The sequence below is a fragment of the Oryza glaberrima genome, chromosome 8 (genome assembly GCF_000147395.1).
Source record: "Oryza glaberrima chromosome 8, OglaRS2, whole genome shotgun sequence".
NCBI classification, from domain to species: domain Eukaryota; kingdom Viridiplantae; phylum Streptophyta; class Magnoliopsida; order Poales; family Poaceae; genus Oryza; species Oryza glaberrima.
This window is the reverse complement of record NC_068333.1, coordinates 13,338,201-13,394,350: the sequence shown is the minus strand read 5'-3', so window position 1 is coordinate 13,394,350 and position 56,150 is coordinate 13,338,201. Positions and strand designations below refer to the sequence as shown.

General features: G+C 41.9%; 4 protein-coding genes across 4 annotated transcripts; 3 read left to right on the top strand and 1 right to left on the bottom strand.

The window, feature by feature from the left end:
- Positions 1-12,168: 12,168 nt before the first annotated feature.
- LOC127781312 (pterocarpan synthase 1-like) lies at positions 12,169-12,996 on the bottom strand. The gene is made up of 2 exons (XM_052308249.1): positions 12,595-12,996; positions 12,169-12,379 (listed from the first exon to the last, which is right to left on the bottom strand). The coding sequence occupies exons 1-2, from the start codon at positions 12,960-12,962 to the stop codon at positions 12,169-12,171; spliced, it is 579 nt and encodes a 192-aa protein (XP_052164209.1). The 5' UTR covers positions 12,963-12,996.
- Positions 12,997-35,070: 22,074 nt separating this feature from the next.
- Positions 35,071-36,261, top strand: LOC127782971 (uncharacterized). The gene is made up of 4 exons (XM_052310264.1): positions 35,071-35,164; positions 35,304-35,402; positions 35,607-35,759; positions 35,907-36,261. The coding sequence occupies exons 1-4, from the start codon at positions 35,146-35,148 to the stop codon at positions 35,945-35,947; spliced, it is 312 nt and encodes a 103-aa protein (XP_052166224.1). The 5' UTR covers positions 35,071-35,145; the 3' UTR covers positions 35,948-36,261.
- Positions 36,262-39,229: 2,968 nt separating this feature from the next.
- Positions 39,230-40,132, top strand: LOC127783055 (uncharacterized). Its single transcript, XM_052310331.1, has one exon. It carries the CDS (start codon positions 39,230-39,232, stop codon positions 40,130-40,132), a length of 903 nt encoding a protein of 300 aa, XP_052166291.1.
- Positions 40,133-43,579: 3,447 nt separating this feature from the next.
- On the top strand, positions 43,580-45,698 carry LOC127782972 (uncharacterized). Its single transcript, XM_052310265.1, has 4 exons — positions 43,580-43,664; positions 44,423-44,521; positions 45,048-45,185; positions 45,472-45,698. Exons 1-4 carry the CDS (start codon positions 43,646-43,648, stop codon positions 45,510-45,512), a joined length of 297 nt encoding a protein of 98 aa, XP_052166225.1. The 5' UTR covers positions 43,580-43,645; the 3' UTR covers positions 45,513-45,698.
- Positions 45,699-56,150: the final 10,452 nt, after the last annotated feature.

Genomic DNA, 56,150 nt, shown 5'->3' with positions numbered 1-56,150 from the left:
TTCAGTGTCAATTTGTTCTTGCAACCGGACATCAAGCATAGGTATGTTCTATGCTTTGTACAAATCTGCTAACAAAAAAAATTACTTCACAATTAATACAAATTCAGTTGTTCAGACACCAATCTGCTAACAAAAAAAAAATTATTTGTGCAATGGTTTTTCTGGATTCATGGACAAGCAGTCTTTATAATATATATTTTTGCTGACATGGTACAACGAATGTTAATGCAAATCAGAGAGGTAGATTTACAAATCCAAAAAAAAATGTAAGTTGGACACACTAGTACAAAAAAGCTTTTTCCATACGGGCAAAAGGCATCTTTTGCATGCGTTTGCTTATACCAGCCGCATACGAAAATAAATTCAGCAAACAAAAAAAAATAAAAATCCAAAATATCCCAAACCCTAGCCCGCCGCCGCACGGTGCCGGATTCATCGCCCCCGCCGCTCGCCGGCGTCGCCGGCACCAGATCCGTCGCCCACGCCGCCCGCCATTGTCGCCGGCACCGGATCCGTCTCCCCCACCGCCCGCCGTCGTCGCCGGCTCTGGATCTATCGCCCCCACCGCCCGCCGTCGACGCCGGCTTCGGATCCGTCGTCCCCGCCGCCTGCTGTCATCGCCGGCACCGGATCGGCCGCCTCCACCACCCTTGGCGCTGGATCCGCTCGGGGCGGCGCCGCCCGAGGCGGCAGAGCCGCCCCCGCCGCCGCGGCGGTGAGGAGGGGATGGCGGTGGCGCCGCCGCCCGAGGTCGTCGTCGCCGCGAGGGTGGGCGCCGCCGCCGGATCCGCGTTGGAGGAGGGCGGGGGAGTCGCCGGCGACGACGAAGGGAGGTAGAGGAGGCAGATCCACGCGGACGGCCGCTCCCTCCGACCGCCGCCGTGTGCCACTGCGTGCCGGCCGCGGCCGCATGCCGCCGCTCGCACCGTGCCACCCTCGGCCGCCGCCCCTGCGTGCCTCCTTGCCGCCGCCGCTGCCGCCACCTCGCGCCGCGCCGCCCTCAGCCGCTGCCACCGCGTGCCGCCGCCTCGTGCCGTGCCGTCCTCGGCCGCCACCACCGCGTGCCTCCTCCGTGCCCGTCTTGCTGTGTGTGAGGGGGAGAGAGAGAGAGGGAGGGAGTTGAGGAGAAGTAATGGTGGAGAGGAGATAAGAGAAGATAAGGTTGGAAATAAGGTTGCTGAAATTTTGAAGTGGTGGAGAGGGAGAGGAGGCAAATCAGACTTCTAGATAAAAATGAACATTAAATCTTTTTTTTGGTATTAAATGAACTAATGTGAAAAAGTTGTCAAAAACAAAGTTGTAGAGATCATTGAAATCTACCAATTTTCTTTTCGTCATTTCTCCATCTAAGTTTGATTGAGCTATATAAAATTTGAATTTTAAAATATAAGAAATTCAAATAATATTTTGAATCAATAAATGATTCCAAATGGAAAATTTGTGAACAACAAAGTTGTATAACTTATCAAGATCTATAACTTTTGTTTTGGTCATTTTTCTATTTGACTTTGTTTGAACAGTTTGAATTTGAATTTCAAATTATAACAACTTCAAACAGCATTTTAAAATACTAATTGATTTCAACTGAAAAAGTCATCAATAACAAAGTTGTATAAATCATCAAGATCTATAACTTTTATTTTGGTTATTTGTTCATCCGACAAAGTTATTTGTAAGATTGTTCACAAAATGTACATATCTCTTATATAGTTTATAAAACTATAAGAGAGATGTACATTTTGTGATCAATCTTACAAAAATCTTTGTCGGATGAAGAAATGACCAAAATAGAAGTTATATATCTTGATGTGTTATACAACTTTGTTGGTTTTGACTTTTTCAGCTGAAATCAATTACTGCTTGAAAATATTATTTGAAGTTTTGAAATTCAAAGTTTTAATTGATAAAATAAAGTCACAAGAAAAAAATGGCCAAAATAATAACAGTAAGAACACAATAACATGATAGAGGATGATTTTAGAAACATTTAGAAAAAAGAATCATCTAATTTGGAGTGCATATGAGTGAGATATACTAGTTTCAAATTTTTCAAATTTCATTTTTGCATACGCCTCCTTAAGTGGCTCGTATGGAAAAAATGATTTTTCCATACGGGCGCTTAAGTGAGCCGCATGCAAAAATGAGCTCATTTTTGCATGCGGCCATCTTAAGAGGCCCGTATGGGAAAAATCAATTTTTCCATACGGGCCACTTAAGGGGCCACAATGCAAAAATGAACCTCGATTTTTGCAGACGCCACTAGTCATGGTCAGTTTGCAAAAATCAAGGGGCCTCGTATAGAAAAATCACTTTTGTAGTAGTGAGATTGCATCCTGTGACTCAATTTCTTTGAAAAATGACTGGGCAATAAAGATTTAATCACAGTGCCATATATGATACCGTTCCCTTTGTGAGATATTCTCAAGGCAAAATTTGCCCTGGGACACCTAAAAATTGTGTAATTGGCTAGGGGACACCCGAAAGACGTGAATTTGCCTGAGGACACTCTAAAAGTGTGGTAATTTGCCAGAGGACACTGGGCGCATTAAAATATAATATCCACTGAATTGATGAGAGAGAAACTGCGTAAAATGACAGTTTTGCCCCTTCTCTTCTTCCCCTTCCGCTCGGCGCTTCCATCGACGGCACGCCCGTCGCCGCCACCGCCACCAGCGCAAGCACCAACACCACCCACGGCTCCATCCTGTGTTGCATGTGATCTGAAATCATTCTCCGCGCGCATAAATAAAGCTAGCCAAAACACTGTCTGATGATCTCCAAATCTCCACCATGTAGCTGGTTACAGGAACAGCAAGCACACTGCCAACAGCTTAGCTCTCTGGCATACCTGTGCTCCGCCAGTGCTGTGCCTGCGCCTCGCCGCCGCGCGTGTGCCACACCGCCATGCCTGCGCCGCGCCGTCGTGCGAGCCCCACGCCGCCGCGCTGCACAGCGCCTGCGCTGCCCTTCACCACGCCGACTGCGCAGCTAGGGTTGGGATGGGAAATTTTTCACGAGAGAGAGATGGGGAGGAAGGGAAGGGGCTCCTCCACAATCTCCGATCAAGCAGAGCACAAGTGTGCTAGCTCTCCCGGTGGCTTGCCTTGCCGGCGGTGGAGACGGCGACGGTGCGGCGCAGGATGGAGCCGTGGGTGGTGTTGGTGCTTGCGCTGGTGGCGGTGGCGGCAGTGGGCGTGCCGTCGATGGAAGCGCCAAGCGGAAGGGGAAGAAGAGAAGGGGCAAAACTGTCATTTTACGCGCTTTCTCTCTCATCAATTCAGTGGATATTATATTTTAATGCGTCCAGTGTCCTGTGGCAAATTACCACACTTTTAGAGTGTCCTCAGGCAAATTCACGTTTTTCGGGTGTCCCCCAGCTAATTACATAACTTTTGAGTGTCCTGTAGCAAATTTTGCCTATTCTCAATTTGCAGACTGTAAAGAACACTTTACAGTTGCAGAAGTAATCTTAAAATGAACTTTGATAACTATTCTTCATATAATTCATAGCATAATTCAACTTATTTCAAATGCAATTATTACATTCAGTTGATAATTGTTTATAATGGTCGATTTGGTCGGATACATTATTTAATACCTGTTCATTTCAGAATATTCCAACTATTGAGGCAGATCAAAGACAGGTTGAGTTTTGATATAAGCAATACATGATCCTTGTGTGTAAGTATCATATGCTCACAACCCTTTTAATTTAGTACGATATTGTGGATGATCAGACCTTTGTGTTGAATTTAAAGATTCCTGGACTGTTTTAAAGTGTAGATCCTATGTAGAGTTTCCCACTATCTATTCTTTTTAACATCTTGAAAAACAAATGTAAATCTAGACTTTTGATAGTTGTGATGGTTGGGCTGTGCTGGACTTTATGATTGGCTAGAAATGACCAGGTTTTTAAATATATGTGTTAATTGAATATCCTATTCAGATGCTATACAAGTCCTTATCCTTTCAGAAACACTGGAGGTTGCTTCAAAAAGGATAAGACTATGCCACTATGGATAGATGGAGAGTAGAACTGATAACAAAACTACAACTTTAACATGGAACTCGCTTGATGATCTGGGATGCTGCGAAATTTTTCTCGTTTTTCTCCCTACTGTTTACCTGTTCTGTCCCATTAGATGTTTTAGATGGAGTGCTTTTGAATCTAGGCTTTTTGTTTCTGATGGCTTCGAGTTTGTTGTCTGATGCTGGGATGTGTTGGAGTTTACATATTCAGGGGTTGATTAGCAAGCTGGAGTCCCCAGCATTTTACTTTCTATGTAATAGCACTACGTTGCCCGTTTTGCGAATTCCTTTTGAACATCTGTAAGGCTTGTTTTAGCTTTCTCTATAAGGCCAGGTAAGGAAATTTACCTGATCTCTAGAAAAATGTGCACCCTGCTTCTTATTTTTTATTGATCTTGTAGGAGGTAAGATGCACTGAGTGAGAAGAGAATGGAAGAGGTGTAGAGGTAACATGTACTCTGTGAAAAGAGATTTGCTCCGGTCCAACAAAAAGTATCTCGAGGTACCGGTACCTCACGGTACCAAATCATATTCAATCGTTGGATCTAGCTGGGCTGGATATGCATTGTTAGATCCAACAATCGGAAACGATTTGCTACCGTGAGGTACCGGTACCTCGAGGTACTTTTTGTTGGACCGGAGCAAATCTCCTGTGAAAAATAGTTTATGTTGGTCTTGCACTCTTGCTTGTCTGAGCTCAGAGGCTTTCTTTTTTCTTTTTCTGTTGGTCTTGCAGCAACCCCTTGATGGATGAATATTGCACATTTTTTCCCTTTTTACCTTAACTGATTTTATTTCTGAATGACAGTAATGTAGTTTTGTTACTTTATTTGTTGAATATTATGCCATAAGTTAAGATTTTTCTTTTCCAGGGATCTGATTAGCATGATAGAACAAGGATACAACTTTGTATGGTATATACATATATATATATTGTGGGAAAATGTAATGAACTTTCTGCTTATGTGTTTACTGTGACTTATAATGTAACACGGGCTATTTGTTTTTCCTCTGGCAACCGTAGTATCACATCAGCACATGTGTGACACATATTTTTGTGTATAGGTTAATATGTGGAGCATGCTAGCTCATTTGTGCTAGCCAGATAAACTTTATTTCATCGATATATATAGATGTATCATGGTGGCTAGCTATTAGTATTTTGTAAAGCCAATGAAATACAATTTAAATAGGCCAGTGAAATACCATGGTTATTAATTTATAATGACCAAAATCAAGTATTAGAACCTTAATTAACCATGTATGAGTAGTAAGTAACTGAACATAGGACATTGATCATTACTATTTTTATGCATGTGGAGAGTGAGAATTTATTTATATACGCCGTCGTGATGTTAAATTAATGTATTATTTTTTTCCCGTTGCAACGCACGGGCACCTAACTAGTACTTGGCTGTTTTTGAATGCCAAGAAAATTACGGTTTCTTAAAATACTATTGCTCCTATTTTCTATGGCGGTACATTAAGAGAACCGTCTAAGAAAATCAATTTTTACATGTATTTTCCTAAACAGAACCATATATTAAAAAAGCACCCTATTTTTACAAAATCCGCCTATAGAAATCATGATTTTTTAGCTGGTTCTGTACATTAAATCATTTTCTGTGTAGCATTAAGCCATGGATTTTCTTTTCGGTTTAGGGTTTAGGCTTTTCACTTGAAAGCTATTTTAATATTGCCTCTAAACCCTAAACCCTCAGAAATTGCTGTCAAGAAGAGAAAAACCTTCCACGTAGTTAACCATATATCTACAACATATAGTTAGAACCTAGCAAGTAAAGCTTAACATTCAAATATATGTGGTACATACCACATCGTCAACCACTAAACCACTAACAATTATTAGCTCCTAAAGATTAACAACAAGAATGCCATATCATCAGCCACTAGAAAATATTTATTCCACAGCAAAGCACAATGCATCAACTAGTTTTTATACCATTTCCTCCTGCTAACTGCAACTAAGAATTATTATCTCCTATAAAACATAATTATATCTCCTAGCAGTAAGCCATGCACATAGTGATAATATATTTATGGGTGGCACGCGCATTAGTAAGTGGACATAAGCTTGGCCTCCTTCTACGCACATATTTTATCTCACCATATTGCTCCATTGCTACGTAAGGTTGATTTTACCTTGATGATCAGCTTTGCATGCACTTGTCAAAAGCAAATATTCTTTGCTTCAAGCCATCTTATGTCAACATGATGCATGGCAAAGGGGTAGAGGGTAAATGAGCACTAGTAGAAAAAATGGTAGTCGAGAGTACCTTGCAATTTGGTCATGCTGAGGCGATTGGTAAAAAATAAAGAAATTTTTTTTCTTGCTTCAGTAATGAGGTGCTTCTCTAGTGTCAATGTGCATTTTGCCGCTAGAATTTGCCATTTCTGTGATAAGGAAAAAATTCTCTTGATGTTCTATTATTTATGTATGTGTACCAAGATTACATATATTGACATACTATAATTATTTTTAACAACCAGTCCAATCCCTCCGTTTTCTTTTAAATGACGTTTCCGATACGTTCAACTGAATTAAGGAACGTGTGAATTGACACTTTTACCCTCCTGTTGCTGCGTTCATCCACGGATCACGCCCGCAGGCCGTGGAGCAGACCAGTGGTGGCTGTGGGTGGCGGCTACGCAGCCTGCCAGTGAGTAGCGAAGGCAGCGATTCTATGCAGGAGGGTGGGGCGAGCGGCCATGGAGCAAGGTGGGATGAGCGGCTCTGGAAAGCAGGCAGCAGAGGCTACAGATGGCCTTCATCTTCATCTTCATCTTCTCTACCAAGAGGTGCGTTGACGTCTTGTCTATCCTGCGTGTGAGCCTCAGTAGAAATGTGGCAAATTGAATCCTAGCTGCACGTGAATTTTTAATCTTGGTCTGAGATGGTGTTGTTCCTGGGGGGAATAATCGTTGGATCAGTACAAAATTGTCCTTAGGTTGATTATTGGTATGTGAATCTTGACCCTCTCAGGGATAGACTCAGGCTGGGCTCAATTATCAACCGATCGAGAGTGTGTGATCTCCGCCGAATAATCAGTAAATGAATCTTGATCTCGATGTTTGTTCAGCACGCAGCACCACACAACTTTGCTACTCTGAAAAATTTAGGTGAGGCTGAAAGAGATGGCAACAATGTGTGTGCAATTGTTTTTCTCTTCTGTATTCTGCCGATTCATACATGCTGAAAGAGATGGCAACAATATTGAATCTTGCTGTATGTGAATCTTGAATCTTAGTCTGATGGTGTTGGTCTGATGAATGTTGAACATCTATCTATACTTATACTAATTGGGCACTTTTTTTCGAGCTCCCACGTTAATTAGAAAGATCTGGCTGTTGATTAGATTATTTTATCCTGTCCGTAAATAGTAAAAATCTGATTTATGTTTAATTAGTTAACTTCGTGGGCCACCTTTAGTTAAACCACGTCCAAACTATATGTACTCTCAGAAACTAATACCGAGAAGGACGAGGAGGCAATACTATTTAGATCGATTTGCTTCCTAACACCGTCCGGCCATAGCAACAGAAGATAAAATTGAGCGCTCTCACATCGATCTAAAATCATCAAGAACGTCACGGCTGGCCAGCAAGATCTATGATAAAAATTTCCGCTGCGCATGACTATGTTGCTACTGTGTCAATTAAGAGGATGAGATCTCAATTAGATCCAATAGAAGCCTCTGCAATAACTTCGATTTGGTGATCCAACCATATATAGTAAGTTTCCTGTCAGTTCTTTTCTATAATTTCTATCTATCAGCCAAATTAATTGCCTTGATGAATCTATAGGAACAAGGTATACATATGTACAACATCAACTTTGACGAATACTTGATCTAACAGTTAGTTTCCTGTCAATTCTTTCAATAATTCGTATCCATCAGCCATGCTAATTGCCCTGCAAAATCTACAGAAACAGTGCATACGTACCGCATCAACTTGATCCAACCAAATATTAAATAACGAGGTTAAAAATTGCTTTTTTATTTCTTGATAAATTCACACTACGTTAACATCGTAAAGATAGATCGATCCATGCAATTCCAAATCAAAGCATTTCGATCGAGTTAGCTATACCAGATTTTGTATAGTGCACCAAGGGTTTATTTATTTTGTCTACCGTAAAATAGGTTTTAATTTATTTCTTAGGGTTTAACAAAATTAAATATTTCTTCATTTGAGTTGAATTGAATTATTGTTTAACTGTCTTGGACTCCCAATTTAGCACTTTGTTAATATAATTATGAAGTTCGAAATTAATAATTAGCAAATTATTGCGAACATGTTTTCGACAAGAATTTACTGAGTTAGCGATTTGTCATTGACCTCTGTTTCTTTGAGTGTGTGTTAAAGCAAACCCGCGGGCATGTTATGTGTGTACAACTTTTGGGTAATTGCAAAAATAATGTACTTGTTTCAATCTAATCCACTTAATAAATATAGAGTATTCATGTTGGAGTCCCAATTTATTATTTTATTAATTTCTTTGTAAAATTAAAAAATAATAGTTAGTAAAACATAGGGTTAGCAGAACTAAGGACGTGAGAGACATAAGTTCTGACAGGAATGCATATGTGAAAGGGAGAATTGCAAAACACAATAAAATGCATGAATAACTGTTAGGACTAAACGAGAAAAATAAGATAATTGAATTAGAGCTAAACACTCGAAGGAAAAATTCCAAGAGGTGGATCTCATGTAAAGTTTCCTCTAAAGACTTCATATAGTAAGTCACTCCAACGGAATTTTATATCATTGAAATATGTTAAATCTTTGTTAATTCGATGAGGAATTAATTCGATCCCTTGACATAATTAGTGTTAAGAACAATAACCACCACGCATAATATTTTCAGTTACCCCTACGAGATTAAGACCACATCAATATCATCTAATTGTTCTTCTTTATATTCTGAAATGGCACTAACAGTAAGTGCTACATTTGAAATTAACTATATGTATATATGGATTCATTTGTTTTAGTTGCATAAAGACTGATAATTCCAAAATTCATAATTAGTGAATATTAAGTTGTATCCATCTTACACTATCAATATATTATTTTATTAGTTTAGTCCTAAATTTAAAATTCATAATTAGGAAGTTGCATGGACTATTATTTTAATCTAAACCGCCATAATTCTTTTCATGGAAAATAACAAAACATATTAAATCCAAACAATTGGGCCCTGTAAGAAAGCTCACATATTCATTGGAAGTATTTGAATGTTTGTCAAATAGGTCGGTTTATCCTTGCAACAGATTTTACTGGGAGTTCATGTAAAATAAAACATACAAATGGAAATGAATAAGGAAATTTAATGTTTTTTGAAATTCCAAATTGGTAATTATCATGTTCTAACTTAAGGATGAGCTCTTTTAGACTTTTCAATCTAAACAATTTTAATTTGGAAAATAACCAATACATTGAATATCGGAGGCAACTGTGGTTAATTTAATACTTATAATACCAACAACGATAGCCCGTGCAACGCACGGGTGGACCACTAGTTTGTTTAAATTATGGGAGAAGATCCATAGCTAGATGACCTCTTCTTAGCGGCATTCACATAAAAAAATGTACTCTTCCCCTAAGAAAAACATTTACTCTGAAAATTTCTGATTTTCATCGAAAAGTTTGATTAGCGCTGGCTTCCATCGTATGAGTATTTCATACCAGTGCTAGTTTTCACCTGAAAATTTGATCATTGCAGAGGTCCAAAGTTTCAGTCCTAATTCTTACTCTTGCTACATATCCAAAATACAGAGGTCTCATGATACAGTCATATGAGAAGCTGATAATTATTAAGAAAATCTTGGTCCCCCCGCGTCGCCCACATATATACGACCGGGGGGGCGAAGCCCTAGCCCCGCCGCTGCCCCACTTTTCCCCTCCCTCCCACCTCGCCACCGCCAGAGATCGCCACCGGCAAAGCCGGCTGGTGATCTAGGATGGCGGCGGCAGGGCCTTCTCGCGGTGGCGGCGGGCACATGTGGCGGTGTGGATGCCGGCCCGCGGGTGGCAGAGTTCGCCGGAGCTCACGTGGTGGCGTTGCGGCGCCTGCCGGCTTCGGTGGTCGGTGGGGTGCGTCGGCCTTCCGGGGCGCCGGCGACTCTGGTCTCCGGCCTCTTCTCCGTCACCGGCGGTTGCTGAGGCCACCCCCCTCACCCCCCCCCCCCCACCCCCTCTTCCTCCCTTCCTCCTTTGCTCTCTGTGTCGTTCCCCGGCAAAAGAAAGGGGTGTGTGCTTGTACCGGCGCCACCCCTTCCCCCCCCCCCCCGGTTGCTCTTCTGCTGTCCCCCAGCACGCCTCTCTCTGTGTTGGTGGTTTAGTTGAAGGTGGTTGCTCAGTTGTGAATCATGGAAGGCACCGACGTCTTTGTTGCCCCTGTCTCAGCTCTCAGTTCCTCTCTAGGCGGGCCAAGCCTCCTTCAGTCTTTGGTGCTCCTCCCTTCTTTTGGCCGTCCCCAGACCCGGCCGTGGAGCCTTTTAGTGGCTGAGGTGCTGTGTTTGTCTGTGTTGGTGGTTCGGTTTATCTGTAGTTTGGGCTCTTTGGCCTCGCCGTGCTTCAAGTGCCCTGTGTCTGTGTGGACCTGTCGTAGTACCGAGTGTTAGAGCGGGGTGCTTGTCCTCTACGTTGCTAGAGTCTTTGTGTTTTGGCAGAGTCGGAGCTGCTGCATCGGGTTCAGCCGATGAGCCGGGCAACAATAACACTCAACACTCCGGCTCTGGCTTCTTACAGGCTCTACACCTTTTGAGGAAGTCAAGCCTAGTCTGGTCTCCCAGGATCGGCGACATCGACGCCTGCGGGCGCCGTTTCCTCCCTGGAGGTGTTGCCATGTGGACTCTCTCCCCTTTCTGGTGAAAACCCAGCCTAGTTGGGTGGGTGTCGGCAGCGGCTTCTGTCGTTGTTCGCCTCCTTGGAGGCTTCGCCGAAGGTCTTGCTCCTCCCTCAGTGTCTACTATGGTTTGTAGTTTTGGCACAGGCTTTTTGTGTCTTCAGTGTAAGGTTTTGCCAATTTCCCTTTAACAAACTGTGCAGTTGTATGGTTTTTGGGCCCGGTTTCCCTTATAAACAGGGCGAACTCTCTTCTTCTAATATATCCGGTAGAACTCCTATCGTCTACTGTTTCCAAAAAAAAAAGAGAAGCTGATAATTACTGATTGTTTGTAACTGAAAATGCATGAGACTAGATTCACATATATGGTCTCCAAGCTTCACTTGATGTATATCTTCCTTTACCCTTTTATAATTCGATTTCAGACACCTTTTAATTGTGAGTATGAAGTCTAAATATTGAATTTGCTTTGAATAGGTGGAGGCAGTCTACATGGAGTTCTCTAGCTGAATTGAATGGTTTCTACTGGATAATGCTACCATGAACAGGACAGTAGTGGTTAAGCTGCGCTAATTTCCTTTTCGCAGTTCAAAATCTGTAAAGACATGACCAGCCCAAATCTTAGAGGTTGCTTTGGACGAGAGATTAGCGATTTTAACTCATTAGGAGTATATTTATAAGAGATTTTATCTTTATTTAAAAAGAACGGAGTATAATATATAAGTGTTTCTTGAATTATATCAAAAGATGGATTCCAATCATTCATCAAAATATTACAAATTAAACATCAATCATTGAAATATGGATTAATAGCTAGGAATCATAGTCCCCATTCTAGAAACCCAAGTATCAATCGTCATACATGAAGAGCACATATGGTGACGGTAAAAGAAGATTACGGTGAAAAGAACACCAGGAACGCTGCAAGTTGCTAGACACACTTGTTACAACTGAAAACAGAAAAAACACAATACAAGCTTGGATACAAACACATTATTTATTCAAATATTAACTTAACCGCTACTTTATTGAATTCACCGTTCTGATCGGCTGATGGCATCATTCGCGATCTGACAATTGCTCAACCTTAGACCTGCACAAAGAACATAGCAAAATCATGGAAATGTAAAATGCTAGATAATTTTTGCATTAATAAATAAATAAATATAATCGTGCATTTATATTTTAATATATATAGGCATTGGCAATTTGGCTTGGTGACATTAACTAGAGTTACTAAGTTCATTCTAACTAAGTTTCTTGCATATCTAATGGGGAGTACTTACCACTGCCTCGGGAGTGTGGAATACATGAATATCAAGCTCTCTTATGTCATCGGTGGCAGTGCTACTCTGGGAATTCGTAAACTTGATAGTTCCATGCGCACTAGCAAATGTTCCAGTCCCACCCGTAATGGACCACTGACCATTGGGTTTGACACCCAAGAGCCCAGACACCTCAATTGTGGACCCTGCAAAACTATTCCATACACAAAGACATTAAGTTTCACGTATCTCAAGTACTCTTAATGTAATGATTATAATATCATCAATCTTGTGTACAACTTTAATATATTTTGGAAATGTAATTTTGTATCTATTGAAGAAATAAATACTATCAAATATTTGGTGGAAACTAAACATTACCCGCCAATTCACGAAATATACAATCATGTGTGTAGATCTTGTTTTTACCTGCCATCGCTGAACACCATGGTGTGAGCCATGTACCAGCTGGTGGTGGTTTGACCAGCTTGGAGATGAAAGCCTTGTAGACGTCCAACAGCATTTTCGTTTGCACTGGTTCCTATGGTGAGAAGCCAATCATGAACATACATCTGGCCAAACCCTATAGGTTCTGTTGAGTTTATCACCCCATATTCGTTCCGGTTTGGAACACCTGGCAAAGCAGGGAACTGGTGCAAGTACATGTGAAGGCTAGTCTCATTCTCCTGGGAACACTTGCATGGACATGGATAGATGTCTCCAAGGATGTTGGCCTTGACCAGGACTGCTGGCAGGCATAGGAAGAGAAAAATCAAGGAATGAGAGGGAGTAGCCATGTAGTCTACTATTGTTGGCTACAGTTGCAAGTGCAAAAACAGAGAGGTGTTGAGAGGTTGTTTTGATTGTGTACTGTGTGACCAATGAGGTTGGAGAGGGGTGGTATTTATAGAACATCGTATGGTGTTCTCATCCTGTGCCTAGTGAAATATTTGATGCAGTGGGATAGTTAAGAAATTGAGAGAAATATCGATGTACAGACATATTATTTATTTCCTCTTGGCATGCCTTATGATCCATATGGTACTTATTTATTTTCCCTTGGCATGCCTTGTGATCCATCGTACTAATAAAAAAAACATGTATTCAACACCATCGCCAGTTCAAAAATCATGTTCTTTTAAATGGTTTTTCTCAATAACGACGTTTGTACAATGGATGCATGAAGGAATGTGAGCTGTGGTTGGTTTTCCATGAACAAAAAGAACAAAAATATCTCAAAATATGGAAAATGAACCATCATTAGTCATTAGGCCTAATGATGGTCAAATGTCATCAGATCGTCTGTGCATGTGTGTTTGGTGAGGTAGGGGGATGTGAGCTGTCGTTTTTTTTCCTATTTTTTTGAACATTTCTATTTTTAAAAATAAGTTGTCACAAAACTTATTTCCAAATCCGAGGCTAGCTATTTTGATTTGGTGGTGCTGCGATATACATACATGCATTATCCAACAAATGTGGCGTTGTGTTGAGTATGGGTTGTCTAGAAGGATATGCAATGTTGATCTGTGAATGTGATGATGGGGCCACAACATATCGTTATGTTGGTTATTTTTTTCATTTTTGGAAGCACTATTTTTTTACCTAGATCTCAATGCTTAAGAGTTAGTTACGATCATTTCCTTGGATTCTGTAACAGTAAAATTCAATTTGGAATAGGACAAACTGCTGTGAACTGCAGCTTGATGAGAGTATTATCCTCTCCCTTCCAAATTATAGATCACTTTAGCTTCGCCTAAGTTAAACATGTCTAATTATAATCCCAGTTTTTAGAATAATATATTAACATCTAAAATATCAAACAAATACCTAAAATGATAAATTTCTTGGTGGATTTAATGAAATTAATTTGATGTTGTAGGTGTTGAAGTATTTTCTGTAAACTTTTCGTTAAAGTTAGAGAAATTTTACTTAGGACAAAGCTAAATCTAAAGTGACCTATAATTCTGAAAGGAGGGATTACACATCAAGAACTAATTGCCCCTAAATGATATGTTGCGATGAGTTTATAACCACCAACAAGTCAGTACGATCACCAAAATGTAAATCTTGCCAGGAGGAGGTATTTTATCATCTTATTTGGTACAGGAGAAACATGGTTGTATGGATCCATTGTTTGATATTGGTGCTTCCCACAAATCAGACCTATTTATTCAAGGTTTAATTGGACTCATGCCATTATAAATTTTGCAGTTTGAAAATATGCCATTACTATTCACCCATTTTGTAACTAGGCCATCCCTTACCCCTTCATAGCATTTTCTAACTCTTTAGGAACCTCGGTCTAAAAAAAAAACATTTTAAGACCAAATTACCTCTTCTCCCTTCATCCTCTTCTTCCTCCCCCTCTCTACTGTCCTCTAGCTGCAGCCGACGAGCTCGCACGACTGCACCGATGCGCTAGGATTGCAATGCATGGTGAGCCTGGTTCCCAGTACACCATCACGAGCAGCCGTGTAAGTGCACTCCATTCTAGAAATTTAACTGGATCTCATGAGAATTCATATATTCTGCATTCCGATTTATGTGGATCTCGTGAAAAAAATAATATGTGGTCTGATCTCTCCATTAAGTGCAGAGGCGAGGAGCTTGAGTGCCACATCTAGGAGCACGGCCGAGCATAGGCGGAGATGAGGTCGGACAATAGGGGCACATCAGGCTTGAGGTGCAGTTCCCTGAGGTCGCCAAGGAGGTGCTCGAGGAGCGTGGCATCGGGCGGGTCCCACGTGTTGAGCCGCGACACGAGTTGAGTATCTGTGGTGATGGCAGTCGAAGAACACCTATGGAAGAGTAGCAGTAGCAAGTGAGGTATCCGGTGCTGCTTGTTGATCCGGCGGGTTCGGCGGTAGACACACTCTCATCAACAAGGTAGACCTAGGGGACGGGCTCAGCGATAACTATGCGCATCATGTGCGGCTGTAAGGTTTTGATCCCATGGAATGGTGCCATACAAGTCATTCGCAGTTGATGCCATCTGTCACCGGTGTCATCTGCATCTGGTTGTCGCTGATGCTACTGTTGCCGATGTATTGGACGCCATGGTTGATAGGCACGACATCGAGGGCATCGAAATTGCTGGCAGGACATGTTGCTGCAGCTGCTGAAGGTTGAGTCCTCCATCATCATCCATACTTGCGGAAGCCATTGCCGCATTGATGGACTCGAGCAGGGCCTGTGCCTCGTCTGCCGTGATTCTGTTGAGGGTGGGATCCCATGGCTCTAGTGCGTCGTCTTGGCTTACCCTAGCAAGCTTGGTTTCAGTCCGATGGATGCGCAGGCAGGGTGGTGGTGGTGAACGGGCGACATTCACGTTCGGGGATGAGATGAACACGAAGGGAAGGGGATGGAGGAAGAAAGGGAAATTCGGTCAAAATTTTCTAATAAATGCAGTGAAGGGATATGTAGTAGCATATCTCGAATTTCGGTATAGTTGTAATGGTATCTTTCAAAACTATAAAATTTATAATGGCATAGATCCGATTAACCCTATATTTAATGAGCAGTGCTCGTTATATACTAGATCTGATCTTCTAACACAACCATAAGATCATAATGTAGATTTGTTTTGGAAATAATACCATATGGGTTGGGACATGGAAGAAATCATAAAATCCCTTTTGAGCTGGAGCAGTTCGATATGGTACCCGTCGTACACCAACAGAGTATAGCGCAGTATCCAAATAATCCCGCCCTCCCCTCACCCAAAAATAGAAAAGAAAACCAATTGCTCTGTGACAGTACGACATGGACAATATCGAACTGCTCCACTTCAACATGGTGCTATTTTTGTCATTTCTTCCAACCGGTATCTATTTTTGCAATTTTCTATTAAATAATATAATTTTAAAAAATTAATGACGTAAGGTTAGCTCATAACTGATAACTTTTGTCTATCTATACCCCTTAGTTTCATCAACTCTCACCATCTATTATTGTTTTATGTGTCGAGCCCTTTGAGTAAGAGACTGTCTATTTATGTGGTGGTGGAATAAAAGAACTAAATTTAGGTCTAAAAAAGTTCGTTGTGTAGGAAACATAAATGATTTATTCTAATGTTCTTTTACATCGCATCTGATTTAGATATTGTAAACAAATAAATTCAGGCCACCTATTTTTGAACAGGATTTAAGATGTTTGTGTTGTTTTTAATTAGGTGATTTCGGGAGTCGTCGAGGCAGGGATTTATCTCTCATGATAGCAGTTTTAAAGGGATCAAAATGGAGTAAGGCCGAGTTTAGTTCCAAAATTTTTCTTCAAACTTTCAACTTTTCCATTACATCAAAACTTTCCTACACACAAACTTGCAACGTTTCTATCACATCGTTCCAATTTCAACCAAACTTCTAATTTTGGTGTGAACTAAACACACCCTAAGGCAGCTGATTGCTGATTGTTGCAGAAGTACGGTGGATGAGATTGATGTGGTGAGGTCACTGCCAATTGTGCTATTCAGATGTGAGGGGCACATGCGGCTGCCGGTGTGGAATAAAACAGGGGTGGAGTCATACAGAAAATGTATCTGAGGGTGTCAGTGGTTATGGATATAACTATGTCAAAATGTGACTTTGAGAGGTCAAGATTTACAGTGGCAAATGGCATAAACATCTATTGCTTGTTCTCTGAACCAATAAGCTTTTCTTAAACGTAAATGTGCAAAGGAATATGCATGCTCAGGTGTGGCTGTTTTGCACATGGCCATGAAGCACAAGTGACGGGTCAACTTGTAACATGATCACCGAAAAATATAAATATAGTCTCATGATATCCGGGAGGCCACAGGAATAAGATCAAGCTAGTTGGGGATCGGATAAGCACCAATATGTATTATACGACTACTAGAAGTCATGCTAGGTTAATCAGAATGTATTAATTATACTAGGTTGCAATCATGGGCCTCGGTAACAGAGCCGAATCTTAAGTGATTTTAGAAACTTACTCCCTCCGTCCAAAAAAGGACAAACTATAGGTTTTCGTGTCCAACTTTGACTGTCCGTATTATATGAAATTTTTTTATAACTAGAAAGGTAGCCCGTGCATTCGCGCGGACATGTTTTTATTTCGTTTCGAAAACAGGTCTATCAAAATAAGTTTAAATTAAAGTGAGGTATTTTGCTTCTTAACTGAATGTTCATTGTATTTTTTCTTTAAAAATCTTGAGAAACTTTCATTGCTCATAAATATATATTTTTTACCATCCTACTATCTCCTTTTTAGTTGATCAAATATACATATCTTAGATAGTGCTTCTTATACATAGGACCCTACAATATTTTTAAGAAAAATACCTAGTCCATATGAGTCTTAAAATAAAAATTAGTAGGAAATTTATAATCATATCGTTATACGAAATGCTATTGATTTTGTATTGACACCTTAGAGGCATTTACATGCAAGTCGTGGAATTTAGTGTATTCATTTAATTATTATTGACCTTTGTCTCTTGATGTGTCAAAGGGAAATATGACTTGTATGACTAAAATAGTTCACTGTGTAAAAGCTTCAACACTATCTTGTGGGTTAAGTGCTCTACTAAAATAGTTCTGTGTAGAAACATTACAAAAGTTATTTCTACAGGTAGCCCATGAGTCCGAGGCAAAAGGCTTATCACATAGGAGGCTGCACATTTGAGGAACATGTAAAAAGTATTCACGTGGAAATCATTTGTTTAGGAGTGTGATGAACATAATTGTATATTCAATTAAAAAAGTTGGAAAAGTGGCTTAAAGTTGTCATTTCACATTGATTGGTTATGAAAATAATGGTATATACAAATCTTTGTGCCCATATCATTGTTTGGCAACAATCAATAGAACTTGATAGTTACTTTTGGTGTTCCTTTTGGTATGTAGCAAATTGGCTAAATATTTTACAACTTATTGTATCGTTTACAAAGATGCACCTGCTTTATTTCTCTGTATACTGGATTGTCTCATTGTTTATTAATGGATGCCTTGGGCGCATGTGACACTATATATATTTGGAAAAAGTACGAAGCTTGCGCCCGCCCCCTGCACCACCCTGCCTCGCCGCCGCTGCCGCCTCGCCTCACTACTGCCTCTGCCGTCGCCTGTGTTGGAGAGAAGAGAGAGAGAGTGTGTGTGAGAGATTGGGAAAGAGATAGAATAGAGACAGACAGGTGGGGTCCATCTTTTTTTTTATAAAAGAATTGCTGACCGGGCTGCCACATAGGCCAAAACCACCGCGGATTGGGTCGAGGGGGGGTATTCGTCCGGTTTGCATAGTTGGGGGTGAAGAATGTCCGGTTTTCGGGTTCAGGGGGGTAATTTTGGTCGACCGCGATAGTTCGGGGGGAGGGGGGTAATTCGTACTTTTTCCTATGTATTTCAAATAAAAGGCCTTCTCGAGTCTAAATTGATTTCGCAGTGTGGGAGATAGTTTATTGTTTCGTGTAAAGCGTGTGAAACTCCACGTAGCTTAGCAGGAACATAATTTCATAGCTAAAAATACTCTGCATGTGTGATTATTATGTAGTGTGGTTTGATTGTTGTCATTATTTAAATATTTTTTACTCTAAAATTTATGATTAAACATTAGGAATTTACATAATGCAAACGATCACTTGTGTGATTTTATTTTAGCTAACATGCATTGGGCCTTTAGTTATTATATTTATATTGCATAATCCTAAATACGAAGCATACAATGCTTATCCTATTTTATCTTTCTTGTTTGAAAGAATTAGCCATTTATACAACCATGGTAGTTTAAATACTAAATAACTTTTAACTTTTAAGTTTCTAAAATAATTGGTACATAAAGGTTTTAGCTCGGTCATCTGTGGTACACATATACTCCCAAGCAAATTTGCCCCCTCACGCTGACAGTGTCCCGGGTAATGTCGATGGGGATAAAACTGTGACCGATCAAGAGTATTAATTTTTTCAGTTCCAGAAAGAAAAATGAATCTCAGTTTTTTAGACCACTGTCTAATGTTTTCTTCCGTAAGTGTACGAATGAAGCTATAACCGATCTCATATCCTTTACATTAGATCGATGTATATGGTCCACATCATTGTATTATTTTATATAGATTTAATGGTTAAAATTAATTGGTCCATCAATTTAAATGAAAATCAATGCTAAAGATATTTTTATTTTTTCTTAGAATTTGCAGGATTTTTTCTAATTTATCATAGAGCCACGTGACGATTTAGTAGCGTTTGTAGTATATAATTTAAGACACATATAATTATATTATTTTGACTTATGGGGGAGTAATTTCTTTTGGAACATTTAGGTTTATTCTAATTTAATTATTGTGAAATTATGTTTGATGATAAAATCTATATCATTATTTTTTTCATAATATTTTAGAACTATTTAAATGGCACGTAAAAGTCAGAAATTATAACCATAATGTGACATTCTTTTTGAAAGTTTAAATACAAGCAGTTTAGATGTTATATTTTTTTTAATCATCAACTGTGCTTGTCTATTGTTCTGTCTAACTAATATATTAAATAAAAATAGGAATAAGAAATAAGAGAGGGAACAGAAAAGGAGAGAGAGAGAGGAGGCATACCGGCTGTCAAGTACGTACGTACCTACGACTTCACGTACAGTCGGATAGGAGGATTGCTTTTTTTTAATAGATTGATCTAATGGCTAAAATTGCTGGGTCCACCGAATTAAATGAAATTTTAATAGATTGATCTAATGGCTAAAAATATTGGGTCCATCGAATTAAAAGAACATCAATGGTCAGATGTTTTGATTTTTTCTTAGAATTTTAAAAAGTTTCTCTAATTTATTAGAGTACCATGTGGCAGTTTGAGAGCGTTTGTAGGGTACACGTGGCAGCTTAGGAGCGTTTGTAGGAAGTTTAATGGACTTTTAGTATATAATAGAAGATTTATATTTTCATTGTTGTTAGATGATAAAACATGATTAATATTTTATGCGTGACTTGTCTTTTTAATTTTTTTCATATTTTTTTTAAATAAGACAGACGGTCAAATGTTGGACACGGAAACCAGGGTTTGTCTTTTTTTGGACGGAGGGAGTAAGAGCCAATGTGCCCCTGTTGACTAGTAAAATGTTAACAGAGCCGATGTGCCCCTGTTGAAGTAGAGCTATATCTGAGCTGAGTTCTAAGACTAATAATCTATCGACAAGGCTATTGCTTTGCGCCGTCCCGGTTCAGAAAAAATAATTATTGCAATGTACTGTAGAAGATTTATGCATATAGTAATGAAAGTATATGGAATCCTGCAGAAATAAATATTGGTACTTCACTTCTCAATCTGTATTCTATGCAATTTTCCTGGACTCCTGGTAGTCATTGCTTTCTATATATTTTTCAGTGATCACGCATCTTAGAAGTTGACCAATCAAATGTGCTACATGGCTATGTACGTGTACGACTGTCAATGCACTTAAAATAATTTATACAGCCAAACTTGCATATTCCTTTGCACATTTACATATAAAAAAGTTATTATGACAGCCAATACACTTCAAATAATTTATACAGGCCATCAAAAAGTACTTTCACAGGAGGGTGAGCGAACAGCCTGTCGCTTAGGGAATAAATCCCCAAAAAAAATTCATATTTTAGGGCCCCTTTGAATCGTATGAATGAAAAAAAGAGGAATAGGAAAAACATATGATTCTGGCAGAAATGTAAGCATAAAACAGAGGATTGCGAAACACAGGAAAAACACATGAATGATCGTTTGATTGGACCACAGGAAAACACAGGAATTGGATGAGAAAGATAGACTCAAAGGATTTTTACTAAGAGGTTGGACCTCTTGCTAAGTTTCCTCCAAAACCTATATGCAATAAGCCATTCCATAGGAATTTTATAGGAATAGGAAAAAGTTCAATCCTTTGAATCAAAGGACAACATAGGAAAATTTCCTATAGGATTTCAATCCTATGAAATTCCTTCATAATTTCTTTGATTCAAAGGGGCTCTTAGGCCCTGTTTAGTTCTAAAGTTTTTTTCCAAACTTCCAACTTTCCATCACATCAAACCTTTTATACACACACAACTTTTCTATCACATCGTACCAATTTCAACCAAACTTCCAAACTTCAGTGTGAACTAAACACAGCCTTAGTAGTCATATGTGCACGGTTTTAGCCATGAAATATGCATCCGTGCAAATATGTGGGATTCAAACTTGGACCTCTCAATTCACATGTAGCCTCCCAAACATCTCACCTATGAACCACTTCATTGCTAATTGCTATGGAATTGATGCTATTGTTTTGACTTCACCACTCTAAAACTTGTAACACATATATTTAACACTCTAAATGACATCAAATGGTAATGCCATAAACTACAAAGTTGCATGCGTCGTCAAGCTTTATACTTTATTTATATATCATGTCCTCATCTGCATTTTAAAAACTCAAAAGTTCATTTTTAAAACTAGATCTGAGAACTTGTAATGAATATTTGAGCCCCTAAATGACCTTGAATGAACAAACATTAACTACAAAGTGGTAGATATATATCATCAAGACATACAGTTTTCATATAAATTTTGTCATCATCCAAGTTCAGATTTAAAAATTATGAATCAAAGTCTTCAAGGCTCCAGCCAAGGTTCCTACGTAGCCACTTCACCACAGATCAAATCGGGTAGCTTTGGCTGTTGTGACAGAGATTTGGTCAGAGTCCACGAAGTTGAAGTGGCTTACCTTGGGGAAATGGCCTGGAGCTAAAACCTTGTTATTAATAGGTGTTCGCAAAAATACAAACTACGGAGGACAGGATTTCTAGTTAACATCCTACAATGGCAAGGCCCATTCTTCCAAACAAAAGACTTTCTACATAGCAAAAGGATTCTTGTGGCACATCTAGAACGTAGCCTACCACAACAACAGTTCTGGCCTTCGACCTCACATCTCCAAAGTCCCTTGGGGGAATTTAATTATTTGCCACTTTTAGGTTTACCAATTATCCAAATGCCCCTCTTAGGTTTGCACTTAATAATTTGCCACTGGAGAGAGGTAATTTCTTAACTATTTGCCACCTTTTCCCACGTGGCGTGCCACCGTGCCGTGACAGCGTGGAAAGCAATGTGGACCCCACTCGTCAGCCCCTCTCCTCTCCTTCTTCTCTACCTCTGATCGTCGCCCACCTCCCGCCGGCCCCACACGAAGGAGACAGAGAGCGGGTGGGAGGAGTCCAGGCAACGGGCGCGCAGCACTCTCCCTAGCGACTAGGAGATGGAGAGTGCGGCGGCGAGGAAGCCCGCGAGGCCAAAGAGGAGGCAGGAGGCGGAGAAGGCCGGGGTGGAGAGGAGGCAGCAAAACGTGGCACGACGGGAGGTGGTTGCCAAGGAGAAGACCTTCGGCGAGCTCGGCATGGCTTCAGCGAACTCGCCGGCCGCCGCCGCATGGGTCGGTGAGGCGCGCTGGATCGCAGCCGGGGGAGACAAGGAGGGGGAGTGGTGGTGGTGGACGCTAGGTGTCGACGGCGCGAGGCGAGCGGGGCCGGCAGGGGATGGGCGAGCGCGGGCCGGCGGGAGATGGACGGACGAAGGAGACGAGAGGGGCTGATAGGTGGGGTCCACATTGCATTCCACGTTGGCACGGCCCGGTGGCACGCCACGTATGCAAAAGTGGCAAATACTGAAGAAATTACCTCTCTTCAGTGGCAAATTATTAAGCGCAAACCTAAGAGGGGCATTTGGATAATTGGCAAACCTAAAAGTGGCAAATAGTTAAATTCCCAACTCCCTTGGGCACTGGTAGCATCAACCTCTGCTTATTCAACAATAGTATCTTTAGTCTCCTTGAACTCCGCCATTTTGTCAATAGCGCAGATGGCGAGCTAAGAGTGAAGGTGTTCCTTTGCCATGTCGTGGCCCTGATGGGGCAAATATAATCTGCAAAAGGTTTTGAGCTCAGCTCGGACGTCGTTCGTACTCTCCAATACGCCATCCTACGGGATACGAGGGAGCTTGCTGGCATGGCCGCACCCGCTTTCCCATAGGCAAAAACATCGACGGCAGCCTTCAAGCGCACCCACCACCGATGATGCCAGCGGCCCCACGTACTACCATGTTCCATTCAGAAAACGCCACGGTAGGGGCGCTTTCGGCAGAAAGGGCTATAGGGTATGCCCAAGGTCGCTCGAGGCAAAGTTGTAGTACATTACTTGCCTACACAGTGAATTCCCATGCCTAAAGTTGTATAGCTTGAGCACGGGCTGCCTCTTCCTGAGTGCACAAGCAGCCTCCTCCTTCAGTCGTGCTACTTCGCCCTAGCTAGTACGAAGCTCGTCGTGAACAACTTTGGTCTACCCTTCACGTACATCGTAATACTTGCGAAACATTACTTTGTCCACCGAAATCTCTTTCAGCTACTCCTCATGTTACCCCATTCCTTCTTTGGAATTCATAAGCGCCTCCTTGAGAACCTGTTGCTGCTTATCGAGCCGATCGACCTAGTCCGTAGTCTTGCATTGGCATAGTTTGATCTTGTCAAGGTGAGTGTGGGCCATCAGGTCATAGTTGCTGGCCGCATAAATATTGTAATACAAAGAAATATGTAAGAACTTTGAGGAATAAACAAAAAAAGGGCCAAACAAAGTGAAAGGGAAAGACTTGCGCAGGAAGCAAGGCTTCGAAGGAAGAAGTTGATGACGTCATGGTTGAGTTATCTTCAAATACCTTCTGGACGGACGGTGGCGAATCAACCTGAGTGAGCCCACCCACAAAAGCTGTAAGCTCACTGCAGCCCTCAGTGTGAAATTGAGGTGGCAAAGAACGCCTTCTGAGGCAGAAATGTCCCACGCAACCTGTTTAACTGTTTCTCTACCCGCTAGGTAGGTGGGCCAAAGAATGGAATGATGTCCTTCCTCTGCTAAGAGGGATCCTACTCTTGGCACTAAACCCAACACCTTGGCTCTTACGTGTACCTTTATGAGATTCAAAACTTCTCTGTCTTCATAGCCAAAAGGAACAATGATGACGGTGTGTGGACCCAAGGAGGCCTTGGGGTTGCTGGCGGCCAAAGGAGTTCACATGACAAGGTTGGGCGACGGCGGCGAAGAAGATTCACTATCACTGAAACCGGTAGGACAGTTAACATAATATACTTTCAGTTTTGTCAAATCCATGTAGGAAGGTTGTACATGGTGTAAAGACTGGCTAGGTCTCCAAATGGGTTTATTCCATCCGTGCTAAATGCAAACCTTACATTTTTTTGGATCCTTAGCAAATTCTGGATGTAGTGAATCAAAGGTCTTCCACTGGTGAGCATCGGTGGGGTGTCGTATCATACCATCTATCTTACAGTTCAGTTGATGCCATCTCATCAACTCAGCATCATTAGGGTTTCACAACATGCTCTTCATGCGATCTTTGCTGGCAAGTACCACATCACCATGGCCAAAATCTTTTTCTTTGTATGCACCAATGAATCTAGGTCGACAACCTCAGTATCAGAGGACCTGTTACCTGTTGTCGGTATTTATTATGACCACAGAATAATCTGCAAGCGCATAGATACCGTTGTAGCCTTCACGTAAGAGTATTTCAGGGTATTGTATTCACAGGGAACGTATATGTATAATCTAAGAACATGATTCATCCAAGTACAACAACTAAATGGTAGGCTAGGAATAGAGAGTGTTCCTATGGATTAATTTTCTTAATTAAGTTATGGTAAAACTCTATCAATTGCTTCGGGCGCCAGCTTACCCCTGATCTTCCAAGGAGACTCCGAATGTGAACGATTACAAAGGACGGACATGGTTGTCACCACCTGCCGCCTACCACTACGCGTCGTGGTGATCATTGTATCAGCGGTGATGGCAGCGCACACGGGATGGAGGGAGCTGGCTGCCTACCTTAGCTTGGCTAGGCCGCAGCTCGGCTGGTCCTTGGCTTGGCTGGGCCATGTAGGCAAGTGGCTATCTAGCCTAGATGGGAGGGTGTCAGGAGAGGTAGAAGGAATGGTTCGACTGGGAATTTTAGCCCATGAAAAATATGAATGTCTTATAGGAATTTGAAGATGATAACTTTTCGAAGGTTGAATTTATGGACTATTTTGAGTTTTGAGGATGAGTGTAAATGAAGTTTTATAGGAATTTTTGCCGGGATGAATAGCATTGGGTTTGATGGAAACAAATTTCAAAGGAATGAATTTGGAATTTTGATTTGGAGCTTATTTGAAGGTAAAGCAAAAGGGACTTAAAGGAGTAGGCTAAGGATTTGGTTGAGGAGTTTCATGGGTATAAGAATTTTAAATTTGTGTGGAGCAAGGATATAAAAGAATTAGTTTCTAGGAATTAAACCGGAAAGAGATGTGCTAACAGAATTTAAATGGATTTAAATGGTTGAGATGTTTGTAAAGTTAGAAATGAATTTAAATGGATGAATTTGAATTGGAAATAAAACTATAGGAAATTTATAAAAAGAGCCAAAATAAAACTTTCTTCTTGCCTACAATTTTCCCAAAAACCCCATAACAAATTCCCTATATCCCCTCTACAGTGGCAATTCGCCGCTATCAACACCCTAACCCTACTAGTTGTTGCAGCAGTAGCAGAGTTGTAATTGTCATCGCCATCCCGTGGACTAGTGAATGTAGGACCAACGCACTAGGGACCAGCGGCCACTGGATCTGCCGACCCATGTTCTCCTGGCCACCTACAAATACATGCACCCAGGACTAGCAGCCAACATTGATCCACTGTTCCAAGGACTTGCCGTCACTAGATACACTCTTCATGGGCACGTCGCGTCTATCGACACGTGTGGTTCCATCCCTGAGCTACGTTGGACCAAGCTGTTGTCCTCGCATCCAATGTTGTCATCACGTAGCCCCATCGGATCTAGACCGAGCTGTCATCTTTGTATCCATGTTGCTATCACCAAGCCATGCCGGATCTAGATGGAGCCGCCATCCTCACCTCCATCTTTGGCATCGCCGAGGGATGTTGGATCTAGACCTCGTCATCCTCCCCTTTGCTACTGAACAGTTTGAATTTGAATTTGAAAATATGACAACTTCAAATAACATTTTCAAATACTAAATGATTTCAATTAAAAAAGTCATCAACAACAAAGTTGAATAACTCATCAAGATCTAAAACTTTTATTTTTGTTATTTCTTCATCCGACAAAATGTTAGTAACATTATTCACAAATTTTACATATATGTGTTATAGTTTATAAAGCCAGATAAGAGATATGTCAATTTTATGAACAATGTTACTATCACTTTGTCGTATGAAGAAATAACCAAAATAAAAGTTTTAGATCTTGATGAGTTATTCAACTTTGTTGTTGATGACTTTTTCAGTTGATATCATTTAGTATTTGAAAATGTTGTTTGAAGTTGTCATATTTTCAAATTTAAATTCAAACGGTTCAAAAAATGTTATATAGAAAAATGACCAAAATAAAAGTTATAGATCTTGATGAGTTATACAACTTTATTGTTGATGACTTTTTCAGTTGAAGTTGTTCACTGATCTAAAATTCTATTTGAATTTTTCAATCTTTGAATTTCAAATTTCAAATTGTCTAAATGGAGTCAGGTGGAGAAATGACCAAAATAAAAATTTTGCACCTCGATGAGTTCTACAACTTTGGTTTTGGTGACTTTTCCATTAGAAATCATTTAATAATCCCAATTTTTGTTCAAAGTTGTCAAATTTTGAAAATTCAAAATTTGAATTGGTCAAATGAACTTATTTTTACAAAGAACCGATACAATAGTTGTAGATCTCGATGAGTTGTGTATGTAAATGAATGTATATGAATGGGGGATGTTGGGGTGTGACATCCTGGCCTAGCGCTTAATAGGATTAGTAGAATACTCACACCGACAAATTACAACTACTTTTCTAGAAACCGATCTCCAAAGAACTATGATGAAGTTCTTCCTGGGTGCACACGAGTGAGGACAAAAAAGACTGGAAGGCTAAGGCTAGAAAAAAATAAAATTTATTTTTTGATTATACTCATCTATGACGGGCATTAATTTAGGCCCGGCTGAGGCTAGCAAAAAAATAAAATTTATTTTTTTTTTGGATTATACTCATCTGTGACGGGCATTAACTTAGGCCCGATTGAGATGAGGGTCATCTGTGACGTGCTATAGTTAATGCCCGTCACAGATAAGGGTCATTTGTGACGGGCGCTAGTTGTGGCCCAATTGAGATAGGTTATCTGTGACGGGCTATAGTTTGACTGGTCGTCTGGGTCAAAGCTACCAGTGACGGGCTTTAATTAGGACCCGATTGAGATAGATTCATCTGCGATGGCCGTTTGCCCGATTGACATGAGGGTCATCTGTGACGGGCTATAGTTAAAGCCCGTCACAAATAAGGGTCATCTGTGACGGGCGCTAGTTGTGGTCCGATTGAGATAGGTCATCTGTGACGGGCTATAGTTTGACTGGTCGTCTGGGTCAAAGCTATCAGTGACGGGCTTTAATTAGGGCCCGATTGAGATAGATTCATCTGTGACGGCCGTTTGCCCGATTGAGATAACTCTTCACATCTGTGACTTCTAGCCTATGACGGACGCCGTGCCCGATTGAGATGGAGCTTACCGCCCGATTGAGATGATGGTATCCGTTCTAGTGTCAACTCGGAATTTAAAATTTAAATCCTCATGTTAAGTATTTATTAGCACTAATCATATTATTAGCACTAATCGCATTATTAGTGTCAGCACGAGGGAGGCGGCGTACGCGGGTTAATTGCAAGTTTTTTTCTTTCGCTAACTAAAATAGGAACTTGCAGAAAGGATAATACCAAACCACCGATTCTTATGTGCGCGTATATTAGGAGGCCCCCTCTTTAAATCCCACGTATAAAAGTCGATTTTAACATGAAAATCGTTATTATATTTTTACGAACGGGTTTTCTAGTAGTGCGTTGTACTTTCCCATCACATTGATCGTAATATCAAGATTGGTACTAAGGCCCTCTTTATTCAGGCTTAGGCTTATTGGCCTAAACTTTTAAGTCAGCTTATTGGCTTATATGATTTATAAGCCGGTGGATTTAATGTTCTAAGTTTAGTGGTTGAGTCATACATCTACCTCACATAAGCTAAAAAAAACTTCTCCAACCTAGCTTTTGGCTTAGTAGTGTTAGAGTGGCTTATGGCTTCCAAACGGAAAAGCTGCTTGTTTGTTTAGGCTTAGACTTTTCGACTTATAAGTTGGCTTATAAGCATAAACAAAGAGGGCCTAATAAACGTGGTTGGCTTACTCAGTACTCCGATTTCTGAACTGACGTCGTGAGAAAAATTCAGGATATTTTGCATGGACACGTCGTCGAAAACGCTAATCCGCGACCAGTCGCGCGCGCCACTGGACACGTGTCGCGCGCGGAGAGGAGCGGCGGACGGTGCGTGTACGGTACTCCCTTTTTTTTTGTTTTTTTTCTGTTTTTCTTCTGGCGCGTGTACGGTTCTTTTTTTTTCGTTTTTTCTGTTTTCTTCCGTATTTTTGTTTCTTTTTCCTTTGTTTTCGTTTTTTTTTCTTCCGTATTTTTGGTTTCTTTTTCTCTTTTTCCTTTTTATCGTTTTCATTTTTCTCGGTTTTTATAAAGTTTGTATACGTGTATACAAAGTTTGTATACGTGTACATAAAGTTTGTATACGTGTATATAAACTTTATATTCGTGTATTTTTTTTTTATTTTTATATGTACGTATACAAAGTTTGTATACACATATATAAAGTTTATATACAGGTATATAAAGTTTATATACACGTATACAATGTTTGTATACGTGTTTGTATACGTGTACATAAAGTTTGTATACGTGTATACGAATATACGTGATGTTTTTTTAGTTTTTTATATTTTTTAATATGTACGTATACAAAGTTTGTATACGTTGTATTTAAAGTTTGTATACATCCTATATAAAGTTTATACACGTTGTATATAAAGTTTGTACACATCGTATATAAAGTTTGTATGTGTGTTTTTTATATACATAAAAAATTGTATATTTTTTATAGTAGTAATACTAGTAGTAGTATAGAAGTAGTAGTACTAGTAATAGTAGTATAGTACTAGTAGTTATAGCAGTAGACTACTAGTAGTACTAAAGTACTAGGGGGGTCGCGCCCCCCCCCCCCCCCCAAAAGGTCGTCGGCCTCTTGAAGTCTTCATGGTTTGAAACAAAGAGACGGCCTGAATTTTATTGGCTTTTGATGCAAAATAAATAAATAAATAAATAAAGCCCATCAGTACTGTGGAGCAGTGCAGGTGCAGGCGTCCAGCCATCTTTCACAGTTCGGAGTTCTAACGATAAAAATAAAAACACCTTGAAATTGAACTGATCTTTCTGCCGTTCTTTGATGGAAAAGGGAAGGAAATCTTGGCCGCATTTTTGAAACCTCTTAACTTGAACGTTTAAACTTTAGAGTCGGTCACAGCATGCAGATTTAATCTCGGTGTACATGTCGACGTCGAAATTAAACTTAATTAGTACTACGAAGCAGCTGTGTTGGACATCATGCAAAATGTCCTGGATTGAGTTCAACTGAAACAGTGGAGAAAAATAACTGTAATTTCTGTAGTAACTTAGCCCAGCTTTAATTAGTCAAATAATTCTATACGCTCGCCGGTCATAGAAAAAAATACAACTAATTAATTTAAACTTCTCAAAGTCTATAAGCTTATTAATTAACGAAAAAATATATAGACAACTTTTATACACATGTTGTTACCGACTTAAAAGCATCTATACTGGAAAATAGATTACAATGCAACCTGTACAAATCAACTCTAAAATAAAAATTTTGAAATTCAAATTTTGGCCTCGGCTGAGAAAATAAAAAGCAAATGATGGAGCAGATAATTTTCACCATATAATTCTTTTACATGAATAAAAATATTTACATAGGTATAGTAGTATCTGACCACTTGCTGTATATATTTTTCATATGCTCAGAATCTATAACTATAATTAACGTTAATTAACATATATTTACTATACTAATTATAAAATGTACGTCATATATTCTTTCATGGATGTGAAATTTCCAGCATGTTTGTTTAATTCGCGAGACCTCAGTAAGTTTGAAGAGAGAAAATAAATTATGCCAAAATCACCGACACGGAAGTGGAACCACTCCAGCTGGTCACCGTGCAAAATTTCCTAGCTATGTTCCTGTCATTTTTTCAGATCGAGGACTTTTGATCGGTTTTAATCTAATTGCCGTAACATCGGAGAAAAATAAATACATGTGTCCTACATTGCACAATTAGTTAATACTTGTATATGTGCTAAACAATAGTAGTACTTGTGTTGTGTGCATGCCCATCTCCGCTTAAACTTATATTGGGAGAACTAATAACAAATGGCCTCTAATTAACACAGAATTAATAGATACAAAAAGAATTTACAGCTTCAATGACAAGCTACTCCGTTGTAATTTCCCATCATATTGATCGTAATTAATTAATAACCTTTGGGCTAAGGTTACTTAGCTATATAAGAAACATGCTTAGGCCAAAATAATTCCTCAGAATCAGTAGGCAATATACAGCAACAATTTGATCGAAGCATTTCTCAACAAGATCATATCCTTGCAGAAACAAGAGATGGCCACTGCTAAGGGTATAATATTCCGAAATTATATGCAGTTGAGGTATTCTCTAGTAGTTTACTTTTTTTTTCTAGCAATTCATAGACGCATTATACATGCAGGAACTAGTAGTTCTGTGCCACCCCAGGGTGGATCCTCTGCAAAATCCAAAAGGCAGGCGGACATTAATCAAGAAGGGTTAAACCTTCTAGGTAATTGTTGCTTTATTTTTCAATTCTAACTTTGAATGTAAATCATTTTATTTTTTTTGTTGCTTAATTTGTTGTTTTGCCGATTGAACTAATTTTCACCGTTCGGCTTTGTTCCTTATTTGCTTCTTTTTTATTCCTCCATACTGGTTGAATGGTTCTCTCCGGCACAAAATATAGCTACTTTTCTAGTTTAAATTTGACTTGGAAGGTAGCTCTTTATATTTTGACATAGTCATTTAAACGAGAAAGTATAGTAGCTATATTTTGGGATATAGGAGTACTAAAAACAAACTCATTTCGTGTAGCAACAAAAGGATTGCTATATAGTTCAAGAAACTCATTTTTCTAAGTAGAATATTCAAAAGGTTTAATGAGCTGTAGAAAAAAAACACTAACTATATATTTATTGGCATATATGTATGTAATGGTGATAGGAGCTGTATTTTGGGGGGGGGGGGGGGGGGGGGGGGGGGGAAGGTGATAATGTACCCAACATTTTAGTCTACAAAATATGAGGACTGAGCCTGAAAAGGGTTAGGCTAAGATTTAATAGATCTTTTAGTTAAAAATATTTAAAGGCTGAGGTGGGTTGTGAAAGAGCCCATGGGCTTTGACCCATTACATTCCCTAGCTGTATTCTACAGATATTCTAATCCTATATATATCTTGGCTTGCACATATGCAGAAATTCTGCAGAAATTTGTGAAAGGTAATCTTTAAGCAACCAACTTGTGCGCACATATGCAGGAATTGAAGGTTTTAGTACACCTCCTCCTCGGAACAATGGTCAGGGTGCTCACAGCCTCGTATACCAAATCAAAACACTAGCGCCCAAAGCAAGTCAAATGGACTTCCTATTCCAGGTAAGGACTTACGGGGAATTCTTTGTTTTTTTTTTGTATGTTCGTGTTAAATATATGGTGCATGCATGGTAAAACACATTGACAAGTCGAATTCTTTTCCCACACCAGGTAATGACTTGACCGGATTGGCCATATAGTTAAGGTATATGACAGAAGAAGATGCAGTGATTGTCAACAATGGTTCATCGTTTAAGCCTGTGTGTTACTACAATATCATGTACATATGTACATAAGTAGTACATATAGTAAAGAATAATGTAAATATTAGTTGTCAAGGTCAACGCATGCATGGGAAGGAAACAATTGTAGAAGTACATGTAATTTGTTTATTTAATTTGTTCAAATTTGTTTGTATATATAAAATGTGAAGCTGTATATACTGATACCTTTGACAATAATGTACAGCACAATAATGTTGAATAACTCAAAGTGAATCATTTCATGTTTCCAAATATACCAACGAAGGCTGTATTCGAAACTCTAGTTTGGCCCAGCTAGTCAATGGCACGCAAACCAGAGCGAGTGATTAGCGTATACTTAGTTAAGTATTACTCCCTCGGTCTCAAATTATAGTGCATCATTATTTTAAGAAGAATCAAACTCGGTAACTTTTGACTAATAATCAAATTTATAATAGTAACTTTTTGTGTAACTTTAATGTGATAATAATTTCATATTTACTAGAAATATAACCTAGAATAAATTAAGGGTTAAAGTATGTCATTTGAAACCATGTAAAAAATATAGGTCTTATAATTTGGGATGGAGGGAGTACTATTATAAATTTCAAAATGGATTACTAGTACGGGAAATATGCTCACGATAACAATGAAGTACCCAAACGCGAGAATCCCTTGTATGCCATTGAGTTAGTCACAGGTCTATGATTTGTCACTGATTTTATCATGTTCTACAATATATCGACTTTTGCTTAACTTCTACGATTTACCATCATTGTTTGGTTAGTCAGTACTGTACAATTTTATCAAAATGACCAAAATACCCCTTGGATAAAACTTCCAAATTTTGGATAAACATTGTGATGATACTTCAGAATTTTTGTCCAAATTTTAGAAGTTTTTGTCCTAGGGTATTTTGGTTATTTGGACAAAATTGTACCGTACTAACGGAGGCTAATGGACGATGATGGTAAATAGTAGAAGTTATGCAAAAATCGATGGCATATTATAAAACATGACCAAATCAGTGGCAAATCGTAGTGTGTGACAAACTAAGTGGCATATAATGGATTCTCTAAACAAAATAATGCCACTCTTGCCTGACGAGTTTAGATAGAATTAGGCTAAGCTTATAAAATACTTCCTCTGTCTCGTATCGTAAGTTGCTTTGTTTTCTTTTCCAGTCAAATCTTTTTATGCTTGATTAAGTTTACATGAAAACATAGCTTTCTAGTATTTTTAAGACAAAATAAATACACTATAAAAATATATTTAATGTTAGATTTAAGAAAACTAATTTGGTGTTGTAAATGTGATATTTTTTCTATAAGTTTGATCAAATTAAATATGTTGAATAAAAAATCAAAGTGACTTATAATATAAAATGGAGAGAGTATATGCGTTTCAGCAATACAAATTTCAGGTTAACTATTCTACGTATAGTGAGAACTTAAATAGGACGATATACATTACGATTGTTCGCTTGATGTGGGAGCAAAGGCTAAGGACATTCACAATGTTTATCTCACAACGTTTGTAAAAGTGTAGGCCCATTGATCAGGTGGTAGCAGTTGTTACCATTTTCCACAATGTATATAAGCCTGTGGTGAGAAAACAATGCGGAACATTTTAGCATTGGGATTTCAAAATGTGGAGTATATGTTTATCTTTGTCATTATAATTGTGCTGCCTGCAATTACTTGGCATCATGTTTTATTTAAAAATGAGCGAACATGAAACAATTGCGACCACTGTTCCAGTATAGAATTACAGATCGACAGCAAAAAAAAATTCACCATCACAAAAAAAAAATTAGACCACTTTAGACAGATCTTACAAAATAAATTAAATAAAAAGAAAGAATGGAAAGAAAAGAAGACTGATCTTACGCTGATTCCTGGGCCTAGGGGCTCTTCCGTGACAACAAAGATTGCCAATTTTGCTCTGTCAGCGGCCCATCAACGTACACTAATAAACCATTCAGCCCAATTCAGCTGTACTGAGAGTTTCAGACCATAACACAGCACCTTGAATTTGAATAAATCTCTGTATCGTTTTTTCATGGAAAAGGGAACGAAAAACAACAGCAGGTGACATCGGATTAATTATTTCCGAGCTTGAAGGTTCAGATTAATTTCAGACACACAGCAGGCACACGACGCCATGGAACTGGAAGTTAGTTTTAGCGTCGACATCGAAACTAAATTTACTAAGGAGCTAATGTTTTGTCAGAATGCAAAATTTCTCAGATTTGGGTTGGATCTAACTGCAAGATAAACGGGAGAGAAAATTAGCAGCAAACCCTGCTTTAATAATTTACAAACTCAGGTTTAGTTGTTTTGTTTGTTAGGATTATACTGGGTGGAATGCAAAATGTCCAGGATGTTTGCTTGAACGGAACCGCGACAAGGTTTGACCATTTGAATGTATTTTTGTCAAAATCACCGACACCAACCAGCCCCTCCTAGATGAGATTTGAGCCTGATCTCATTTCAGTAGAAACTGGTACGATAAATCCATGCAAGTTCGTAGTCCTTTCGTTGATTACTTGAATTAATTTAGTTCTGGGAGCCATGAGAAATCTCCAGGATATTTGCTTAACATTATAAATAAAAATTATGTCAAATAACACGTATATGTGGAAGCTGTCGACGATTCAAACATAACTTACCCCAGTCCGTTTGGTTGGAAAATGGCGGGAAAACCTCATCGAGCAGCATGTTTGCAATTGAAGTAGTGTGAAACTGTCTGAACACAGCCATTCTGTCAACGCAACACGTTCGTACAAAATTTCAGACACCTGTCAAACAACACGCGTACCCACGTGGCCGTGTACACGTTACGTACCATAGCAACTGAAAATTTCGAGAAGTTTTCAGTTGAGATTAATTTTACTCGGCTAATGGCATGCATATTTCACGGAAATAGGAGGTTGCTTCTTGAGCAATCCTCAATTAATTTAACGGCGAATAGAAGAAGAGAGGCTGAAATGCCTACAAATTTGTGTGCATTGTCGATGAATCTTCTCAGAATTTTGATTGTCTTTGAAATGGAGAGCACTATATAAACTGATCCAATACGTTAATTCTTCTCCAACAATAACATCCTCTAAGCATCGATCAGAAGCAAGAGATTTCACAGGCCTGACAAGATCAAGATGTCGTCGTACGGATCAGGTGAGTTAGTATTACTCCAACTCATGGTCCAAATAATATTGTACTGTTCTTTATATTTCTATCTATGGATCTGCATCAAACCTAAGTACTATAGCTTTTGCCTCCGAAATCCAATTAACCGACTGATGAATTCTTCCAGGATTTCATAACTCAGTGCCTCCCCAGCAGGGAACAACATTCTATGGATCTTCCTATGGAGGAAATAACTCGCAATCAACGGCTTCATCGTACCACAATGGTAATTATTTTTTTATAAAACAATTGTATTTAATTATAGCAAATACAAACTCCACAAAAAGATATTTTCCCTTATTATGAAACAATACTAAAATTAAAGAGCACTGTAGACATTTACACAATATTGGTAATCGAAAAACTTTCAAGTGTTTTTAAGCTCTCCTTTTGCACACCACTAATTTTGTGCGATCATATGTGTCTACAGGATCATCGAAAAGCACCACAGGAAGAGTGCCTTCGCAGCAATATTCAGATTACAAGTCGAACACTGCAGACCAGTACTCCTACTACTATAACAGCATAAGCAGCGGCCAAGGCCAGCAGCTGGGAGGTGTTGGCTACTACGACAAGCAGCCAAGTGAGCAAAAACTATCCATCTAATTAATTAATTTACCCTCTCCTAGCTAGCTATATATATGTAGACAGATGCATGTGAAATCGATATTGGTTTTGACTTCTCCAGTAATTAATTTGTTGTTAATATAAATATGTTTCTTCTTCTCAGGCAAGGGCACGACTAAGAGGTATCCGTCACTCAAGGGCTGATCTTAACTGATTTGGCAGTGCTTGATGATCGATGAAGAACAATCAACAGATTGCATGCATATACTCATACAAGCACCGTATATACAAATAGTCATATTGAGAGAGGAAGTCTCTGTGTGTTGTCGTGTATCTTTCTGTAAATACATGTTTGGGAGCAGCAACGAACCTAGATATGTAGGGTTGTTTAATTTCTTCATGTGGTTCATTAGCCATTAAATAAGATGTATTCAATTTGTTCATTGGTTTAAGGGGTTTGATCGGTCAGTGATCAGTTGTATATTTGGGATATCAAAACAATGAACCTTATTTTGGGTTTATCAGAGCAAGTTTAATTATGTATAGTCAATTACTAGCTCAAAATCATTTATAACCAATATTATAACAGATTCATATACTCCCTCCATCCTAAAATATAATAACTTTTAGCACTTAGGATTTGTTCCAAAATATAACAGCTTCTCCACCAACATTCCCTTTACAATAAATCGCAACCCTCCACCATTCACTTTTCCTACCTATCTCTACTTCTCAACCAATCACAACCCCTTCCTATTTAATTCTTCCTACTTTCTTAATAACCGTTTCCAACTCTAAAACTCTATATATTCTGCAACGGAGGGAGTAATAGTTATCTATAAATATATAATATACCAATAATACCTTATCCTACCTCCCATATACACACAACATCTCACTACTGCAAAACATCAATTGGCTGTCAGCACTATAGGTGCCAGAGTAGGTAAAATCGGTACCTATAGCGTCTTTCCCCACCCACGAGCCCATCTGCTCGCCAAAATCCAAAGAACCGGCACCTTTATCAGCAAAAAGGTGTTGGTTTTTAAAAAGAACATGCACCTATTACTGGTGTTAGAGAAAGATGGTGGTTTTTATTGAAAATCCGGTACCTTTTAGTTGGCCGAAAATTTGACAATTTGGCCCTTTTTGAAAACTATTTGCAAATTTGGTCCCTGGCAAAAACTATCACCAGATCTGGACCCCGACCTCAGCGCCAAGGTCGATAGCGCTGAGGTTGAACACCTCAGTGCCAACCGCATCGGCGCTGAGTACTTGACGGCCCTACGGCGGATGGCGCAATGTCAGCGCCGACCGACATGGCGCTGAGCTTCGGGACCTCAGCGCCATCGGGTCTGGCGCTGAGGTCCTATAACCCTTGGCCGAGCCGCGCCCAGCAGCCCGGGCCTTCTTTCTTCCTCAGTGCTCTTGGCTGAGGCGCGGCGGCGCCGAAATATCTCTCTCCTCCCCTCCAAAAAATCGAAAGAATCCCCACTAAATCGTCGCATTTTGGAGGGGAAATTGTTGGAGGACATAGTGGCAAGGTATTCTCCTCCGAATCCTCTCGTCATTTCGCATTTTTTTGCTTGGATTTGCTCATTGATGGATGAACCCTAGAATAGTGATTTGGGGTTATTTTCCCTAATTAGTTGGTTCTCTACTATGTGGTTGTGGTTGTTGTTGGTGATGCAATGGTTAGATGCTCATAGAACCCTAATTTTTAGTGGAGATTTTTGGCACTTAGGGAAGAACCCTAATTTTTCCCCCAAATTAGTGAAGAACACTTCTTTTTTTTTTAATTCACAATGCGAGAGTTCAAATTTAGGATGGATCGTTACAAATGGAAGTTTGTGTATGTTTAGATATTTATGGACAATTTTGTTGGGGGACATAGTTGTAGGTTAGATTTTTTTTATTGCAAATTCAAGCTTTTAAAAAATGCAATATGCTAATATGTCGGTTAATGTTGTAGATGGATAGATTAGTACGATTGCACTATGGTGGTTCGGTGGTAGAGCAAAGTAACAGTGGTAGCAATTTCGAGGGGATGAGTGTTAAGCAACTTATATTTGGTGGAAAACCTAGTTTTGAGGAGTTAGTTTGTCGTACAAAGGATGTGCTGGGGTGGAGCAATCAGTCTATAGCTATACAAGGTAGATATGATGTTGGAGCAGGACCCATTTCACACAAGTACATGCTAGATTTGAATGGGGAGTTGGAGTGGAACACATATGTGGATATAGTGTTGGGCTCCCAATTCAAGTCGCTTGAGGTGGTTGCTTCGAAGCTTGATCGTACTGACTGCAGAGATGATTCTTTTGACCTCAATCGCACACTGTTTTATGATGAACCAAACTATGAAGCATTTGATAATGGAGATATGAAAAGTCAGTCGGTTAAGTCTTTGACAGTTGAGGAAGTCATAGAATCTCAAGGGATGGGGGTTGATGTTAACATGCAAAAGAAGGAAGCAGTTGATGCGAATGAGGGAAGGAGTCAGGAATCTGAAAGGGTGGAGATAAATGTGGAGTTGTAGAAGGAGGAAGCAGTTGAGGCTAATAAGTCAAGCAGGCTTGAATCAGAAGGGGTGGAGGTAAATGTGGAATTGCAGAAGGAGGAAGCAATAGAGGTGAATGAGGCAAGAGTCAGGCAGTTCCGATAGTTGGAAATCATGTTGATGATGATAATGAAGTGGCAGATGGATCAATGGGGGGAGGTGGAGAAGAGCGTACAACGGATGCTCAATTAGCATCCTTGGTGCGGTTCTGTTTTCGAGACAAAATATATACTTGGAGGGAGTGTGAGGAGACTTTGTTGATGAATGGATTGAGTGTTGATTTGCTGCACGAACATTCAGAGGAGTATGATGACACACATGAGGAGGAGTGATATGAGGTTGAGTATGCCGTAGACTCAGATGACGATCGTCCAGTAGCCAAGATGTCTCAGGAAGAAAGAGAGGTGTTTGAGAAATTAGTTGGGCGCAATCCAGAGGTTGTTCAGTTCGAGGATGTTAGCAATTCTGAGCTAGCAGTTGTTGATGGAGGAGTAACATACAATGGCATCATCGATGCAATGGGTGAGGAGCCAAAGAAGGGTTTGGAATTTAAATCTCTTGAGCTATTACAGATATGGCTACAGAGTTACTCGATCAGTGTGCATCGTCCATTCCATGTGAAGCACTCCAACGCTTCTAAAAAGTATACGGTGGCCTGCATCGAAGAATCATGCGAATGGCAGGTTCGTGCAAGGAAGACTAAGGATGGGAGGTGGAGAGTTACCGGTGTAGGCAAAGAGCACACATGTTGTAGTGCTGAGGCTTCGGGCAAGCACTTGCAACTAACTTCTAAGTTCATCGGTAATAGGTTGCAACCATTTGTCCGAGCTGAGCCGACATTGACTCCTGCTGCTATAGTTGAGGCTGTGGAGGCCATATGGCACTATCGTCCTTCGTACGGTAAAGCTTGGCGTGCAAAGTAGGTGGCCATGAAGAACATATGGGGAGATTGGGATGAGGCATATGTTCGGCTCCCAACGCTTCTAAATGCTATTAAGGCTAAGAACCCCACAATGCATTATGTTGTTGAGCCTCACCCAGAGAGGTCGAGGCCAGTTGATGGGGTAATGAGACGTGTATTTGGGCGTGCCGCATGGATCTTTGGGCAGTGTGTGGAGGCCTTCAACCACATGCGTCCAGTGATAGCAATTGACGGTACCTTCTTGACAGGGAAATTTCAAGGTACTTTGCTGACAGCAATTGGTTCTAATGCGGGTTTGCAACTAGTCCCCCTAGCCTTTGCTCTAGTAGAGAGGGAGGATAACTACAACTGGGAGTGGTTCATCAGTATGATTAGGAGATGCTTGATAGGACCCAACAGAGAAGTGTGCATCATCTCAGATAGACACCAAGGCATCCTACAGTCAATCAACATTGTCATCCCAGGTCACCGTCCAGTACATCACAGATGGTGTATGTGTCACTTGTGCGCTAACTTCTACAGTGCTGGTGCAACTCAAATTCAGATGAAGGATCTAGAGTGCATTTGTCAAATAAATGAGAAGTCTGAGTTCGAGAAGGAGGTGAAGCACCTCGTTGATTTCCTTGAGCCTCGACCAAAAAAGTGGCTTCTAGACATTATGCCACAGAGGCACAAGTGGGCACGGACCTGTGATCCTGGAGGTCGTAGATTCGGCTTCATGACGAGCAACATGGCAGAGAGTTTCAACAATGTGCTCAGAGGCATTCGTAGGCTACCAGTAATAGCCATCGTGGCATACACGTTCAGCAAGTGCAATACGTGGTTTGTTGATAGGCATAAGTTCGTGACAGCTACATTACAAAAGCGTGAGAAGTGGCCGAAAAGAATTAAGAAGGAGCTTGACATATAGAAAGCACGTACTCTGGGCCAACGTACGACTTGCTTCGACTTCCCTACAGCGAAGTATGAAGTGACTGAGCAAGGTGGAGTTACAGAAGGTGGAGTGCAATGGGGTGGCCGACATTATACGGTGGTTGCGACAGCCAACACTTGTACATGCCAATATCCGGAATTGCACCACATGCCATGCTCCCACATGTTCACTGTTTGTAGGCTAAGACGTATGGATGCAGAGGCGCCCCCTAGGATATGCTTTGAAGCTTCTAACGTAGCTTTGCAACGTACATACTCCCCTAGGTTCGAGCCATATCTAGATCCAACTAAATGGCCAATTTTGTGATGTGTGTGATGCTGTCAATTTCTGTGTGGCTGGCTGTGCTATGCCAGCCACTGCTTGACCTCAGCGCCAAATAGAATGGCGCTGAGATTGTACAGGTTAGCGCCAGAGCAATTGGCGCTGAGGTGCACAAGACCAGCGCCAAGGTCTTTGGCGCTGAGATGAGCCCACCCGGCGACCCAGCCATCCCTCGGGTGGCAACCTCAGCGCCAAATCGGCTGGCGCTGAGATGGCCAACCTCAGCGCCAAGTTCTTTGGCGCTGAGATGCAGCCCACCCGGCGAACCAGCCTCCCGCGGGTGGCAACCTCAGCGCCAAATCGGCTGGCGCTAAGATGGCCAACCTCAGCGCCAAGGTCTTTGGCGCTAAGATTCGGGCTCTCATCCCACGGGAGGCAATCTCAGCGCCAAATCTTATGGCGCTGAGTTGGCCGTCCTCAGCGCCTTATCGTTTGGCACGGAGACCCAGCCCCCCCCCAAACGTCAGCAGACGGCCATAAACCGAAGGAAACGGCCGTCAAGTACTCAGCGCCGATGCGGTTGGCGCTGAAGTGTTCAACCTCAGCGCCATCGACCTTGGCGCTGAGGTCGGGGTCCAGATCTGGTGATAGTTTTTGCCAGGGACCAAATTTGCAAATAGTTTTCAAAAAGGGCCAAATTGTCAAATTTTCTGTTTAGTTGGTGCGGGGTCCACTAGGAACTAGTATTTTTGTGGTAACAGGAATAGGTGATGGTATTTAAAAAAAACGATACCTATAATATCTTATAGGTGCTGGTTTTCTAAAAAACCGACACCCTGTAAAACCGACCCGAGCCGCACATTCTTATCCATCCCGGCCCCTGCCCACCCATCTCTCTCTCTCTCTCACGTCCATTCTCTTCGCCTACTTTTCTCCGTCTCCCCTCTCGCCTCCTCCTCCTCGGCGACTGCTCTCCCTCCCGGGCGTGGCGGCGGCTGCTGCTGCTCCCCCTCCACCACACAAGTGCCTCTCCTCTCTCTCTCCTCCACCGCACCATCTCTCTCGAGGTGGCAGCGGGAGGGAGGCAGCGGGAGGTGGCAGCGGGAGGGAGGTGGCGGGAGATGTCGACGGCAATGGACAGCGGCAGCCGGAAGAGAGACGGCAGCGGTGGGCGGCACACTTCCCTCCACCAATTCCGGCGGGAGGGGTGGCAGCGGCAGCGGCAACGCCCCACAGGAGGCACACAAATTTCTTCAATATGGCTAGCTAACTCAAAAAATAATGAGAAAAACTAACTTGAGAAATCACCTCTTAAAATGCTTAAAAACCACACAAAAAAAAACCAACAAAAACATGTCAATCCGATTCGCCACCACCTCAAAGAAACCTCAAGAATCGCCCCCGCAATGCCTCCACCTCGAGTGGAGTCAGTCTTCCACGACAGCACATAACTGATCATCGTTAACTACATAGACGGATGGCTGTATGGTGCTCACCACTGGTGAGCCATGAGGGTGAGAGAGGGGCGAGAGAGATGAGGGTAGAAGGGAGGGAGAGAGGGAGGGAGGGAGATAGTGAGAGAGAGGAGGGAAAGGTGAATCACAGGGATACGATAAGACCTACATATCTAGTGTACTGGTATGGATAAGATGTTCACCTGGATGGTTATTTAGTCATCCGGTTCAAAAGGGAGAATGTTCTATAGTATTTCTATTTTTAAAAACATAGAGAAAACATAAACTAAAACAATTGCGATCGCTGTTCCTGTTATTGAATTATTGACAGGAAAAGGGTGTAAAAACACACAAAAAATTGATGGACCAACAAAAAAAAATTCTAGACCGTGTCAGACTGATCTGCCAAAAAGAAATAAAATAAAGAAGAATGGAAAGGTCCCCGAAAAAAAAAAGGAATGGAAAGGTACTGGGCCTAGGGGCTCTTCGGTGACAGCAAAAAAGCCCAATTGCTCTGTCAACGACCCATCAATACCAATAATCCATGCAGCCCAATCCAATTCTCGTTCAGAGTTTCAGACTATAACAGCACCTTGAAGTTGAACAAATCTTTGTATCGTTTATTCATGGAAAAGGGAAGGAAAACATCAGGCGACACTGGATTAATTATTTGCGAGCTGAATATATTGACATTTCAGATTATTCAGACGCAGCAAGAAGACGACAACATGGAAACAGCTGGTGTTTGTTAGCATGCAAAATTTCCAAGATTTGAGTTTGATCTAACTACAACAGAAACGGGAGAGAAAATTAGCTGCAATAACCTAACCCTGCATTAATAATTTAGAATTCAGATTTAGTTATTTTGTTTATTCAGAGTATTCTGTGGATGGAATGCGAAATGTCCAGGATGTCGTTTGCTTGAACATAACCGCGACAAGTTTTGACCATTAATTAATTTGAATGAAATTTTGTCAAAACCATCCGCACTAAACAGCTGAACTTGTGTCCGGGTTCCTTTTTCTCTTTCCCCCTAGATGAGATTTGAGCTCGATCTAATTTCAGTAGAAACTGATGCGAAAAATACATGCAAGTTCGTAGTCCTTTCTTCATTGATTGCATGAGCTAATTTAGTTCTAGATGCCATGAGAAATGAGAAATCTCCAGGATATTTGCTTATTACAAAAAAAATTATGTCAAATAACACGTATATGTGGAAGCTGTCCACGATTCAAACTTAACTTACCATCGTCTGTTCGGTTGGAAAATGGCGGGAAAACCTCAGCAAAAGCTCGAGAACTAGCATTAGTACATGATGAATCTGCAATGGATATTCAGTCAACGCAACGCGGTATAGAAAATTTCAGGCACGCGTCAATACAAGGCTTGCCCATGTGGCCATGTACACGTTACTACGTACTAGCAACTCAAATTTTTTTTTTTTTTGACATGAACTCAAAATTTTGAGAAGTTCTCAGTCGAGAGTTTTAATTTTACTCGGCTAATGGCATGCACATTTCACGGAAATAGGAGAGGTTGCTTCTTGAGCAATCCTGAATTAAGTTAACTGGCCATAAGAAGAAGGGAGAAGCTAAAACTCCTGCAAATTGTGTGCATTGTCAATGAACTTTCTCAGAATTTTGAACGTCATTGAGACGGAGAGCTCTATATAAACTGATGGAATGTGTTAGTCCTCCACAACCGGTACGTCGATAACGTATTCCTCTGAGCATCGATCAGAAGCAAGAGATTTCACAGGCCTGACAAGATCAAGATGTCGTCGTACGGGTCAGGTGAGTACCATTACACCAACTCATGGTGCTTCTTCTGTTCTAAAATATAATATATTTTGATCGGATGTACGTAACACATTCCAGTATCCAATGAAAATACCGAGTGGTGGACCTCTCTTGTGGCATGGTATGGCAGCTTCCATAGCTATGCCACAGCCAAACTTAGATGATTAATTGACTATTTGGTTTTGGTAGAAACTCTATTTGTTTGATTACTTGGATGTAAGGGCTATGGTAGAATTGACTTGTGTCTCTAAAAATGAATGAAGAGTCTAAGAATTAAATGTTTACTGCATTATCTTTCTTAAGCATAACTGTTGGACTGACCGTCCAATGCTCTAACCAAAAGGCACAGCAGAAAGCAACAACAGAAAAAAAAACAAGAAACAAGAGTAAGCACACATCTGTAAAATGGGAACACATTGTGAAAATTATTTCACTCGTAAAACTTACATGAAAAATTCAGGATTATAGCCTTTGTTAATTGTGTGTAGTGCTATATTTTCTAGCTAATGAATGCAAATATAGTGTGATTTATGTATACAAATTTTATCATATTTGTTGAAAGTACAACGTTCTTTGATCTAGCACATCGATCAATCCACCATAGCTAAATTTTATCACTGGGTCCGCCACTAAAAATACCTTATATTTTGGAGTGGAGGGAATACTAACTAGCATATCATATTTTTATATGCATCTGCATAAAACCTAATTAGTATTTTGCCTCTAAAATCCAAATTGATGAATCCACGCAGGATTTCGGAACTCGGTCCCTGCCCAGCAGGGAACAACATTGTATGGAACCTCCTATGGAGCTACTGACTCGCAATCAACGGCTTCATCGTACTACAATGGTAATTAATTAGCAAATAGAATCGGCATAAAAAGCCTATTTTTCTTAGTTGGCGTAGGGGCGATATATTTGGTGCTAGGCTTATTTATTTCAGGGGCTTGTGTTTATATGGTTGGCACGTGGCTCTTGAGTGTACGTGTGCTCCACAGTACGTATGATCAATCTAGACAACCTTATGTTGTTCAAAAGTTTCATTTTAACCTTTCCCTCTCAATATTAATACCATTGGATGGCCCCTCTTAAGCCATTCCGGCAAACAAAATATTTTTTCTTTATGCATGAAACGATACTGAATTAAAGAACAGTATATATATATATATATATATATATATATATATATATATATATATATATATATATATATATATATATATATTTATATATATATAAACATTTTTTTCGGGCACTATCTATATATTTACATTATTATATATAAAGAGTATATAATTAATATGATGGTAATCAGAAAACTTTCCAGGTGTTTTTAAGCTCTCCTTTTGCACACCACTAATTTTGTGCGTCTGCAGGATCATCGAAAAGCACGACAGGAAGGGTGCCTGCGCAGCAATCTTCTGATTACAAGTCGAAGACTGCAGATCAGTACTACTATAACAGCATAAGCAGTAGCAAAAGCCAGCAGCTGGGAGGTGCTGGAGCAAAATCAAGTGAGCAAAAAATCTATCTAAGAAATTTTGCAGTACTTAGGAAGAATATGTAAGTACTATACCAAAATATTAATACCTCAAGATATATAATAGCTGAAGGTATAAAAGATTTTACACTAAAAATATAATACATCTCGATACTTTTTCAAAGATGCTAAAATTACCCATCTAATTTACCCTCTCCTAGCTAGATAAAGTATGTAGACAGTTTTATGTGACATCGTTATTGTTTTGACTTCTCCAGTAATTAATTTGTTGTTAATACATATATCTTTCTTCTTCTAAGGCAAGGGCACGATTAAGAGGTATCCGACACTCAATGGTTGATCTTAACTGATTTGGCAGTGCTCCTGATGATGATGAAAAATCAACGGATTCATATATATATACTCATAGAAGCACCGTGTATACAGATAATTTCTTTATGTTGTTCATTAGCCTTTGCATACAATGTATTCGATTTTTTCATTGGTTCATTATTGGGGGTATCAAAACAATTAACCTTGTTTTGGGTTCATCAGTATGTACATTTATATATGTCGCTAGCTCCGTGCTCGATGTTCATGTATATATATATATATATATATATATATATATATATATATATGTTCATTCATTAATTATTCAGTCAGTATATAAATGTATGTAGGGTGTCAAATATTTCCCGTGTTGAATCTATCTGCATGAAAAATGATTATGAGATCACTTGAATTCCTCTCCTGCTGTCCCATCTAGCATGATCAATAGAAATATTGCAATCACTGTAATATCTGCTGTATTTTCAACCCACGCACCATTACTAATCAATCCAGCATAATTTAACTGTGCCATTCAGGGTTCCAGACCATAACAGCACCTTGTAGTTTAATTAACAAGTGCTTTTATAGTTTTTGGAGAAGGGAAGAGAAATTGGCATCATGCATGAGAGCTAATTGTAGTTCACTAATACCAAAAAGCCAGTCACTGACGGGCGAAACGGTTTTCTTTGCCGGCCGCATGCGACTAACCTGCCACCGCCAGTAAAAATAGAGCCTTTCCACTGACGGAACACCGGCCACCTGCGAGATCCATTCTTCGCATGCGGACAGGCTTATGATGATCGTCGGTAAAAATACATTCTTCACTGCCGTCGGAGCGATGCTTGGCATCCTCCCAGTGCGGAGGAAGGAGTTCAGAGCGACACCACCAGTGGCCCCATGCATGATGGCATGGAGAAAATTGTAATTAATATTGGGACTGCAAACATTGGAGCTTCGCTGTTTTAACACTTCGAGTGGGTGACAAATGAGTCCATCTGTGTCTATGAAATATGAGTCCAGTGTCATTATAGCAAAGATTAATGTTTGCAGTATCATTATTGCAAATCTCCTGCATGGCATGGCATGGAGACGGATGAGACTAGCGGAGGAATAGGGTGAGGGGGAAATCAAGACTTATCCACGAGACTGGGGGTCGCACTTACAACCATAAGCGGGCACGTTACGACACACGACACACAAAAAGATTTTTTGGTGCATTTTATTTTATCAAAAAAGCATTCTGGAAACCCTAGATCGATCCCGACCGTCGGATCTTCGCTCGGCAAGCTCTCTCCAGCGCCAGATCCCCCATGGCCTGAAGCCCAATGCCGTCGGTCCTCCCTGCCGCAGTCATCTGCTGCCGCCCACCGCTGCATCCACACCTCGCAAAACCCACACCGTCGTCGTGAGATATATCGCAACGTTGCAATATATACAACGCATGTTGCAATAAGTCAGATATATCACAACAAATATATTTGCTTTGTAATTAGGGCGACGTGATTATGGCGCTTTTGTAATGGTTGCAAGAGTTGTCCATGTCACAATGAAAATAAATCATTGTTATTAGTTACATCATGTGTTGCAAAAGAGTCTATGTTATTCCAACTCAAACTGTAGTGTCGCAAAATGAATCTCTTGTATATAGCAACACGAAACGATATTTTTGCAAAGCTGTCTTAGGTATTGCAACGACCTGAATCATTGCAACGAGTCTTAGATATAGCAACAAATACTGGGAACCGTTGGTACTATCAAGGATCATTCGCAATAATATTTTGTCATTGCTATGTAGAAGAACGATTCGTGGCAATATATAAGTTTGGCGGTGCCACCAAAGTTGTCCATGGCCTTTCTATCGTTACACTTTGCATCAATATAGCCCAAGTCAGAGTCAGCACATACGTAATTTATCCCACATACACATGTCAAATCAAATTTGACACAGGTTCACGTACGTAATTTAGCCCACGCACCCATATTTTTGACATTACCGTGAAGTGAGCGTAGCTCAATGAGTTAGCTTCCTTGCGGTGGAACTAGCTCACCTGGATTCAAGTTCTAAATTTGACACATGTGTTTCTATTTACGGCTAACTATTCATTCAGTGATACCCATAGCGAGCGTATGTTATGCATATGTGTATTCATAAATGTGAGTATGTGTCAAATTTCGGAGATATTTATAAGCCAACCCGGTCTTTCGGAGATATTTATAGGGGTAGGTTATGCATATGTGCATAAATGTGAGTATGTGCGTGTTGTGAGCGTTTACATTTACACTATGTTTTAAAAAAAAGTTTCTGACCTTACTAAATTTTATCCTCATGATTTTTTTAGAAAATTTATTTTTCGAAGTATATATTATAAATTCATAACGGCAGCACATGAATTTCCCCTAAAAACATCTAAAAAATTTATAGTTGTGATCGAAACTCTTTCCAATCAATCATTTTTATCTACGAGATTTATTGAAAATATAATTGTGAGAGTATTTTTCTTCATTATGATTTTATTAATATAATTTTTACATATCACATATAAATATTTTCTTAATATAGTTATATATTTTTGAAGTTTGATTGCATGTATGCTAAAACCACGTCTACGAGAAATTTCCAGGATATTTGCTTGAACAGGGAAGGGTTTGACATTATTTGAATTAAATGAAATCTGTCAAAATCACCGACACCGAACAGCTGGAGTTCGTCACCATGCAAATATCTCCTAGTATCTGATCTTTTTTCTAGATGAGGTTTAATATAACTACATAGAAACCGGAGGGGAAAATAAAATGCAAAGATTGTAGTTTCCACTAGTACAGAACCTTACATATGTGACGGCCTCTAACCTACTTGGAATTAGCGGCCGTCACAAGGAAGTCATCTCAATCGGGCCGAAAAAGCACCCGATTGAGATAACTCAGACCCGTCACGGATGACACATATAAGTGATGGGCCGTAGTTTATGCCCGATTGAGATAACATTCCATATCTCAATTGGGCCCCATCATCCATGACGGGGGCCAACTTGCGGCCCGATTGAGATATGGAATGTTATCTCAATCGGGCCTAAACTACGATCCATCACTGATATATGTCATCCATGACGAGCCTGAGTTTTATGCACATCTAACATGTCTGTGCGACCATATCTCAACAATTAGGCCCGTCATAGATGACTCATCCATGACGGGCTCTATACTAATGCCTGATTGAGATGACTGTCGACGGGTGATACCCGTAGACCGGATATAGAGAGTATTGGGGTACGTTGGTACAAGGGTCTACGTAGTACGACATCAAGCAAACAGAAGACGAAGATTATACTGGTTCAGGCCACTTGATAGGTAATAGCCCTAATCCAGTGGTATGGGATTATATGATGGAAATCACAGGTTCCAAAGGGAACAATGGAACTCGATGAAACCGGCGAGATCGTAATCGAGTCAATTCGACTAGACCTCTCGGCGATCTGGCTTCCGCGGGCTCCGACTTCGTAGGCTGTGGTGGTGGTGTTGGCTATGAGATTCGACCCCGCAGGTCCTCCGAGGGGTCCTTTTTATACCGCAGGTCAAGTAGTCTCCAAGCAGGACTCGGAGACATCAAACCGCACACGGTACGCTGACAACCTAGTCTTGTCCGAGTAGATCTCTTTACATATGCCAATTCCGCGAAGGATTTCCTTAACTCGTACAGAGAATGTCCATGTATGCACGGGTATGCCATATCGATATGTAACATATATCGAAGGGTAAGGGGTATCCCTAATCCGTAACCCTGACAGTAGCCCCCGACTTCTGCTTAAATGAACTCATGTGACCAATCGCGACTTCTGATGTCGAAGCTGTTGTCGTTCTCGGTGTGTGAACCGTGGAGACAGGACGCAATCGACAACACCATGTGAAACCCAACGGTCATGAGTGAATTTAAACTGAAGTCTGAAAAACTGCCGCGCGTAACGGACCTAGAAATTTCCGGCGGTAATCTCTCTCCTTTCCTTGAAATTCGCACTGTCGGAAGTGCATCTATTTAAGAGGATTTTGAGGATCCACTTTGAAGTCCGCCCATTGTGGAAAAAAGCTCTCCAGCCTCCAGGCATTCCTCGTCTCCTCCGCTCCTGCAAAACCAGAGCTTGTTCATCTCGGCCCCTTCTCCGGCGATTTCCGGCGGCAATGGATCTCGGCAAGTCCACCTCCACCAGCGCATCTTGAAGAAGCTACAGGAGGATGGCGCCCTTCCCGGCCGTGGAACCATGGAGAGGGAACCAGGAGGTACTGAACCCGAACCTGTCCTGGGCCGTATGGTTGCGATCGAGGATTATATTCTCTGTGGCTTTCTTCCCCCGCCTTCTGAATTTCTTCTCTTGGTCTTGAATTTCTACGGCCTTTCTTTGCTCCATTTGAACCCCAATTCCATTGCCTTTCTCAGCATCTTTTCCCATCTTTGTGAGGCCTACATTGGGGTAGAGCCATTTCTCGACCTCTTCCGCTTTTACTACGAGTTGTGTTGGATGGAATCCACCAGGGTATCTGGATGTGTGGGTTTCCGACTTCGAGATGGCCTGAAGTCGCGATACATCCCTTTCCAGTGCCCTTCTTCTCGTAGTAAGTGGCGGGCGAGGTGGTTCTACCTTCAGATAGAGGATTCAGATCCGATCTTTGTCGTTCCCGAGGAACAGCCAGACAAAATCCCATCTTGGACCGCAAAACCCACCTTGACCCCTACTCTTCAATTGTTTATCGATGCCATCGATGACCTCCGAGCGCGAGGTTTGTCAGGGTACGAAGTTGCTGCCGACTTCATTAGTAGGTGGATCCAGCCGCTCCAGGCTCGTGCCCATCCAGCCTTTGACTACTCTAGATCAGAGGACACAACCCGGTTTTCTCCTCGGGGTATTTTTCTTGTTTGGTTAAATTGATCCCTTCCGTGCATGTTCTTCTTGATTTATCGAGTTCTGTTCTCGATCTGCAGGCTTGAGTGACGCCACCGTGGAGTGCCGCGTCGGTCAGTTAATGATCAGCGGCCTGACAACGGCCAGCGACATCCCCGTCCCTCTTTGCGATAAGGAGGCGACCGAGCGCGAAACCGCAATCTTTGTCTTTGTCTCCTGGGTTGGAAAATGACTTCATGTGATACAGGCTCTCCCTCTGGCTGACGTCATCGGACCGCTCGCGGACCACCAGGCGGCGGCCTCATTGAAGGAGAGCGCCGCTCGGGGGGTGCCCGACGCAGCCGTCGCCGCTGCTGCCACGACCAGTGGCAGCCGCGTCCCGAAAACGGGAAGGACTTTTACCTCCGTGCTCGGCAGTTGCCGGAGAGCATCCTCCCCATCGGTGAGTCCCTTGGTTCGTTAACTTCGTATTCGAAAGGTGTCAACCTCAACTCGCGCTTGATTTACCCAGGCCGTGGACGCGTCTTCGCCACCCCCGCGGCGGAGGAAGCTGGTGACGCTCGGCGAGAAGTAAGTAAACGGAAGTAGAAGTCCTCTCCTCGTTTTTCTTTCGGCGACGCGATTTAAGGGCCGGAAATGAGGATCCTCTGCAGGTCGGCGCAGGCGAGGGCGGCGCCGGACAAGTTCGAAGGGGCCTCCAGAGCGTCTCCTGCAGCAACCTCAACCGCCGTCGTTGTCACGCCAAGGAACTGTGAAGCGACGCCAAGCGGTCCGTCCAGCGCCCTCGGGCCTACTCGCGGGCCGCCTGTCAACGTCCTCACCTAGAGGGAGCTCCAGGCTGAGATGCAACGCATCCTCGAGGCTGGGGCTCGCGGCATAAGTCGCGAGATCGAGGAGGCGAAGACAGCGGCAGCGTCGTCGGTGAACGCGCGTGCCGACAAGCTGGAGCGCGACCTGGCGGAGGTTCGCGAGGATCTCCAGAAGATGAGGGAGCTGGTGGCCGGTAACGAGCGGCAACGGCGGGGGCTCGAGGACCGGATGTCGGAACTCGAGAACAACCTGTCGGAGATCTGTGGGTCGCTGCGGGTCACCTACACCGGTCTTCATCAGCTCGCCGGGGAGTGTGGTGTCACGACAACCATCCCAGCGAACCCCGACAAGTTCTCGCTGACGTCCTCGCTTGCGGAACTGGCTACGGCGATGGAGGCGATACCCTCCAAGCATGCGCCCAGGATCGTGGAGGAGACGTCGAACGGGATTTACACCGGGGCCTGTCACGTCCTAGCGTGTGTCCGGCTGGCACACCCCGAACTCGATCTTCGGCAGGTCTTGGATCGGGGGGCCGCCAACGACGCTCGTAAGGGCGTGATGGAGGAGGCTGGCGAACTGGGAGAGTCTGTTCTCCCGTTTTTTGAAGAGTAGGGCCTCAGCTCTTTTGTAATAGACCATACTTTGTATAACATTCGTCGGCTTCGACCGCCTTTATTCATGTAATCGCTGCCTTGATCTCTGTTAGCACTCTTGTCCTGAGTACTTTTGGTTGTCGTTTGTAGGGATGTTGATGTCGAGGATGTCCCACAGCGTGGGCAGCCCGAGTCACCGGTGATCGCCCCGGCGATTGCCCTCCAAACGCGTGTGTCGCAGGACGACATGGAACGAAACTCACCCGTGGAGACGGGTGTGGCGATGGCTCCCTTAGGTTGGTGATCTTTGTTTTCATCTCCTTCATCCTTCCTCCCGGAGTGACTTGATTTTCGTGTTCTCGGAATGGAAGAGCAGATCTCGAGAGTAGACTTGCTGACCAAGATCGTCGCATCCAATACTGGAAGACGAAGTGTGAAGTCGCGGAACTCGAGAGGGCGATGGTGGAGGTGAAAAAAGACCAGGCCATGGAGGCGCTCAAGGGTCGCGAGGTGTGGTTCGACTCTTATCTGAAGAGTTGCTGCACGTCCATGGCCCATGTTTGCAGGGAGCTCCGGGTGCCCCGTGGAGATCCCGAGGAATCGGCGGCCGGTTACATCTCGTGGCTGAATGGGGATGTACTCAGCTCGAGGGCGTCGGCAAGCGCATTGACGAAGCCCTGAAGCAGGAATGCCGTTGGTCGAGCCAGTACGCCGGAGGGCATGTGTTGGCTTGCATCCGAGAGCATCGTCCGCAGCTGCACCTCGAGTTTCTTTGTGACGGGTTCGCTCGTTCTCGGAGGACTCCGGCGGAGATAGATCACCTAGCGAAGTCGATGGCGCCGCTAGCGGAAAAAGTCTTCCAGTCGATGGACTGGCGTTGGCCTTCCTGGTAGCCTGCGATAGACATCTTAGGGAAAAGTGTAGTATGCTTTTGGACTTGTGTAAAATTTTAAGAAATATCTTATGAAATAGAAAAGAAATCTATCTTAATGAGTCCTTCTTACTCTGGATGTAGTGTGTAAGAGTGCCTCCTCAGTTTCCGACTTTAGCCAGTCGTTTGAGTTGTACATTCTCCCTAGCCCCCAGCCTTGTCGTCAGAGAATGGTTCTCGGAGGACAAGGCTCTTGGACCTTTGACCTGCCTCGGTTGAACAAGTGCTGATCCTAGCCCCCAGCCGCGAAGTTGGAAAATTCATTTCCGATTACGCGGCTTGGTTAATACGCACGGGGAGAACTCTTACACGACCACGGCTGGCATGGTCTTTCGTCTCTACAGAATCTGACAAGGCCTTATCGGCTCTGGGCGTCCCCAGCCGAAGATCCCTTAGGTTCCTTAGAGGCCTTGTCAGCATGGCGTAAAGGGACATGAGGACAGGTGTCAACGCTAGGTGTCATCTGGGTGAGGGATTGTCGGGCAGGACACTGTGATTGCAATATGCGCCTGAAAAATAGGCTTTATTGATGATGTAAGTTGTCTTACAGGTATGGAGGGTATTGACTCATACATAGAATTTACGTAGTTGGTCAATGTTTCATGAGTTTGCCAACTAGCGGCCATCGCCGTCTGCAATTTTGAATGCGCCTTGTCGCAAGACTTGTGTGATCGTGTATGGTCCTTCCCATTTGGGTGAGAGCTTGTTTCGCCCTGCTTGGCTTTGAACCCTTCGGAGGACGTAGTCGCCGATCGAAAGTATGCGTGCTCGGATGCGCTTCTCGTGGTAGCGGCGAAGGGCTTGTTGGTAGGCGGCTGCTCGGACGGCAACTCGTTCGCGATGTTCCTCGAGTAGATCCACATCATCGTTTCGCTGCTCTCCCTTTTCCTCGTCGGAATACTTCTGTGCTCGTGTACTCTGATGTCGTAGCTCACTGGGGAGCATGGCCTCGGAGCCGTATACGAGGAAGAAGGGTGTTTCCTTGTTGGATGTTGTCAGTGTGGTGCGTATGGCCCATAGTACTGATGGGAGTTCTTCAACCCATTTGTTGTCATGTGACATGAGCCTGTCGTAGACACAGGTCTTGATCCCTTGTAGTACTATGCCGTTTGCCCTCTCGACTTGTCCGTTGCTTTGAGGATGGGAAACCGAAGCGAAGCATATTTTGACTCCCAGCCCGATGCAGTAATCCTGGAAGTCGGCGCTGATGAACTAGGAGCCGTTGTCGGTAATGATGCGATGCGGTAGTCCGTATCTGCAGAATATCCCCTTGATGAACTTGATGGCGTTGGCAGCCTTGATTTCCCCCGTGGGTATTGCTTCGATCCATTTAGTGAATTTGTCGATCGCCACAAATAGGAACTTGTAGCCGCCCTGTCCTTGTGGGAATGGCCCGAGTATATCTAGCCCCCGCACGAGAACGGCCAAGTAAGAGGGATGGTCTGGAGCGCTTGTGCAGGTAGCTTTGTGTGCTTGCTGTGGAATTGACAGGCTTCATACCGCTGGACTATGTCGCATGCATCTTTGAGGGCGGTTGGCCAGAAGAACCCTTGTCGAAAGGCTTTCCCGACCAATGTGCGACCGGCGGCATGTGACCCACAGATGCCTTCATGTATGTCGAGGAGGAGGTGTCTGCCGTCGTCGGACGAGGCGCATTTGAGAAGTACTCCGTTTGGCGCTTTCTTGTATAGATCGTTGCCGATTGTGCAGTAGATTTTCGCTTTACGGGTTATTTTCTCAGCCTCTGCGTCGTCCTCGAGCAACTCTTCGCTGCTGATGAATTTGATCAGTGGGGTGCGCCAGTCGTCTATGACCTCGATATCGGCGATGGCGCGTTCCGCCTCTGTGGCCTCCGAGCTGATGTCGGGGGCGGCTGTGTTGATCTCACCGATTGCCTCTTTCACCGATGGCTTTGTTAGGATGTCCAGAAAAGTTCAGGGTTCGAGTGGTTCTCACCTGGACGCCCGTCACGCTAGGTCATCTGGCTCGACGTTGTCCTTGCGGTATACGTGTCGGACCTCGATCCCATCGAACCTTTTCTCCAGTTTCCTGACTTCTGCGAGGTACTTAGATAACTTGGGGTTAGAGCATTTGTAATCTTTGTGTACCTGGTTCGCGACTAGCTCGGAGTCCCCTTTCACGATCAATCGTTTGGCCCCAAGTGCAGCTGCTGCTCTTATCCTGGCGAGTAGTCCTTCGTACTCGGCTGTGTTATTGGTCGCCCTAAAGTTGAGGTGGATTGCGTGCTTGAATTGATCTCCGGAGGGAGATGTCAAGATGAATCCTGCCCCTGCTCCTTGGCTGTTGAGTGCACCGTCGAACGCCATTGACCATGTTTCGTCGTCGATCTGGTTGTCTGATTGATTATCGGGCATGGTCCAGTCAGCTACAAAATCGGCGAGTACTTGGGACTTGATGGCTGTTCGTGGTACAAAGTGGACGTCAAACTGGCTTAGCTCGACTACCCATTTCGCAATGCGGCCGACAACGTCTTTGTTTCTCACAACTTCACCGAGAGGGAAGGAGGAGACAACTGTGACTCTGTGGGCTTGGAAATAGTGTCGTAGCTTTCTTGACGTCATGATTACTGCGTAGAGCAGTTTTTGGATCTGTTGATATCTGGTTTTTGCGTCGTGGAGAGCTTCGCTGACATAGTATACTGGTCGTTGGACTTTCTCTCTCTCTACGACAATTACAGTGCTGACGGAGTATGGCGTGGCGGCAATATAAAGGAATAATTCTTCATTAGGTTGGGGAGCAACGAGTACATGGGGATTTGATAGGTAGCGCTTGAGTGCAATAAATGCCTCTTCGGCTTCCTGTGTCCATACAAATTTGTCTTGCTTCTTCAGCAGAGCGAAGAAAGGTTGTCCTCGTTCTCCCATCCTAGCGACGAATTTGCTTATTGCAGCCATGCATCCGGTTAGCTTCTGTACTTCCTTGAGTCTTGTGGGCGACTTCATGTTCTCGAATGCCTTGATCTTCTCGGAATTCGCTTCAATTCCTCTGCCAGAAACGAGGAAGCCGAGCAGCTTGCCCGACGGTACTCCGAAGGTGCACTTCTCTGGATTGAGCATGAGCCGATACCGTCAGAGGTTGTCGAACGTTTCCCGTAAGTCGTCAATCAATGAGTCGCTTTTCTTGGTCTTGACAACGATGTCGTCGACGTATGCCTCGACGTTTTTGCCGAGCTGATCGCTAAGTGCGCCCTGGACCGTGCGCTGGAAAGTGTTCCCGGCGGTTATGAGTCCGAATGGCATCTTAACGTAGCAAAATACCCCGAACGGCGTGATGAATGCTGTCTTCTCTTCGTCCTCTCTCGCCATGTTGATTTGGTGGTAGCCGGAGTAAGCGTCGAGGAAGCTCAACAGCTCGGCTGTTGAGTCCACCAGTAGGTCTATTCGAGGAAGAGGGAAGTGATCCTTGGGGCACACCTTGTT

What these genes read in the sequence shown, in the direction of transcription:
- LOC127781312 (XM_052308249.1), bottom strand. Translation starts at nt 12,962, where the DNA reads ATGGCTACTCCCTCTCATTCCTTGATTTTTCTCTTCCTATGCCTGCCA. An exon ending in ATGGTGTTCAGCGATGGCAG is followed by an intron (nt 12,380 to 12,594) that starts GTAAAAACAAGA and finishes TGTATGGAATAG; the next exon opens with TTTTGCAGGGTCCACAATTG.
- LOC127782971 (XM_052310264.1), top strand. An exon ending in GGCTTCATCGTACCACAATG is followed by an intron (nt 35,403 to 35,606) that starts GTAATTATTTTT and finishes ATGTGTCTACAG; the next exon opens with GATCATCGAAAAGCACCACA. An exon ending in CTACTACGACAAGCAGCCAA is followed by an intron (nt 35,760 to 35,906) that starts GTGAGCAAAAAC and finishes TCTTCTTCTCAG; the next exon opens with GCAAGGGCACGACTAAGAGG.
- LOC127782972 (XM_052310265.1), top strand. An exon ending in GGCTTCATCGTACTACAATG is followed by an intron (nt 44,522 to 45,047) that starts GTAATTAATTAG and finishes GTGCGTCTGCAG; the next exon opens with GATCATCGAAAAGCACGACA. An exon ending in AGGTGCTGGAGCAAAATCAA is followed by an intron (nt 45,186 to 45,471) that starts GTGAGCAAAAAA and finishes TCTTCTTCTAAG; the next exon opens with GCAAGGGCACGATTAAGAGG.
- LOC127783055 (XM_052310331.1), top strand. Translation starts at nt 39,230, where the DNA reads ATGAAGAACATATGGGGAGATTGGGATGAGGCATATGTTCGGCTCCCA.